At 46.5% G+C, this 71,046-nt stretch overlaps 4 protein-coding genes and 1 pseudogene across 4 annotated transcripts; 3 read left to right on the top strand and 2 right to left on the bottom strand.

The window, feature by feature from the left end:
- Positions 1-12,901: 12,901 nt before the first annotated feature.
- On the top strand, positions 12,902-17,460 carry LOC100191340 (uncharacterized). The gene is made up of 5 exons (NM_001136774.1): positions 12,902-13,220; positions 13,447-13,564; positions 13,655-13,747; positions 14,059-14,262; positions 16,798-17,460. The coding sequence occupies exons 1-5, from the start codon at positions 12,919-12,921 to the stop codon at positions 17,056-17,058; spliced, it is 978 nt and encodes a 325-aa protein (NP_001130246.1). The 5' UTR covers positions 12,902-12,918; the 3' UTR covers positions 17,059-17,460.
- Positions 17,461-40,258: 22,798 nt separating this feature from the next.
- Positions 40,259-42,961, top strand: LOC103631948 (Protein TIFY 5A). Its single transcript, NM_001350875.1, has 2 exons — positions 40,259-40,642; positions 42,385-42,961. Exons 1-2 carry the CDS (start codon positions 40,352-40,354, stop codon positions 42,730-42,732), a joined length of 639 nt encoding a protein of 212 aa, NP_001337804.1. The 5' UTR covers positions 40,259-40,351; the 3' UTR covers positions 42,733-42,961.
- Positions 42,962-43,104: 143 nt separating this feature from the next.
- Positions 43,105-46,144, bottom strand: LOC100279535 (glycolate oxidase 1). The gene is made up of 9 exons (NM_001152533.2): positions 45,757-46,144; positions 45,107-45,231; positions 44,847-44,893; positions 44,685-44,762; positions 44,407-44,531; positions 44,214-44,280; positions 43,972-44,104; positions 43,681-43,886; positions 43,105-43,532 (listed from the first exon to the last, which is right to left on the bottom strand). Exons 1-9 carry the CDS (start codon positions 45,894-45,896, stop codon positions 43,344-43,346), a joined length of 1,110 nt encoding a protein of 369 aa, NP_001146005.2. The 5' UTR covers positions 45,897-46,144; the 3' UTR covers positions 43,105-43,343.
- LOC109940828 (uncharacterized) lies at positions 45,930-49,577 on the bottom strand (annotated as a pseudogene).
- A 551-nt stretch (positions 49,578-50,128) lies between these two features.
- On the top strand, positions 50,129-53,710 carry LOC541991 (glutathione transferase 6). The gene is made up of 2 exons (NM_001153314.1): positions 50,129-50,634; positions 52,734-53,710. Exons 1-2 carry the CDS (start codon positions 50,311-50,313, stop codon positions 53,076-53,078), a joined length of 669 nt encoding a protein of 222 aa, NP_001146786.1. The 5' UTR covers positions 50,129-50,310; the 3' UTR covers positions 53,079-53,710.
- The last annotated feature ends 17,336 nt before the right edge of the window (positions 53,711-71,046 follow it).

Below are 71,046 nucleotides of genomic sequence, written 5' to 3'. Positions count from 1 at the left end.
CTCAGCGCGATAAGGCCCTGGACAAGGCCATTCGAGCAGGACGAATCTTGATGAGAAGACCCGGCGTGGCTGTCCCTGAAGATATAAAAGCCGACGTGAATGCTGCCCCTGATTCCTCGAATCGCCCTTCTTCGTCAGTCGTTCCTGAGAAAGACATTAGAAAATAAAGAAACAGTTCGCGTGCTCTGAGCGCGCAGTTAGCATGATCAAGTATCGGCTTATCATTCGAATGACGTTATTACTCCCTTATTGTATCAGAAATTATTAGTTTGCAAGTTTGTGGTAACGTTGTATGATGATTATGAAGTTTGTTTGTGGGATATAGAGATCATCCCTTGAACTGCATAGGCGTGAGTATGCTATGCTGGTTCAAACCATCAATTACTTTTAGCCGGTAACTTCCGTTAGTAGGGCATAGTGGTCACCCCCGGTAGAGTAAGCGTGAGCATGTTGCACCGCCTCAAGTCGTTGCCGACTTAAGTCGATTGCTCCGTTCGTAGGGCATAGTGGTCACCCCGAGTTAAGTAAGCGTGAGCATGTTGCACCGCCTTAAGTTGTTGCCGACTTAAGCCGATTGCTCCGTTCGTAGGGCATAGTGGTCACCCCGAGTTAAGTAAGCGTGAGCATGTTGCACCGCCTTAAGTCGTTGCCGACTTAAGCCGATTGCTCCGTTCGTAGGGCATAGTGGTCACCCCGAGTTAAGTAAGCGTGAGCATGTTGCACCGCCTTAAGTCGTTGCCGACTTAAGCCGATTGCTCCGTTCGTAGGGCATAGTGGTCACCCCGAGTTAAGTAAGAATGCAAGTCAATCATAAATGAGTCAAGTATCTTTGAAATCTCTCTTTATTGATGACATATTTCCTTTATACAGAATACATGGTCACCCTGGCTGTTTTGAGATACAGCTATGGGTAAAACTTTCGGAGGTGCTCTATGTTCCAGGAGTTCCCGACTTCTGTACCATCCATTTGGGTGAGGCGATATGATCCGGGACGAGTGACTTCTGCTACTATGAAAGGTCCCTCCCATAAGGGTGATAACTTGTGCCGTCCCTCCCCCGTTAGAATTCGGCGGAGGACGAGGTCTCCCATCGAAAAGAAACGTTGCCGCACAGCTTTGTCGTGGTAGCGCCTTAGAGTCTGCTGGTATCGTGCTGATTGAATCACCGCATTCAGTCGTTCTTCCTCGAGTACGTCGATATCCTCCAGCCTAGTGGCTTCGGCTTCTGCTATGCTTTCGAAGATCAATCTTGGCGCCCCAAACTTGAGATCAGCGGGTAGCACTGCCTCCGACCCATAGACCATAAAGAAAGGAGTGTTTCCATGCAGGGCCCGGCTAGGTTGAGTTCTCAAGCTCCAAACAACATAAGGCAATTCTCTTATCCATTTTCCTGCGAATTTTTCATTTTTATCAAAGACCTTTTTTCTAAGTGCTTCCAATATCATTCCGTTGGCTCGCTCAACCTGTCCGTTGGCTCTCGGATGGGCTACAGATGCATACTTGATCTGAATGCTCTTTTGCTCGCAGAAGTCAAAGAATTCTGAACTGGTGAAGTTGGATCCCAAGTCAGTGATGATACTGTTCGGTATCCCAAATCTGAATATTATGTTTTGTATGAATTCCACGGCTTTAGCAGAGGTTAAGGAGGCAATGGGCTGAAACTCTATCCATTTAGTGAACTTGTCAATTGCCACCAATACATGGGTGTATCCTCCTTGAGCTTTCTTGAAAGGTCCAATCATATCCAATCCCCAGCATGCAAAAGGCCAAGTTACTGGTATGGTTTGTAGCTGCTGTGCTGGCATGTGCTGTTGTTTTGACAGGTACTGGCAGGCTTCGCATCTCTGAACTAGTTCGGTTGCATCATTCTTTGCCGTCGGCCAATAGAATCCTGACCTGAAAACCTTCCCGACTAATGTTCTGGATGCTGCATGTACCCCGCACTGCCCTGCATGGACTTCCTCCAGAAGTTGTTTCCCTGTGGACGGGAGAACGCATTTCATGAGGACGCCTGACGCGCCCCTCCGGTATAACACCTCCCCAATGAGTGTATAGTGAGCTGATTGTCTGGCAATACGCTCTGCCGAATTCTTGTCATCCGGCTCTTCTTCATTCTTTATATACTTAATAATCGGTTGCCTCCAGTCATCAGAGTCTGACTCGGGTTGGTCTATGATGTTGCACTCCTCTATTTGATCCGTCGAGATGCTCGGCTGATTGATTTCTTGCATGAAGACCCCGGGCGGGACTTGAGTCCGACCGGATCCGAGCTTGGACAGTACATCAGCCGCCGTGTTCCGATCTCTTTCTATATGATGAAACTCCAGGCCTTCGAATTTATCTTCTAGCTTTCGGACGGCGGCGCAGTATCTTCCCATTGAATCACTTGAACAATCCCATTCCTTGTTTATCTGACTGATGACTACCAGAGAATCCCCGTACACCATCAGTCTCTTGACACCCAGCGATATGGCGATGTTTAATCCGTGTATCAAAGCTTCATACTCGGCTGCGTTGTTAGAGGCCGGGAATAGCAATTGGAGAGCGTACTTGAGGTGTTCGCCTCTAGGTGCAGTGAAGAGAATTCCTGCTCCTGCTCCCTGCAGCTTCAGCGAGCCATCAAAATACATTCGCCATACTTCTGCGGTTTCTGGATTATCCGGCACTTGCTGTTCTGTCCACTCTGATACGAAGTCGACCAGTGCTTGAGTTTTGATGGCGGTGCGAGGTCGGAACTCGATATCATGGGACCCCAACTCGCAAGCCCACTTGGCTATTCGGCCAATGGCTTCCTTGTTGTGAAGAATGTCCCCTATTGGAAAACCAGTAACTACTGTGACTTTGTGGTCGTCAAAGTAGTGGCGCAGCTTGCGGGCAGTTAGAAGTACTGCATATAATAGCTTCTGAACTTGAGGATACTTTTTCTTTGATGGGCCTAGAACCTCACTGATGAAATAGACGGGATGTTGTACCGGGTAGGCATGCCCTTCTTCCACTCGCTCGACTACCAACGCAGTGCTTACCACGTGAGTCGTGCAAGAGATATATAACAGCAGATCTTCAGCCGGCTGAGTCGGCGTAGCTCGCCGGGGCGGTTTCAATACTGGCGGCGTTGTCAGGAATTTCTTCAGTGCGTCTAGGGCTTCCTGTGCCTCTGAAGTCCATTGAAACTTATCCACCTTCTTCAGCAGTTTATAAAATGGCAGACCTTTTTCTCCCAGCCTGGATATGAATCTGCTCAAGGCTGCCATACATCCAGTGAGTCGCTGAACCTTCTTTTGCGATCGAGGAGCTTCCATCTTCATGATAGCTTCAATCTTATCTGGATTAGCTTCAATTCCCCGGTGGCTGACAATAAATCCGAGTAACTTTCCTGCTGGTACCCCGAAGACGCATTTCTCAGGATTGAGCTTCCATCTATATCTTCTCAAGCTGTTGAAAACTAGCTGTAAGTCTTCGATGAAATTTTCCGGATTCTCCGTTTTGATCACCACATCGTCCACGTAAGCTTCCACACGCTTGCCCCAGTGATCGGCTAAGCATGTTTGAATAGCTCTCTGATAAGTCGCTCCAGCGTTTTTGAGGCCGAACGGCATGGAGGTGTAACAGAAAGCACCAAACGGGGTGATGAACGCCGTTTTTTCTTCGTCTTCTTTTGCCAAACTAATCTGATGATACCCGGAATAGCAATCTAAAAAAGACAGCATCGAACATCCAGCGGTGGAATCCACCACCTGATCTATCCTTGGGAGCCCGAAGGGATCCTTCGGACAGTGTTTGTTGAGATCGGTATAGTCGACGCACATGCGCCAATCCACTTTATTCTTTTTGAGTACAAGAACAGGGTTGGCTAACCACTCGGGGTGTAATACTTCTCTAATAAATCCGGCTGCGACCAAGCGGGCCAACTCGGCACGAATGGCTTCTCTCTTGTCAGGCGTGAAATGACGCAGCTTTTGCCGGATCGGCCTCGCCTGGGGATAGACCTTCAATTTGTGCTCGGCCAGTTCTCTTGGGACTCCCGGCATATCCGCAGGTTGCCATGCGAATACGTCTCGGTTATCTTGCAGGAACTGGACGAGCGCGCTTTCCTATTTGTCATTCAAACTGGAGCTGATGATGGCCGTCTTGCGCTCATCAGCGAACCCCAGGTTGATCCGCTTGGTGTCCTCAGTCGGCCGCATAGAGGTCGCGGCCTGAGCTTCGTTTGCCTGCACGGCGAGGTCTTCATCAGGCTTAGAGTTCGCCGGTGTAGAAGGAACCGTTGACGGCTTGGTGGTGAGGGCTGCTTGGATGGCCACTCGGAAACATTCCGCGGCGCCTTGGAAGTCAGCGCGCACAGTTATGATTCCTTGTGGTCCGGGCATCTTCAGTATCATGTACGTATAGTGTGGGATGGCCATGAATTTGGCCAGCCCTGGCCTCCCGATGATGGCGTTGTACCCGCAGTCGAAGTTCGCCACCTCGAACCTCAGGAACTCGGTTCTGTAGTTATCCGGAGTCCCGAAGGTGACCGGCATGTAGATGTGGCCCAGCGGGTATTCCCCTTCCGTCGGCACGATGCCGAAGAAAGGAGTGTCTGACTCATGGAGCTCTTTGAGGTGAACTCCCAAGCCTTGAAGCGTACGGGGGAAGGTGACATTGATGCTGCTCCCCCCGTCCACTAGCACCTTCTTCACCCGGCTCTCTCGGATCACCGGATCGACGAGGAGCGGGTATTTGCCCGGGTGGTCGAAGTTGAGCCATTGATCATCCCGAGTGAACGTGATTGGGTGCTCCGACCACCGGTACGGGGCGGGAGGGCCGGTGGTCGCCACCAGTATCTGCCGGTCGTTGAGCTTTTGTTGTCTCTTGTTCTCCTGCGACCCATGTCCGCCGAAGATGACGTTGACCTCCCTGTCAACGCGCGGGAAAGCTCCTCCTCCCCCCTCCTCCGGCTGATGGGGCTGTCGTGGTTCATCTGGTCCTCCCCTCGGCGGAGGAGGTGGTAGAGGTTGGAAGGGTCGGCCATGCCCGACGGAGTGCTTGAAGTCCCGGCAGTTGCGGAGAGTGTGGCGCATATCCTTGTGGTACGGGCACTGGGCGTCGAGGATGTCGTCCAGCGTGCGTTCGCCTCCACGAGGTCCTCCTCGGGCGCGAGAGGCGGGTGGTCCGGCGGCGTGTACCTCTTCGCGAGGCCTCTTCTCCCAGCGCTTGTCGGGCGGCTGGTTCGCGTCGCGTCGTGGTGCCGCCGGTGCGGGCTTTGCTCCTCCGATGAGGTCCTGGGCCCGCTCGTCAGCGGTGATGTAGAGGTCGGCTTCCCGGAATAGCTCCTCGGAGGTGGTTGGCGCCTTTTGCAGTATGGCTCGGACGAAAGCCGAGTCATTAGATCCTCTGTAGAAGTCCTCGATCACGGCCGCCTCCGTGACCTCGGGGATGCGGTTTCTCATGGTCTGGAACCTTTTAAGGTATGACCGGAGAGTCTCATCCCCCCGGCGCTTGATGGATTTGAGGTCCCATGGTTGCGCTGGCTTGTCGGAGAGAGACTAGAAGTTGGCGGTGAAGCGTCGGCTGAAGTCTCCCCAGTCATCGATGCAGTGTCGGGGTAGATGTCGTAGCCACTGCAGCGCGTCTTGCCCGAGGACGATGGGCAGATACGCAGTCATGACGTCCTCGGATGCCCCGGCAGCCCGAGCAGCGGTGGTGTAGACGGCTAACCAGCCCCCTGGATCCTGCTTAGGTTCATATTTGTCGACATTGGATACCTTGAAGTTGGGAGGCCATTGGATGGCCCTAAGGCGCGGAGTAAGGGCAGATACTCCGCACGTGTCCTCCTGTCGTCGAGGATGTCGTCTGTCCCGGGGAGGGGAGTGGCGGTGGTGGTTCCTCGACCGTCCCCGGGTGGTTCCACCAGTTGAAGCTGTTGCCGACTCAGTTCGGGTGGCCTGGCTTTGAGTCGGGAAGCCATGATCTCGGTCATACTCCTCCCGACGACGAATTTCGTTCTCGTGCCGCCGTTCGCGCGAGGCATTGATAGAGCTTCGCGCGTCTCGGCGACTGTTGATGGCGTGTCGCAGATCGTTCGGCGGGTGGGCGAGCGGTAGAAGATGGTTGGCTGCCTGAGTGAACAGGCGCCGGTATCCCTCGGCATCGGGGGTCCGAGGAAGTCCGTCGGCTATCCGGGCCAGAACGCCTCCGACTTCGCTCGGCGTATTCATAGCTCGGGCGAAGTCGGGGTTCAGGTTGCGCCCGAAGAGCGGATTCTCGCGTCGTTGCCTTGCATCTTGCTCGGCTTGCTCCTGAGTCCGACGGCGATCTCGTCGTCGGGAGTTCCTTCGTTCCCTGAAGACGCGTTCTTCCGGAGTTTCTCCTATCTCTGAGACCTCGTCTCGCGAGACAGGCTGCTCCGGATCCCGTTCTCCAGCTGCGTGATGTCGTCGAACGTTCCTGCGTTGGTTCCTTCGTCGGCGGGATTCTCGCTGAGGCGGTTCTTCTCCGGGCGCAGTCGGTTCATCGTCGGAGACGGCGGGCGATTCTGCCCTCCCGATGAAGAGGACGTCGGGGTAGAACGGTATTGCCGCCGCGGCGACTTTCTTTCCGTTCTCCTTTGAGGTCGGAGGAACGGGAAGAATGACTGGCCTCTCCTTGATCTCCTTCCTTCTCATGACCTGTGTCCATTCTTTCGTCGGGGAAGTAGACAGCGGAGTCTTCCGGGTCAGCGAGCTTCTAGCTCCAGCCTCCCCGGAGGCGATCTTGTTCCGAAGAGCCGGAGGTAGCGTTTTTCCAGCATTTTCGGAGTTTGTTGGAGAAGACTTCTGTTCCGGTAGATCCGCGAGGCGGTGTAGAATTCCCTCTTCGTCCGCCACGGATGAGATTGTCCCGAAGCAGAATGTGGATCCGGGACGCATGGTAATCTTGCTGTGGAAGGTGACGGCCATTGAGCTAGCTTGGATCGTCGACACACCCCCTACCTGGCGCGCCAGCTGTCGGTGATTTGGGTCCGACCGCACACCCGGGGTTGCCCCTCAAGGTGCTTTTAGGAGTAGGACGATGCCGACGACTGTAGCAAAATGGTTCGTGCTGATCGCACGAGGGACAATGGACAAAATTTGCAGGTTCGGGCCGCTTAGAAGTGCGTAACACCCTACGTCCTGGTGAGTATATGAGCGTGGTTACAAGAGGATTCTCTGGATAGAGGGCGCAGAGAGTTTTTGTGGGTGGCTTAGTAGAACAGGGTCGATCGATCTGAAGGGGTGCCCCCTAGGCCTTATATACTCGACCGTGGGGCAGTACATGTGATACGATAACAACAAGTAGCTAGAAGATAGTGAACCCCTTGAGCTTATCCCTACGTAACCTTCGCCGACTTATCCTCGCATGGCTCTGTTGCATGAGGGCTTCAGCGCGGGAAAGTCGGGTCTCTGTTGTGATCCGTTCGTTCGACGTTGTGGGCCGCCTGTGTTTGCATTAATTAGTCTCACGTTTCCTTTGTTGGCTGTCTCTCCCTAGGCCCACGAAAGAATGACCTTACGAATTATTGGGCCCTTGGGCCGTTCGTGAGGCCTTTTACTTCTTTAGTGGACCCAGGGGATATCTATCCCCCACAGCGTTCTCGTCGTCGGAGGAGTCGCTAGAGCTTTCGTCGGAGTCCCACTCCCGACAAACATGGGCATCACCGCCCTTCTTCTTGTAGTACCTCTTCTTCTCCTTTCTTCTCCCCTTCTTGTCGTCGCCCCTGTCACTATCACTTGATAATGGACATTTAGCTATAAAGTGACCGGGCTTACCACACTTGTAGCAAACCTTCTTGGAGCGGGACTTGTAGTCTTTCCCCCTCCTTTGCTTGAGGATTTGGCGGAAGCTCTTGATGACGAGCGCCATTTCCTCATTGTCGAGCTTGGAGGCGTCGATTGGTTGTCTACTTGGTGTAGACTCCTCCTTCTTTTCCTCCGTCGCCTTGAATGCGACGGGTTGAGCTTCGGATGTGGAGGGATCATCAAGCTCGTTGATCTTCCTCGAGCCTTCGATCATGCACTCAAAACTTACAAAATTCCTGATTACTTCCTCGGGGGTCATTAGTGTATATCTTGGGTTGCCACAGATTAATTGAACTTGAGTAGGTTTAAGGAAAATAAGAGATCTCAGAATAACCTTAACCACCTCGTGGTCATCCCACTTTTTGCTCCCGAGGTTGCGCACTTGATTCACCAAAGTCTTGAGCCGGTTGTACATGTTTTGTGGCTCCTCCCCTTTGCGAAGCCGGAACCGACCGAGCTCCCCCTCGATCGTCTCCCGCTTGGTGATCTTTGTGAGCTCATCTCCTTCGTGTGCGGTTTTGAGCACATCCCAAACCTCCTTGGCGCTCTTCAACCCTTGCACTTTGTTATACTCCTCTCTACTTAGAGAGGCGAGGAGTATTGTTGTTGCTTGAGAGTTGAAGTGCTCGATTTGGGCTACCTCATCCTCATCATAGTCTTCATCCCCTACGGATGGTACCTGTGCACCAAACTCAACAACATCCCATATACTTTTGTGGAGTGAGGTTAGATGAAATCGCATTAAATCACTCCACCTAGCATAATCCTCACCATCAAATGTTGGTGGTTTGCCTAATGGGTCGGAAAGTAAAGGTGTATGTTTAGAAATGCGAGGATAGCGTAGGGGAATCTTACTATACTTCTTGCGCTCTTGGCGCTTAGAAGTGACGGACGCCGCGTCGGAGCCGGAGGTGGATGTTGATGAAGAGTCGGTCTCGTAGTAGACCACTTTCCTCATCTTCTTTTTCTTGTCCCCACTCTGACGAGGCTTGTGAGAAGAGGATTTTTCCTTCTTCTCTTTGTGTGAAGAAGATTTCTTCTCCTTCCCTTTGGAGGAGTCTTTCTTCTTCTCCTTCCCTTTTAAGGAGTCTTTCTTCTCCTTTCTCTTGGTGCGGGACTCTTCCGATGAAGCGCTCCCGTGGCTTGTAGTGGGCTTTTCGCCGGTCTCCATCTCCTTCTTGGCGTGATCTCCCGACATCACTTCGAGCGGTTAGGCTCTAATGAAGCACCGAGCTCTGATACCAATTGATAGTCGCCTAGAGGGGGGGTGAATAGGGCGAAACTGAAATTTACAAATATAAACACAACTACAAGCCGGGTTAGCGTTAGAAATAAAAACGAGTCCGCGAGCGAGGGTGCAAAACAAATCTCAAGCAAATAACAAGTGAGACACACGGATTTGTTTTACCGAGGTTCGGTTCTCGCAAACCTACTCCCCGTTGAGGAGGCCACAAAGGCCGGGTCTCTTTCAACCCTTCCCTCTCTCAAACGGTCCCTCGGACCGAGTGAGCTTCTCTTCTCAAATCACTTTGGGAATCAAACTTCCCGCAAGGACCACCACACAATTGGTGTCTCTTGCCTCAATTACAAGTGAGTGTTTGATCACAAGAAAGAATGCCAAAGAAAAGAAGCGATCCAAGCGCAAGAGCTCAAATGAACACTACAAATCACTCTCTCTAGTCACTAAGGCTTTGTGTGGAGTTGGGAGAGGATTTGATCTCTTTTGGTGTGCTTTGCAATGAATGCTAGCTCTTGTATAGTGGTTGGAAGCTGGAAAACTTGGATGCAATGAATGGTGGGGTGGTTGGGGTATTTATAGTCCAACCACCAAACATGACCGTTGGTGGAGGCTGTCTGTCGTATGGTGCACCGGACAGTCCGGTGCACACCGGACATGTCCGGTGCGCCAGCCACGTCACCAAAGCCGTTAAAATTTGACCGTTGGAGTTCTGTCTTCTGGGCCCGCCTCGATGTCCGGTGCACACCGGACATGTACTGTTCAATGTCCGGTGTGCCAGTGCGCGCGTGCCTGACTTCTGCGCGCTTCTGGCGTGCATTAAATGCGCTGCAGGTAGCCGTTGGCGCGAAGTAGCCGTTGCTCCGGAGTTGCACCGGACAGTCCGGTGTACACCGGACATGTCCGGTGAATTATAGCGGAACAACCGTTATGATTTCCCGAGGCTGCCAAGTTCCAGAGTCGCGTCTTCTTGGAGCACCGGACACTGTCCGGTGTACACCGGACAGTCCGGTGTACACCGGACAGTCCGGTGAATTATAGCGCGCCGGCTTCTTGAAAGTTCCCGAGGCTGAAGAGTTCTGCGCGAGGTCCCCTGGTGCACCGGACACTGTCCGGTGTGCCACCGGACAGTCCGGTGCGCCAGACCAGGGAGCCTTTCGGGATGCCTTTAGCTCTCTATTTTGAACCCAACTTTGGTCTTTTTAATTGGCTTGTTGTGAACCTTTGACACCTGTATAACTTATACACTAGAGCAAACTAGTTAGTCCAATTGTTTGTGTTGGGCAATCCAACCACCAAAATAAATTAGGGACTAGGTGTAAGCCTAATTCCCTTTCAGGGGTACGCCACTTTTAATCTCCACCGTCCAGAGAACAATCAACGGCCGAAGCGCATCTTCCCCAATCGAGACCGACGGCCATGACGCACGACCCGCCCGCGGCGGCCCTCCACCGGCGCGCGGCAATTCCGGCCATCCCGACCTCCGTTTTCTAATTCCTTCGCTCCTCGCTCAATTGACGATGTTATAAACTCGCTTCCCCTACCAATTTCTACCATCCTCGAGCACAGGGCTCGGCCCACGGCGCACGGCGGAGAGACAGCGCGGCACCACTCCAGCGACGAATTAGTTCATGGTCTGGCCCCGCAATTCCTAATCTGATCGGTCGTATTCAATCCCTAAGGTGCGGCAGATGACTTGGGTGACTTACCCAAGGTGAAGACGACCGCAGGGATGATGTTCCACGGTGAGGGCGGTCCGCTGCTCCCACGGAGGCCGGTGATGGCTGTGCGGCGGGCTTTGGGGCGAAATCACACCACGCAGTCCGCCCACGCGCCACCAGCGAACCCGACCGGCCCAGGGAACGAGGTCGACGGCAAGCACCGTTGTTTATCCGCGGCGGCGAGCCTTCACCCGCACTCCCTCTCCTCTATCTCTCTCTGTGGGTTCCGCGGTCAAGCCCTAGCGCCTATGGCGGAGTCCACGGGGCGGGCCGATACATATATCTGCACAGGGGTGAGGTTCTTCTCGGGCGGAGTCCGCACGAACGGCGAGATCCACGGCGGTTCGCAAGCCATGTGCGCGGCCGGTGAGCGAGCCTCGACGAAAGAAGTGGACTCAGCTCAACCACCAGAGAGGTCGGCTGACCTGACCCGTGGGGCCCAGGTGACAGCGAGTAAGTGGCCGATGGCCGACTTAACGCGCGCGCCCGCGGAGGCTGCAATCCGGACCCACCTGTCGGCGCGCGGACGCGAAGGAGATGGGTCGCCGGGAGGCAACAAGGAGGTGGGCCAAAACCAGTCCTGCGGCCCAATTAGCTAGTTTTCCTTTTTATTTTTATTTTCTGTTTCATTTCGTTTTTAAATCTCCATTTTGAATTCAAACTTGTTTGTGAGCTTCATAACTGAGTTAAATACCTTAATTAAAATATTAGTAGGAACAAAATGTATTCTTTCATATATTTATTTTCCTCTATTTTATATAATCTCTTCCTTCTCTCTTTTCTTAATTCTAGGATTATTTTAGGATTTAAATCCCCATCTGGATATTTAACATATTTCTTTTTACATTATTATAATATTGTCACAAAAATGCACACACAAATAAAATATTCAGCATGATGCAATGATTTAGTAGCATATCTTTTTATTAATTGTTTTTGGGCATGGTGTTCACATATGATGATGCATAAAGATCAAACTCACATAAAGAGCAATTGTTTCTCTATTGGTATTATTTCTAGCAAATTACAAAGTGGGTGTTACACACTCCTCCCTCCAGGATCCAGCGGTCAGCCGTCGAACACTCCTCCCTCCAGGATGCGGTCGCCAGCCGCCGAGCCGGATTCCTTTCCCTGCATCTCGATCGGTAATACGACTTGATAGCGAATATTATTCTTTTTCTTGGATCCACAGTTTCTATTCAGAAAGGTAAACTTTTATGGCCATCTTCTTCCGTTGCTGATGAGCACGTAAACTGCACTTGAGCTAGCAGCCCAGCAGTAGCTTCTCGGCTCATCATCAGAAGATGGCTGCAAGGTTCCGCCGTCCGCGCCTCCATCGGTGCAGATTGCAGAAGGTCGAGGTTCTCGGCTCAGCATCAGCGAGGTCCTGCAGATTGCAGAAAGCTGCAGAAGGCCTCCATGCGCGAAGCAGAAGCACGCAAGCAGCGAAGGACGCAAAGGACCGAAGGCTATTGTTTGGTTTAAAATATTTTATAGCTTTAGATTAGTAGCTCCTCTCTTGCATCAATTCTGGATCCGCCGCTGGACTATAGTGTCTTTCTTTGTCGCTGACAAGTGACAATTGGTCCTACACGTGAGCGCGGAAGAAAACACAACTATACAGTAGCACATTAGACCACGGTGGAGACGACGAAGGACAGCGAAGGAAGAAGAACAAATAGCTATTTCTATGTAACGAGTGACATGGTGGGTATTTTTCCAACTCTATCAAGTTTGGATTTGATGGAGCATCCATTATCCTGTCCCACTAATTTGGTGAATCTAAAGTTAGTTCTATCGCTAGTTTTAGCGGATCAGACTGCCTAGGATCTTGTTTGGAAGGATTGAAGAGATTAATTTTTTTATTATTCAAAATTAAATAATAAAGAGATTTTAGTCTATTCAATTTCCTTACTTTCATATAAGCTCTAGGTGTTTTATGCTTACCCTGTCGATTGAAATTTTCGTCGTCCTCGTACCATCTTTTTACCGTAGCTTCCCATCAATCCACAATGGTAGGCTAACTGGCCGGCCGCGTGAATTTTCATTTTTTCTAAAATAGATAAAGCACACGGAATGTTTGAGGTAATTTCCCCCGAATTTTCTGCATATATCTAAAAAAAATATCGAATTACATCAAATCCGAGGAGCAGCCACAGCCATCCATGGAGGCGCTCTACTTGCTGGCCTCCCTGGCCGCGACCCTCGTCACATCCGCCTTCCACTCGCTCCTGCTGCTCCTCCGCCTCCTCCTCCGCTACCCGCGCCGCGCTGCCCCTACCGATGATGGGCCCGCCGCGGCGGCGCGGCTCTACGAGGGCCGGGTCCGGCACGCGCGACGGCGCCCGGCGGCGCACACCTTCGAGTACCCCGCGCGCTACGCCCTCGTCGACCTCGACCGACTGCCGCTCCCCGGCCACCTCTCCGCCGACGATGCCCGCCGCGTCGCCTCCACCTCCGGCCCCGTGTGAGTCCGTCCCCTCCTCCCTGCTGCTGCTTCACGTTCCCTCCTTGCTAAAATAAACCGAACATGTCGTGCTCTAAAATTTCAAGGGGAGCCACGTTTTCCATAGACAGTCTTCAGTTTGTTGTACAGTTGCAAAAGCAGAGCAGTCTCATCATAATAAGAAATGAATCCCTATTTGACGAAATGGCTGTCGAGCGCTGACTCGCCTTGTTCTTCCTCGATGAAGGCACCTCTTGACGGTACCCGAGAGCGTGGGGTACGAGCAGAACCCGCTGAGCATTTACTACTGCTACGATTCTGCAGGACAGGGGCAAGATGGAGAGCTCAGAACGTGCATTGCCGAGGTGATATTATCAGTGCACATACGATTCATCATCTTCATTGGTTTCTGGCTGATTATTTGCAACTGTCCAATCTCTTGCTATTCGTATCAGGTCACAAACACCCCCTGGGCAGAGAGAGTGATGTTTACCTTCCAACCGGGCTCTGATCTCATCGCGAAGCCCTTGCATGTCAGCCCCTTTATGGTATGACCTCAGTTAAAAATCTATATAAGCCAGCTAAAAAATCGTGCCCTCGTTTATTCATAAGTCAGACGACGCAATGTGCTGACTGATGAGTCTTGAACACACTAAACCTGATGTAACTGCAGCTGAAATCTTAACTTCCATCTTTCACCTCATTGCAAATTCTTATGCACAATCATATAATTGATGTTTCTGAACTCTGATACTCACTTGTGCGTGTTGCATACGTAATTTTTGGTAACTTTGTGTACTGTATCCAACTTTGTTGCTTATTCTTAGTGGGTTTTGTTTTTGTTGGCTCGAGCCCGTAGGACATGCTCAGCAACTGGAGTATTCGCGCTGATGCTCCTGGTGATAGACTTTATGTTGTTATATCAGTTCAGCATCCGACACTTGGGGACTACTTCACTGCAGTTTTGGATGCCAAATTGGTTGGACAGACAAGTAATTCTCTGAGGCTGGCAACCTTCTTCTGGCTGATGCCGCACAAAGTTGCTGCATGGATATACTGGGAGGTAAGGGTCCTTTGTGTTATGTAATTTTTCTGTGTCCGTGGTTATGTTCATGGTTGCATTTTCCTTAATGAGCAATAAATCCTATCTGATAACTCTAAGAAAAAGGCTATTAGTATGTATAAAAAATGAGGTAAACTTGGTGGGTGTTTTCTTTATTCTTCTTTCCTCTATGTTCGATTTTGAATGTATGTCATAGCGGTTGAATCAACATATGCTTCAAAAGTAGTGATTCTTCGCTGAGTTTATGTCTGGTCTACACTCTACACAAAGCCTTGAAGTACACATGTTGAGAAAGTTTCTTGGATTTTTTTATGGGCTCCATAATTGTGCTCAAAGCCAGGGCCCAGGAGCGGATCTCCCACTAGGACCATTATGTCTGCGACCCTAGTCTTGGGACCAATTGTAGCAGGTACCTCTGTCGAGTGCTCCCAGTCTGAAATCCCACTGAACCATGTGGGACATCATCAATTCCATCAAGGAATGCACAAGAATGCTGAATGGATGCCTCGGTGGCTCTGCATCACTCCTCCCTCTCGTTCTTTCGTGTTCAGCATAAAGGGGAGCCGGCATGTGGGTGCTGCCATACCAATTTGGCTGCTCCACTTCATTGGCAGAACTCCCGATGGCCACAGCCTGTGTTTTGCTGGGTCGCATCTTGCTCATCATGTCCTCCCAGTTCACATCTTGCCCTCTTGATCTTCCCCTCCATACTTTTGGTTCCTCAATGTTTTCAAGTCGGACGACTTGCTGGTCGTTCTGGCTGACCGACTAGGTTGATTAATCGTGATTGGTCCAAACCAACTTGGACGATTAATCTCGCGATTAATCGGACGACTTGAAAACATTACTCATGTCCGCACATCGCTTTAATGGCTTAGCAGCCACCGTGCCCATGGAGGAGTAGCAAACTGGACTACCAGAGGCTACCAGCCTTCCACATTAGGCAAATAGGCATCAGGCAACACTGCATATTTTCCAAGCATAACAGGAGGTACCAGACTAGCACAGCGATTAGATTTTGTATCGCACGTTAAGCATGCAGATCAAGTTCGTCAAATATTTGGAATTTGTCATTTGCTTTTGCTATGTCTTGATCTGTGACTTGTATATGTAGTTCTATCTTTTATGCGCCTAAATTTTGGTCTTAGGACAAATTTATGTCTGCCACTGTTGAAAGCACTGTGTTTACTTCACTAGTCAGATTAGTATCGGTGCATTTATACATGTTTTTTAAGTCGAAAATATCAGCTGGTAGTTTGGACTTTGGATTATGAAATCGGAATAAATGTGCTCCATTAGGGCTTGTTCGGTTATTTTCGTCCATATGGATTGGAGGGGATTGATATAGATTGTGAGAGATTTTGACTTACTAGGGATTCAAACCCACTCAATCACCTTCAATCCATATGGATTGAGGTTGAAACGAACATGCTCTTAGGGTTCATTTCTGGTATCGTGAGGGGTTCTTCGGTTCATTTCTGGTGATAGCTTACTATCTTGAGAGCAGACGTGATGCACAGAGCTGATAAATCTGAAAGCCTATAGCCTATAGGAAGGTTGTAAGTAGCCTAACATGGGCCGTGAAATGGAGACCTTCATTTTAGATACATAAGCTTGCCAGATTTTCTTCAGAGCGTTTTAACAGACAAGGTCTGACTGGGCCATGAGGAACTCAACAACTAGCTCCCAATAGAATTCCTACTAGTACATAATTGAAAACCATGTCCATCTGTTCTCTTTGGCAGCATTGCATCTACTCACTGCTTTCAATCTTTTTTTGCAAGCAATATTCTTGCAAACATAAGATCATTTTTGTTCTAACCAGCAAACAGGCCATAATTTTGTTGGCAACTTTAAGCTTTGCATGTGTTTTAGTGCCTCCTGTCGCAGACCCCATTTGCCGAGAAAGACATGGCTACGATATAAACTTATATGCTTTGAAATAAGGCTCCAGTGACCATTGTGAGTATCCTGAATCCTCATATCAGACCATATCTATTAGGCTCAATCCGTGCAAGCTATTTGCATCGGAGGCAGGTTTGTCTTTTGCTTTAACAAAAGTTCATAGTTTAGTAGATGAGGTGAACTGCTAATAGTTCAGAAGACTTCTGCACTCGGTATTATCCTATTGAAATTTTGAAGCAGGAGCCGTAGTAGCCAAAGCTGAAGTGAACAGTGAATAGATGGCATTCCATTTGTTGATATATCATCACCAACCGATAACTGATTGGCTGGCAGTCGGACCCTGCTTCGGTTGCCACGTCGTCATCAGCATCTCAATCGCGCTTAGAATCAATCCACGCATAACGTGTAGTACACGCTTGAGTTGCTAGTACACGCTTGAGCTGCTGATGCATGATCTATATTTGTATGCCTGTTTCTGGCCTCCGTAAGGAGGTTTTGTCTGTAAACTATTGTTTTTTTTTCTATTTTCTTCTGCTTAATATATAATGGGGGGCAGTTCTCCTGCGCGTCTCGAGAAAAAAAAAGCTGCTGATGCATTCATCTCACTTCTTAGCCCTGTTATATATCCAGGCCCTCAAACTTTGGCTGAAGAACGTCAAGTTCCTGGACCATCCCAGGTATCTGAACCCGAGGTACAGGGACGAAGCGCTGGAGCGCGACCTTGAGCTCCGCACCTCTTGCTGCCACCTTCAGCGGCAGGAGCGGAACGACCGGAGAAGCAGAACTGCAGAAAAGACAGCTGAAATCACGGACCACGTAGATGGCAAGGGCGACGCGGACATCGCGAAGAGGTGGTGCGTTTGGAGGGACGCTGGGTGGCCGTGGTCATGAAAAAAAACTCAGACATGCCGTTTTGTGTTCGTTCAGACTTCAGATTCAGCCGCTGGTGCTCCCGTTTCGACCAAATATCGTAGTTTTATTTGGTTGGTGCCTTCGCAGCCGCCACTACGAGTTGACAGTATCGATAATGGGTAACGTTGTTCGCTGTTAAAGAAGAAGAGATTACTAGGGACATGCTTTTCTCTCTTTCTCAAAAGATGCATTTTCTTCTTCGTAGTATCCAGTTTTTGACCAATTATTCGGCTTCAATGTATAACATTTGGAATGTGCAAGAGGTGCGCGTCAGCGCGTGTATGCTGCCATCTTCAATGCACATGCGTGCCTGATTGCTGCAAGATATATTACATTAATATAACATTACATCATATGTCGTTATATTATATTGTTTATGTTATATTATATAACATAGAATGGGATACTCAGCCGGCCAGGCAAGAAAGGCACATGTCTGCTTTTCAGTAGTCAGGTCAGATATCTAGACTTGGGAGAAGAAGCTTTGCGCCTCCTTTCTCTATTTTTATACTTTTTTTCACCTTTTGAAGATTGCATCACCCTAATTCGTTTCCATCCATTATTATACAACAGCCTATGGATCGTTAGTAACGTCTCGTCCGTTCACACGGGCTGCCTAACATCCGACATGTGCCCATTCATGGAGATATTATTATGAATAATAATATAATATATATATATATATGGTGATGCTGGATGGCCGAGCTGTTCCTGATCGTTCTCAATCTTCTGAACACGACGGCTGTGGACTTCGCGGCAGCAGTGATTCGCTGCTCCAAGCTGCTCTGGATTTTGCAGACGGATTTCATTCACATGGATTTGCTTGCGCCTTTGGGTTTTGTTGGGACAACCGTTGGAATTAGCACGTTAATTAGCATACCTGCGTGCTGCAGCGTGCTACGAGATGGTTGGGCTTGGGTCCCACAGGTTGGCCAGGAGTAACTAAACCGAGGTGTAACGAACACGTGGCTCTCCCATGCCTTGTGCCTCATGCCCTCATTTCGCACGTGCCGGAGACGGAGCTAGCGACGTGAGTAGTGGCGTGCAGGTGCAGCCACGCCCACCGTCAATCGACGAGATACGGCCTTAGCACGCCTGCTGCCAGCTGCTTCGATTTTCTTTACGTGAAGTTACATCAAAAGCGCCTATATAAGAATGGACCATTCTTTGATCTGTTGAGCTTTCCGGTGTATTCTCATATATTGCTTTCGTTGCGATCTGCTTTCTCGGCTCTGTGTTTTTGCACGGACAAGACACGGAGTAACCAGGCCTCCGAAACCATTGTCGATATAGCGATCCTGCTCGAGATAAGCGGTCGATCAGGTTTTTTTGGGAGCGTATAACATGTCTGCTTGATCGACATCGACTTGGTGGTGTCATCGCCTTGTTCGTCGCGGGAACCTGTTTATCTTCTTCCTGGCGGCTGTTTGTGAAACTGCACTGTAAATATCGTTCTATATCGAATTCTGACCGACTATATTGAACATACACACTTAATATCTCGTGCCAACGGAGCCACACCTTTCTTATTCAAGATCTTATTTATAGTCAGTATGTCGTGCATTGTTGCTGCAATTGGTAGCCTTTTATACACGTGCACATAATTGCCGTCATAAATCTTGCACATAAATCTTGCACGGTTTATGTGGATTGAATTTAACACTAAAATACCTAATTTCATAACATGTATCATGTGGAGCCATGTGAATCTTGATGATTGGTTCGTTGGTCCTACAATCATAACTCACACAAGAAAAGTTTGTTAGTTGCTACTTCGTGGACGGTGGATCTCTGTACACGACTCGAGAATCGAGAGGACGACCGGAGATGCTAGCTTCATAGCAATAATGTTAATAAATAAAATATTTAGAAACGTAGCTAGGATTTTTCTTTAGAGAGACCAATACATATATAACTAAAGTTATAATATTAATAAATAAAATATATGTACATATACAATATAAAATAGTCACTAGTTATAACAATTAACACAGATATGCGTTAAGTACACACTGAATTTTAATTTATTATAAGCCAACTCTTTTATTTTAGCTATAGATATACAACAACTGAATAAAATTTCGTTTTGTTAGGGGGGCCATGGCCCCTACTAGCCCTCCTACTACTGCTCATATTATCCTTTTGTGTTGTTTTCTCTCTCTCTTTTTTTTTAGGATAAGTTGATAGGTCAGAACTCGTGAAAGTTTAGTAGCGTGTGATTGTATAGGCAAAAAACAACTCATTTTTTAAAATAAAATGTTGTTTCTTTAAGAACAAGTTTTACCTACGGAGTAAGGAATAAAGATCTGTATTATATAGTATTATAATGACGAGCAGAGGCATATTTACGATGCGATGAGATACTCTACAGTTACTTCTAGAAAATTAATTGCAGGTGGGTTGTCACAGACGTGTAGAGCAACCCTGGACATGGTCTCATACTTCAGTGACCATAAGTAACTGCAGAGAAATAGATCCTCTAGAGTTACTTCTGGGAAGTAACAGCAGGTGGGTCAATGACGTGCGGGCCACCCTAGACACGGCCCCACACGTCAGTGACCAGAAGTAACTGCAGAAAAATCGTTTCCATTTAGCGACGAGTTCCTCTGTAGTTACTTCTGGGGAAGTAATTGTAGATGGGTTGCTGACGTGTGGGGCCACCCTGGATATGGTCCCATACGCCAGTGACTAGAAGTAACTACAGATAAATAGATCCTCTGTAGTTACTTCTGAGGAAGTAACAACAGGTGCGGGCCACCCTAGACATGGTCCCACACATCGGTGACTAGAAGTAATTGTGGAAAATCATTTCCATTTACCGACGAGTTCCTCTGTAATTACTTCTGGGGAAGTAATTGTAGATGGGTTACTGACATGTGGGGCCACCCTGGATATGGTCCCATACATCAATGACTAGAAATAACTGCAAAGAAATAGATCCTCTGGAGTTACTTCTGGGGAAGTAACAATAGGTGGTCAATGACGTGCAGGCCACCTAGGACATGGTCCCACACGTCAGTGACCAGAAGTAACTGCAGAAAAATCGTTTCCATTTAGCGACGAGTTCCTCTGTAGTTACTTCTGGGAAGTAATTGTAGATGGGTTACTGACGTGTGGGGCCACCTTGGATATGGTCCCAAACACCGGTTACTGGAAGTAACTGCAGAGAAATAGATCCTCTAGAGTTACTTCTATGGAAGTAACAACATGTGGGTCAATGACGTGCGGGCCACCGTGAACATGGTCCCACACGTCGGTGACCAGAAGTAACTGTGGAAAAATCATTTCCATTTAGCGACGAGTTCCTATGTAATTACTTCTGGGGAAGTAATTGTAGATGGGTTACTGACATGTGGGGCCACCCTGGTCCCTGGATATGGTCCCATACATCAATGACCAGAAGTAACTTCAAAGAAATAGATCCTCTGGAGTTACTTCTAGGGAAGTAATAACAGGTGGTCAATGACGTGCGAGCCATCCTAGACATGGTCTACACATCAGTGACCAGAAGTAACTGCAGAAAAATCGTTTCCATTTAGCGACGAGTTCTTCTGTAGTTACTTCTGGGGAAGTAATTGTAGATGGGTTGTTGACGTGTGGGGCCACCTTTGGATATGGTCCCAGACGACGGTGACTGGAAGTAACTGTAGAGAAATAGATCCTCTAGAGTTACTTCTATGGAAGTAACAACATGTGGGTCAATGACGTGCGGGCCACCCTGGACATGGTCCCACATGTCGGTGACCAGAAGTAACTGTAGAAAAATCGTTTCCATTTAGCGACGAGTTACTCTGTAATTACTTCTGGGGAACTAATTGAAGATAGGTTAATGACGTGTGGGACCATTCTGGATATGGTCCCATACATCAGTGACCAGAAGTAACTGCAAGAAATAGATCCTCTGGAGTTACTTCTGGTGAAGTAACAACAGGTGGGTCAATGACGTGCGGGCCACCCTGGACATGGTCCCACACGTCGGTGACCAGAAGTAACCACAGAAAAATCGTTTCTATTTAGCGACGAGTTTCTCTGTAGTTACTTCTGGGAAGTAATTGTAGATGGACCACTGATGTGTGGGGCCACCCTGGACATGGTCCCATACGACGCCGACTAAAAGTAACTGTAAAGAAATCATTTTCATTTAGCGACGTTGAAAGTCGCCTAGAGGGGGGTGAATAGGGCGAATCTGAAATTTATAAACTTAAGCACAACTACAAGCCGGGTTAGCGTTAGAAATATAACGAGTCCGAGAGAGAGGGCGCAAAACAAATCGTGAGCAAATAAAAAGCGAGACACGATGATTTGTTTTACCGAGGTTCGGTTCTTGCAAACCTACTCCCCGTTGAGGTGGTCACAAAGACCGGGTCTCTTTCAACTCTTTCCCTCTCTCAAACGGTCACTTAGACCGAGTGAGCTTCTCTTCTCAATCAAACGGAACACAAAGTTCCCGCAAGGACCACCACACAATTGGTGTCTCTTGCCTTGGTTACAATTGAGTTTGATCACAAGAAGAATGAGAAAGAAAAGAAGCAATCCAAGCGCAAGAGCTCAAATGAACACAAATGTCGCTCTTTCTAGTCACTATTTGATTTGGAGTGATTCCGGACTTGGGAGAGGATTTGATCTCTTTGGAGTGTCTAGAATTGAATGCTATAGCTCTTGTAATGTGTTGAAGGTGGAAAACTTGGATGCCATTGAATGTGGGGTGGTTGGGGTATTTATAGCCCCAACCACCAAAAATGGTCGTTGGAAGGCTGCAATCGCATGGCGCACCGGACAGTCCGGTGCGCCAGCCACGTCAGCAGACCGTTGGGGTTCGACCGTTGAAGCTCTGACTTGTGGGGCCACTGGGCTGTCCGGTGATGCACCGGACAGGTCCTGTAGACTGTCCGGTGCGCCACCCGCGCGTGCTCTGACTTCTGCGCGCACTGTAGCGCATTGAATGCGGTTGCAGACGACCGTTGCACGCGAAGTAGTCGTTGCTCCGCTGGCACACCGGACAGTCCGGTGTGCACCGGACACTGTCCGGTGAATTATAGCGGAGCGCCCTCTGATTTTCCCGAAGGTAGCGAGTTCAGTGTCGAGTGCCCTGGTGCACCGGACAGTCCGGTGCGCCAGACAAGGGTGCCTTTGGGTTATCTTTTGTTGTATTTGTTTGAACCATTTCTTGGTCTTTTTATTGGCTTATTGTGAACTTTTGGCACCTGTAAAACTTATAGACTAGAACAAACTAGTTAGTCCAATTATTTGTGTTGGGCAATTCAACCACCAAAATTAATTAGGAAAAATGTGTAAGCCTAATTCCCTTTCAGACGTAACGTCTGAAGTTACTTCTTAAGTTGTCTGCTTACATTAGGTGCCAATTCAAAAGCAATTTCTTAGCCAACGTGCAAATTCTCAAAAGCAAGCGCGCGTGTGCCTAGCCTTTATTTCTTTTTCAGGATTCACCATGGACAAATTGGCGGTTGAAAGAATTGCTAAGGAGAACTTAAGATATATACTATCTCTTTCCTAAAATAGTTGGTCACAAGATTAAAATTTTATCTAAAAACAATTGTCCTTTTTTTACTTTCTAACTTATATTTCTCTTCTCTTAATACATCTTTTTTTCCAATGCATCTTTCTGTCTCTCTCTCTTTATTTTCTGTGTATTTTTGACTTGTTGTAAATTCTCTGGTTCAAAGCTAACCTAAACGTCAACTATTTTGGGACCCGAAGAGGATATTCTATCAAAGAAAACGATTGCAACTTTTGACCTCCGTTCCAATAATAGTTGTTTATAGGTTTTCGTCTCAATAAATATTTTACAAGTTTGACCAATTTATAAAAATATTAGTACTGTTTATGTCTCTAAATAAATCTATTATAAAAACAGACCTAAAGATCTAATGATATTAAACATATTTTATAAATATTAATACTTTCTTGTACATGTTTGGTTACCGTTAAAAATGGTTTTGGCTCTTGAAAAACGAGAAAACTATTTTGGAACGAAGAGAATACTAATTATTAAAACAGTTCAAAAGTCTGCGAGATGCGTACGTACGGATACCCAAACTGTTTTTAATTTACGTACTTTATTTCTTCTCAGGCCGACAAAACCAAGAAAAATCCCAATCTGATACAGTTCACTTATTGCACGATTTTAATTGACGTGCCTATATACAAGATTATACTCCTATATTGGGGAAATTGCAGCATTATTACAATTTGAAGCGAGTGTGACTGTTGACGCCTTTTCGGAGCGCCAAACACTCAACAAGAACCGTGGCGGTGCCCTCTGCACAGGGGCGGACGGTCCGCACGCAGGGACCGGACGGTCCGCGGCCTGGTGCGAGGCGCGGTGATGCTCTCTGCGCAAGGGCGGACTGTCCGCGGCCTGGGGCCGGACGGTCCGCGGCTAGGGCTCCCTGCCTGACGGCCGGACGGTCCGCGCGTACGCAGGGGCGGCGGAGGATCGCCGACGGCGCCTAGATCTCGCTCCCGGGAGGGACCCATCGGGGAGTAGAGATCCTAGGTGGTGTCTAGGCTCGGGCCGGCCGACCTAGACTCCTCTAATCGACGTAGAGTCGAAGAGAGACGAAGAATTTGGGGATCGAGAGGCTAAATCTAAACTAGACTAGAACTACTCCTAGGATAAAATGCGAAATAGAAGTTGTATTGATTCGATTGATAATTACAAATCGGCCGTAGACCTCTCTTTATATAGAGGAGGGGGGCTAGACCCTTTACACGACTGGATTCCGGGTTAATTCCGCAAATCTAGCCAACAAACATAGCACAAAACTCGGAACCCTAAACTACTCTGCGCGTGCGCGGACCGTCCGGCCCATAGGCGCGGACTGTCCGGACCGCGGACCGTCCGGCCTCAGGGCCGGACCGTCCGGCCGCTCAATATGGTGCTCAACATATGCCCCCCTGCCTTTTGGTGGAGCTGAGCAAACCAAAAGCAACTAACTCGATGTGATTACATCGGTTCTCTTAGGCATCCTGCCACATACTAGGATGGTACTGTTTGAGGAAACACCCATTCAAAGCCTTAGGCAAGTCCTTGCCTTGTAATGTTTGTAACAAATAGGCGTTGCCAGACATCACCTGTTTTACTTTATAAGGGCCTTCCCAGCTTGGTGACCATTTCCCGAACTTCCGGTCTTTATTCCTTAGAGGCAAAATGGTCTTCCACACCAGGTCCCCTACTTGAAATGATTTTTCTTTGACCTTGTTGTAGGCCCTGGCTACCATGATTTTGTCCTTTTCTATTGCTCCCAAAGCTATCATCCTTTTGTCAGTCACCTCATCAATATTATCCATCATTGAATCATAATAATCGGTGACAGTTAGATCATTTTGTCTGGCGAACCTGATAGCATTCAAACTTATTTCCACAGGCAACACTGCTTCCTGCCCATAGACAAGCTCAAAAGGAGATACTTTAGTAGCCCTATGTTTAGATATTCTATGAGCCCATAAAGCCTCAGACAAAATCTTATGCCAATGTTTAGGATTATCAGATATTTTCTTTTTTATCAAATTAATCAATGTCCTATTGCTAGACTCGGCCTGACCATTGGCCTGAGCATAATATGGAGATGAATTAAGCAGCTTAATTCTGTATAATTCAGCAAATTCACGTACCTCCTTTGACATAAAAGAAGTACCTTGATCTGTAGTTAAGGTCTGGAGAATGCCGAATCTATGAATGATATGCTCAGTTATAAACTCAATTGCCTCCTTGTGTGTCATGTTCTTTAGAGCAACAGCTTCAGTCCATTTGGTGAAGTAGTCAGTGGCAACTAACACAAACTGATGCCCCTTTGATGATGAAGGATGAATTTCTCCAATAAAATCTAATCCCCATCCTCTGAACGGCCAAGGCTTGATGATAGGATGTAATTCGGCTGCAGGGACCAACTGTAGGTCGCCGAATTTTTGACACACTTGGCAACCCTTGTAGTACTTGAAACAATCAGCTATCATACTAGGCCAATAAAAACCAGACCTTCGCAACAACCACTTCATCTTTGGAGCTGATTGATGAGTACCACAAATTCCCTCATGTACTTCGGCCATGGCTAATATAGCGTCATCTGGGCCCAAGCACTTAAGCAGGATGCATTGACTGTTCGGCGGTAAAGTTCATCACTCATCAAAACATACTTGAAAGCTGTTCGCCGAATGTTCTTATCTGTCCTGATATTGGGATTTCGCAAATAATTAAGTATAGGTGTCCTCCAATCACTTGTATCGGCTTCATTGTCAGCCGAATTAATGAAAAGAACATTTCTGGTAACCCCGGACGGTCCGGCGTCATCACGCGGATGGTCCGCGACCTGGGAATTTGGCTTTGCACTGGTTATCAGATTTTCAGTTTTGTGAAACTTCCCTCTCTTTATCCGATAACCTGATGCATCTTGTGCCAAATCATTAGCTCTATGATTCTCAACTCTAGAGATATGCCGAATACTGAATTCGTTAAAAGAATGGATTATGCTCCAACATTTCTCAAGGTAACTATTTAGAGCACCATCAAAACATTGATATTCTTCTAACACTTGTTGGACAACCAGTTGAGAATCACCAAATACCATCACATGTTTTACTCCCATACCATTTAAATGTTCTAAACCGAATAGGAGGGCCTCATATTCAGCTTGATTATTAGTGCAATAAGTTTTCAATCGGCTAGAGAAGTCAAAGGAGACATTACTTGGTGAAACAAGTACAATGCCAATTCCTTGCCCTTCATTGCAAACCGATCCATCAAAATATAAAGTCCAAGGAGTAATAGTGAGGTATGACATGTCTAGCTCATGAATATCATTAACCCGATGTTCTACAATGAAATCCGCTACGACTTGGCCTTTCATAGATTTCAATGGTTCATAGGCCAAGTCATATTCTATTAGTGCATAAGCCCACTTACCAATTCTACCACTCATAATTGGGTTATACAACATGTATTTGATCACATCGACTTGACCAGAAACAGTGCAATGACTAGACAGCAAATAACATCTACATTTGGTGCATGCGTAAAACAAGCATAAACATAACTTTTCAATAAAAGTATACCTTGTTTCAGCATCCACCAACCTTCGGCTTAGATATGCCACCACATGCTCCTTCCCCTCAGTTTCTTGTGTCAGAACAGCCCCAATGACCTTATCCTCAGCTGCAATGTATAATCGAAATGGCACTCCTGCTTGTGGTGCTTTTAATACGGGAGCCGAAGATAAGTATTTTTTGATGAGATCAAATGCTTCTTGCCGTTCTGCCCCCCAAGCGAATTCGGCATCATTCTTAAACCGAAGAATAGGGGTAAACGCATCAATCTTCCCGGCTAGGTTAGAAATAAACCGTCGTAAATAATTCACCTTGCCGAGGAACCTCTGTACCTCGACTTTACAGGTCGGAGGCCCCACATTCCGAATAGACTTGATTCGGTCAGGGTCTATCTCTATACCATGTTCATGTATGACAAATCCTAAAAACTTACCAGCCGACACTCCAAAAGCACATTTACGTGGGTTCATTTTCAAACCATACTGACGCATTTTATCAAAGGCCTTGCGCAAATTAGCTATATGAGAACTAAACTCAGCCGATTTGACTACAATATCATCAATGTAAACTTCCACAGCGTTTCCTAACAATTCATGGAAGATCAAATTCATAGCCCTCTGATAAGTAGCACCAGCATTTTTCAGACCAAATGTCATGACAACCCACTCAAATAAACCAATGAAGCCTGGACATATAAAGGCCGTTTTAGACGCATCTTCTTCGGCCATGAAAATCTGATTATATCCGGCATTACCATCAAGGAAGCTAATAATTCTATTTCCTGATGCATTATTGATTAATGTGTCGGCTATGGGCATGGGATATTCGTCTTTAGGAGTTGCTCTATTTAAATTGCGAAAATCAATGCATACTCTAAGTTTACCTGTCTCCTTCTTCTCCACCGGCACAATATTGGAGACCCACTCTGCGTATCTGCAAGGTCTGATAAAATCAGCTTCTAGCAGCCGGTGGATTTCATCCTTAATGCGTGGGAGAAGATCCGGACGAAATGTTCTAGCTCTTTGCTTGAAAGGTCTGAAACCATATTTAATAGGCAGCCGATGCTCTACGATCTCTCGGCTTAATCCAGGCATCTCAGTATAATTCCAAGCAAAGCAATCTGAATATTCCTTCAATAGACCGATCATCTCATTTCTAGAATCGGTCTCCAGGGTCTTGTTTACAAAAGTCGGCCTTGGAGTTTTACCATCTCCTATGTCAATCTCCTCCAAAGGATCGGCCGATGTAAACCCCTGTCCTAGCTTATCAAGATCTCTGAATTCCTCTATCATGTCCCCCACAGAGGAATCAGATGATCTTTGTGTGATGGCGGACTTTCCGGTCTCGGGGACCGGATCATCCGTAATACTGTCTTTTCGCTGTGGTAGATGTTCGGTCTTAAAGTTCGAACTCTTTCGTGAAAGACCAGACCATCCAGCCTTGGCGGCCGAACTGTCCGTGACCAAAGACTCATGAACTTTGTGTGTATTCATCATTTAACTTTATTTAGGATTTAGCCGATTCTCCATCGGCTCTAGCATTACAGGAATGAAACCTTTCTTATCTATACTTATGAATTGATAATCAGAAAAGTCTACTCCTGTGAGACATGTAGAAGTCTCATAAGTCCAGAGTACGGGGGCATCGGCCACAGCGATGCAGGCCGATACATCAGCATGTACTTGTTCTATGTCATCGCCTACCCATTGTATCAGCATTTGATGTAATGTAGAAGGTATACATTGATTGGCGTGAATCCAATCTCTGCCTAGGATTAACTGTAATTTCCTTCTACATCAGCGACGAAGAATGCAACAGCAAGGGTCTTAGTCCCGATGGTTAATTCAATGGACGTGACTCCCCTGGCTTTGATCGAACTATCAGTTTCAACACCGCTGAGGGTCATGTTGGTCTTGACAAGTTCGTCATCTTGTTTACCTAATTTTCTGTATAATGAATAAGGCATTAGATTTACAGCCGCCCCTTCATCTACCAACATCTTAGCAATCGGTATCCCATCAATGTGGCCGCGCACGAAGAGCGGCTTTAAATGATTTACCGATTCTTTTGGTTTAGTAAAGGCGGCTTCTTTAGGACCAAAATCAAACAGGGCAACAACAGGTTCATCGTCGCCGATAATAGTACAATCGGCAGAAAATGTAATAATATTTACATCCATACCTGGGCGTTCTGGAGAAGCCTCGTAGTCGACCAGGTCTTCTCCCAGCAGGTCGTCCTCTTCCATTGATGTTGTCGTGTCGTTGGAGGCTTCCTGGTGAACGACGGACGGTCCGTGTGCGGGGGCCGGACGGTCCGCGTGCGGGGGCCGGACGGTCCGCGCCTGGTGCAGGTTGTCCAGAGACTTCCTGGTGAACGGCGGACTGTCCGCGCGCAGGGGCCGGACGGTCCGCGCCTAGTGCAGATTGACTTTCTATTTCTGTGGCCGTTTGTTTTTTTCTCAACGGCCTTCGGTCTCCATTTCTTTTGCGGTGGCGGGTATAGTGGATGTGTGTCATTAAATGTCTTTTCCGCCTCCTTCTCCTGGCTCTCTTTTGTTCTTAGGCGCTGTAATTTTCTCTTTTGGGATCGTGTCAATCCCGCTGGGCACCATCGAGGCATGGAGTATTTTGGATCGGCTGTTTTGATGGTAGCCGTATCCTTTTCGGTTGTGTTGGTCGATTCGCCGAAAATCATCGGCCCTTTATTGTCTCCCTGTATGACAACATCTGCGGTGCCTATTTTGATGATGTCCCTTTTTGTTGTTTTTTGAGTTGCTGCAGGCATATGCCCCCCTGCCGAATTGGTCGGCCTCGAAGGCCGAGTAGTCCGGCAATCCTGTTGGGCTTGTGCCAGGTGACCGGATTGAGCAGTGCTCAATCGGTCTTGTACTGGTGGCGTCAACCTGTCAAAAACAGATGTTTGGGGTGCCCCCCAGGCGGGGTACTGTGGCATCCCAAATGGATATGGTGGCATGCCCCACATTTGATTTGGGACATATGGCGGAGGTAAATATGTGTATGGATATGGCATAGGTGGATATGGAGGTGGAGGTGTCCATGCAGGTATGTTAGGTCTCACTTGTATAGTATGACCTTTCATTTCTTCCGATTGGTGGGGTGGTCCAATCGGCCTGACCTAGCGCTGCTCATGAATGGGTGAGCGGGGTCGCTTTGCTGGCCGGTCACTGGGGCCGGCCTTCTTTTTTACGTATTTAGACAATAATTGATCAAAAGTTGGGCCGGCTTTAACCAACCGACCAGCTGCCTTGAATGTATTTGTTTTCCACGTACCTATCTCTGGTCGTCGTGGTTTGAAAGTACGTGGTCGTTGTAAGTCTTGAGTACGGCCGGACCGTCCACCGGAGCTCTCCGGACCGTCCGGTGGGGTCCCGAACCGTCCGCGCCTACGTGCCGGACCGTCCGGGATACGCAGCATGGGTTTCTGCATTTGTCTCCCTGTCTGCGCTTGCCCCCCCAGTACTGGAGGCTGTGATGGTCACCTTTAGGATCTCCCCTCCATCGGGAGTCTTCTCGGCTACCACTTTCCTGCAAGAAACTTTATGATCTTCATCGGCCTTTTTAGAATTACCGATGATTGCCTCTTTGCCTTTGCCTTTATCGGCCGTGTTTGGCCGAACCAGGACTTTCTTGCCCTCGAAGTCGATCACGTTCATTGGAAAGGGCTCTGTATCCACCTGCATTTCCTGAAATTTCAATCGTCCCTCATTAATGGCCGATTGAATCTGTCGTCAAAATACATTACAATCATTAGTGGCATGAGAAAATGAGTTATGCCACTTGCAGTATGCACGACGTTTTAGCTCGTCGGCGGATGGAACAGTGTGATTTATTTTAATATTGCCATTTTTGAGTAATTCGTCAAATATTTTATCGCACTTACCAACATTAAACGTAAACTTAACCTCCTCTTGCCGTTTCTTTTGAACCGGCTGCAAGGAGGAACAAGCCGAAGATTTGGTCTGTTTTGGCCAAACCATTTCAGCAGCATATACTTCTGTTGATTCGTCATCTGAGCTACTTTGGTCGCATTCTACTATATGTACGTTGTGACGCATTGTTTTAGCAGTTTCTTTGCTCCGGCTTTCGCAAGCCAAAGCCCTCTGGTGTAACTGTGCTAGTGTAAAAAATTGGATGCCTTCTAATCTCTCTTTTAAATAATATCGTAGACCATTAAAGGCTAACCCTACTAGCTGTTTTTCTGCTAAATGAATTTGAAAGCATCGGTTTCTTGTATCGCGGAATCTCCGGATGTAATCATTAACCGATTCGTCTTTTGTCTGTCGTAATGACACTAAATCTACCAAATCCAATTCATAATCACCGGAGAAGAAATGATCATGAAATTTTTGTTCTAGATCCCCCCACGATGAAATGGAATTAGGAGGTAAAGTGGCATACCATGCAAATGCGGTTCCTGTTAGCGATAATGAAAATAAACGCACGCGAAATGCCTCTGTGTCTGCTAATTCTCCCAATTGTGCTAAGAACTGGCCTATATGTTCGCGCGTGTTTTCCCCTTGATCACCCGAAAATTTTGCGAATTCGGGTATTTTAGTTCCCTGTGGGTACGGGTGGTGATCAAATCGGCTGTCATAAGGTTTCCGATATGATTGCCCCCCAGGGACCATGCTTACTCCGAGCTTATCTCAGAACGCCCCGGCTATTTCTTCCCTCACTATATCAATGGCAGCCGGTGCAAGACCACCGGCTCTCTGGTCAAACATAGGTGGGGTTGGTTGCATATTAGTATGTTGCCATTCCCCCCATTGGTTTGAGCTACGTGGTGCATTTCCATTTGCCCTATATGGCTCATAGGTTTGATCGTTTCTTTCCGGCCTTTTAGGTGGGGCCGGAAAGCTTTCCTGGGCTCTGGATCCTGAATTAATGGGCTGGTGCATTGCATAATGTGATGGGAAGTGTTGCTGGGACGGGCGAGGATTCAGGTAATAATCCTCCTCAAAAGACTCATGCGCGGACTGTCCGGATACGTACCCGGACCGTCCGTGGTTATATGCGGACCGTCCGTCATTATATGCGGACCGTCCGACTGGGTAGTTTGGGTTCTGTGTCATATGTGGTGGCTCGGGCGCATATCTAGGTAACTCATTAAAAATAGGCCCGAATGTTGTTGGCCCGGACGGTCCGCGCTCACGTGCGGACGGTCCGGGCATGTGCAGATCGGCTGATTTGCTGCCGATTGGCGGTTGCTCAGGGTATGTGTCCGTCGGCATCCCATAAAGGGGTTGTGACTGGTCGTGACAACCTGTAGCCGATGTGTTACGCGTGTTACCTCCTAACTCAACCTCGTGCGAAGGAAAATTGGCGATACTAGATTTATCAAATGAACGTACTAGTCTCTTAAGATCGCTTTGCATACCCCCTATGATGTTCTGCATTTGTTCACGCTGATCTTCTACATAATTTCTAAGAGATTGCAGATCGTTGGTATTACTTACATTGGGGATATCTGGCGTGGGTTGGAGCGAAGCCGGATCCGTCCCCCGATGTCGGACGACCTTGTTGTTCCTGTCCACTTTGAAGTTGGCCAAGAACTTTGCTTTCGCCTCTTGGGTCATCCGCTCCTTGTGCTCCTCGAACTGGAGCTGCTCGTCAGCCGGCAAGGTTTTCCAAGTCGGCTCTATGATGTTGCTTGGAGAAATATCAGAGCTATTCCTTGAACCGGCCATTGAGGGCCGATTTGATGAGCTTAGATGTGTTGTCCCCAGCGGAGTCGCCAAAAAGTATGTTGACGCCTTTTCGGAGCGCCAAACACTCAACAAGAACCGTGGCGGTGCCCTCTGCACAGGGGCGGACGGTCCGCACGTAGGGGCTGGACGGTCCGCGGCCTGGTGCGAGGCGCGGTGATGCTCTCTGCGCAAGGGCGGACTGTCCGCGGCCTGATGCGCGGCTAGGGCTCCCTGCCTGACGGCCGGACGGTCCGCGCCCTAAGGCCGGACGGTCCGCGCGTACGCAGGGGCGGCGGAGGATCGCCGACGGCGCCTGGATCTCGCTCCCGGGAGGGACCCCGTCGGGGAGTAGAGATCCTAGGTGGTGTCTAGGCTCGGGCCGGCCGACCTAGACTCCTCTAATCGACGTAGAGTCGAAGAGAGACGAAGAATTTGGGGATCGAGAGGCTAAATCTAAACTAGACTAGAACTACTCCTAGGATAAAATGCGAAATAGAAGTTGTATTGATTCGATTGATAATTACAAATCGGCCGTAGACCTCTCTTTATATAGAGGAGGGGGGCTGGACCCTTTACACGACTGGATTCCGGGTTAATTCCGCAAACCTAGCCAACAAACATAGCACAAAACTCGGAACCCTAAACTACTCTACGCATGCGCGGACCGTCCGGCCCACAGGCGCGGACTGTCCGGACCGCGGACCGTCCGGCCTCAGGGCCGGACCGTCCGGTCGCTCAATATGGTGCTCAACAGTGACGAATAAAAAATTTACATCCCAAACATTCAAATATTTGAAGCTTATATATACGCACGTGCATATATTAAAGCATTGGACCGGAGCGTAAAGAAACTACGACTTTTCCAAACTGTCAATTTGTCGGCGTATATTTTATGCCATTTTGGCTATTATTCGATAATCTTCCCTTGTTTTCTGCGGTCTCTGTAATGGTTGCCTCCTGTTGGGACAAAAAAAAGTACTACTGCCGGTATATTCAAACTTGGGAATAATATTTGGTTTTTAGTGATTCATTTTATTTTATTTAGTTCTTAAATTATTAAATATAGAAACTAAAATAAAGTTTTAGTCTCCGTATTTAGTAAATTATAGACTAAAATAAAATAAAATAGAGAACTAATTTAAAATTAGTCTCAAAAACCAAACACCTCTTTACTTATAGAATTTTGTGTGTCCAATTATTTGACTTGATGTGGGTGTCCGTATGTTTTTTAAATTTATTCTAATACATAACAACGTTGTTTTTTAAGTGCTATATGTGCATGAATAATGATCGAGGGTATATACTAACTCCGTTCTAGAATATGTCATCTGCTAGTTTATTTTTAAACTAAAACACGACAAATAAAAAAGAACAGAGATAGTATGCATGTAGTATGTGTGTATGGGATACAACTGTACCTAATTTTTTGTGGAGGCACTAAGTATGTATACATATAATATATTATATCTAGAACACTTTATCAAATAACAACCTCTTGAGCTCAATTACTCACCCAAGAGGGATAATGGCATGCAACCTTACTCAAAGGAACAATGACGTCTAAGAAGTGAGTGAATTAGACAATCTAATTTCTCTTCTAAACTATTACACCTCTATTTTCTTTCTAGTTCAAATATATGCAATAAATAATCTATCTTATATGCAACTACAGTTTTGACTGGCGAGTTCTACCTTATGTGCAACTATGGTTTTGCCTAAGCGTTACCACAAAGAGTTAAGCAACATAGTTTCAATCCTATTCACTAGCCTATAACTAAACTAGTAAAGTAAAATGCACAAGCAAGTAACATAAAATATAAATGCAGAAGTTTAAAGTGCAGTAGTGATACAAACTGCTATTGGCGATGCTGGTATTTTTAACGAGGTATTGAGAAGCGTGTAATCTTCACCCTAATCCTCATTGGAGCCACACACAAGGGAATATCCATGTGAGTGCAATGCTTCTAGTCAGGTAACTACATAGATAGCCTCAGGCCTTCTCCTAGTATAAGTGGTGCTCCTGTTGTGACCTTTCTCGAATACTCCTTGTTGTCTTCACTATCAAGTTTTTGGTCAAAACATAGCGGGTCTTGTTCCCTGCAGTACGCTGTGGTGGCCACGTACACCACTAACACAGTCAATGTGATCTCACAAAGCTTCAAGTCCCACTAATACAACCAATACAATGGTGCACACAAGTGCCAAGGGATAGAGGTGTCTATTCCTCACTTCTAATGACTATGCATAAACCTAGAGCAAGCGCTAATGGAAGCGACCTAACTAACCTAAGCACTTTACAAAAGCACCTATAGTAATCACCGAGATATTTGAGCACGTGGGAATCTAGAGCTACTAGAGACGAGCCTCAACTCTATTCATATGTTCCTTAGCTCCCTCACATCTCAATTGATCGGTTTGGGGTCCTGTTTATAGCCCCATGAAGAGATATAGTCGTTGCATCCTCAACGACCAACTCTCCACACTGTTGAATTATTGCACACGGTCTGATGCCTCACAATGGCTACTATGTCAGTACTGTGTCAGCACTAGCTATTGTCGGTCGTTGGGTATGCCCGTATAGTTTGATTCTTACCATCGGACCTATCCAACACCCTGTTTTACTCTCTAGAACCTTTCGACGTGATCGTTGGACTCTGATTCAATAGTCTGACGCCCTGTATATAGTTATAGTCTGATGCCATTGTGAGATAAAAAGTGTGGCTCTATGGACTGATGCCCTCATGACTGATTGTTTGACGATCACGTCTAATGCCATGTTCTATAGTTGATTAGGGTTTTCTTCTACCATATATTATGATACCTCTTTTGGGATGGTTCGACGACCCCATCTAATGCTCTTGAAACCCTTATCTTGCTTTGTTTCTTCATTATATTTGTGCCTGGCTTGATTGCATCTTGTATTTTTTTACTCTTGCATGTTGTTGTAGATGATTCTTCTAATGTCTTTCTTGAGGTGTTAATCTTCTCAATCATCACTTATTTGATTTAGAGGTGTATATTCCTCACTTCTAATCACTAGGACTAAACCTAGAGCAAGTGCTAATGGAAGTGGTCTAACTAACCTAATCACTTTGCAAAGAGCGTGCCTATGCTAACCACTGAGTGATCTTAAAGCACTTAGATATCTAGAGCTACTAGAGATGATCTACAACTATATTGTATCTTGGCATGTTCCTTAGTTCCCATGGATCTTAATTGACCCGTTTAGGCTTTGTTCGCTTAGCCCCTTCCCGGCGGGGATCGTGGCCTAATCCCCGTGGATCTGCCCCGCCTGGAAAGAGACCCAGTCCAGAAGAAAATAGTGTTCGGTTAAACCTCGCACGGGCTACATCCCTGCTGAGCCCGGCCATTTCCCGCCTCCCCAGCCTAGGAACGATGCCCGGTCCCTAGGGGGTGGAACGATGCCCCAGATTACGCTCGTATGTGAAGCAGCACGCGTGAAGGGCAAGCAAAGGCGGTGGAGGCGACGTGAGATTTCCCTCTCCAGCGGCCACCTTCTCCCCGGTAAACTTATTTCTCCTGTCTCTTCAATAGTTTCAGATAAGAAGGCAGTGAAAGAAGTGATAGTTTCAGACAAGTACACATAGATGAAAAAAAGATCACCACTAGAAGGAGAATCTTCTGAACCAAACCAGCTGAGATGAAAGCAAAGGTGGACACACAAAGCAGCAAGATTTGTTGATGTCTCATAGCTGTACACAGGTCCCCCTTATTACATGGTTTCTGGAAAACAAGTTGATGGCTACAAAAGTTCCAGATCTCCCCTGTTGAAGCCACACCCCATGACCCATGCATGAGCATCCCAAGATCTCATGCCTCTACATCCAAGATCAGAGAGAGACGTGGACTACATACCTTGTTTTCTCTCTCTCCCCCATCCACACCCATATATCTACCTAGTTAACCAGCCATGCGTTCATGTTCATGGTGCAAGCAGCATGGTGCTAATTAATCGTCATGTTCAGTTCATTGGAGATTAAACAGAGGAAATTGTTATGCTTGTTTGAAAATACATGCCCCGGATTGTTGTGATGGGTTCATTTTTAGATCCAGGGATAGGATGAGATGTCGTGCTAAAAATTGAATGTCCGGCTGAAAACTGATGAGATGTTCTGCTGAAAATACATGCCGGACTGACTCAATATTTGCAGCAAGCTAAAAAACTGAATCTTCTTGTTTGGTTATATGGGCTTCCACCATTCCTGTTGTCTCCTTGGAATAACCGAACACTCATTTAGGGACAGGGATTACTAGCCCTAAGGGGTACAAGTGACAGGAGAGGATTAACTTAATCCCTCCCTGGAATGTATCCCTCTCTAGAATGTATCCATGTGAAGCGAACAAGGCCTTAGGGGGGCTTATAGCTCCAACGAGGAATATAGTCGTTGCACCCTCCATAGGCACTGTACACGTGTCTGACAACAACAACATCAGATTATTGCACACCATTGGACACCTCACAATGACTATTGTTTTTTGTATTATGTCAGGACTAGCTTTTGCTGATCATTGCATATATACACCCATACAGTCCGACATCCAACTAGTCTGACATCCCATTTTTTTTTTCCTCTTAAACCTTTTTGCTTGATCGGCAGACTCTGCTTCGATAGTCTGATCGGTCTAGTAGAATTTTAGATCTTTTATTTTTAAACCTCAAGAAATAAAGTGGCCTAAAGTTAAGTGAGCTCATGTGATCAAACAGGACCTAGGTATGTTATTTATGTTAACAATTACGTACATACTAATAAACGTTAAGAAGTCTGACTTAATCTCTTTTTTTTTCCCGTGTTGTTTCCTGACCTAGCTAAATCAATGCCCAACGTGTGCCAATTCAGTAATACACATGCGCGCGTGCCTACCTTTTCCTCTCTAGATAGATTCACCAGCATGGGCAACTTGCATCGGCAGTTGACAGGACTATGTATAAAGTGATCATTATTCTATCGTCAAGAAAACGGCTGCACAGCTATTTTGACTCGTACTAAAACTAAATATATACTGTATTATACTATTCCTATAATACACGACGGCGAAGTCTTGCTGGCCCTAGATAAGACATTTGACAATCAGAGAGCCAAAAGGCAAAAGCTTGGTCCTGCAGGATGCACTGATCAGCTCTGATGAAAAACTCTGGTATAATAATAAGATTTTAAACGAACTTGTCGGTGCATCAAACTCGATTCGTATCTACTTGTTTCGACTTATTATTAATCATATCTAATAATGGAGGACAGCTTTACTTTCAGCGTTAAATATGAGCTAATCTCACTTTCAATCTTCGTGGCGTGGACTTGTGATCGATCTTTGAATTGGTTTTTTATCACTCCATAGACATGTCGAATGATATAGTTGATATAACAATGTGGCGTGTTCAAAAGGATTCCGAGAGCTGAGGCATCAGGTTCCACGAGATAGACACACATCACACATTCACACATCGATCGCCAATAATATAACAAAGATGTAATCGCAAATAAGGGAGCATTTTGAATAAAAGATATAAGGCCCTGGTGTACAATCATTTGCATGCACTTCCTATATATACTCCTATGAACAACAACAAAAAATATACTGTACTTTACTAGAATAAATAAATAAATAGCATGACCGGAATATATATTCACTACCCTTGAGAGCCCTAAGCTTGAGTCCAGTTCGATCTCCAGATCATTGGAGTGATGCACTTGAATCTCTCGTCACTGTGCACTACAGTAAAACAGTAAAAGTCCGATGACTTTATTATGTCCGATGGCCACCTAGGAGACCATTGTCCGACGGCCACGGGCAGCCGTCGGAAGTAACGTGGTACATCCGAGGGTTGTCAGAGTGGCAGCCGTCGGACTTAAGCTTATGTCCGACGGTAAGCTTATGTCTGACGGTCTCCTAGGGGGCCGTCAGAAATAAAGGATTTTAACAGACGTCCCGTGCCCGCATCGTTTCATTCTCTCCGTCTCTCCCGCTCGCTCGCATGACCAGCCGCCGCCGCCGTCGCAAGGTGTCCCCGCCGCCGCCCAAGCGGCTCCCGGCGACCTCCCGCCCCGCCCCGACGCCCAGCCCGCTCCCGAGCACGAGCCCGTGGCCGCCTCCGTGACCATCCCGACGCCACCAGAGCCGCCCCGACGCAGCCCGCGCCCGCCCGAGCCTCTGCCCCCGTCCGCGATGCCACCGACGCCCGCCCCGACCCCACCGGCTTTCATGTGCGTGTGTTATAGGGATTTCAGACACCACCCGCTTCTGTTGCCGCACCTGGAGATGGGTCTGGTCAAGACGACACATCGTATTCTTAGGTGAACAACCTTTTCAACACGCGGAGTCCAGCCGGAGGAAGTGGCTATAACTCGAACCAACCAGGCGATGGATATGAGTGATAGTTCATCAAATGTATTTAATTTGGAACTATCACTGTTCATGTCAAAGACTATCCGTCGAACAATGTCAGTTTTTATTTTGGAACTATATGTTGATGTAAAAGACTTGTTGCAACTATTTGAAACTATATGTTTGTGAATTTGAGGTGATGTTAAATTTGTGAATGTGTATACTTATATGAATGTATTTGTGATTGTGAATATGTGGTTGTATATGAACTCTGTGTATATGTGTATGCAATCTGTGTTTTTTGTAAATATCAGAAATAAAAAAACAGAATTTTGTGCAATTTCTGAAATTTGTTATGTCCGACGGCCTGGCGTCAGCCGTCGGACATAAGAGCCTGTTATGTCCGACGGCTTAACATAAACCGTCGGAGATAACAAGTACTTATGTCCAACGGCCTGGCGTCAGCCGTCGGACATAAGGGATGTGGGCCTCACCTGCGACCGTTAAAACGGTTGACATGCATTATGTTCGACGGGTGGTTGTGACCGTCGGACATACTGCTATTTCCGACCTCTTGTGTCCGACGACCAGATACCGTCGGAAATAAAACGATGCCGTCGAACATAACTTATCTCCGAAAGTTTTGTGATTTACTGTAGTGGTGGTGATATATATCTAGCTCATCCTGTGTCGAAGAAGCAAAAGTGTAGCTATGTAACAACAACACCTATCATGCCCCGAAAGAAGACTACGACACCGAAGAAGAAAGCCAATGCAAGCCCCCTCCTCCAAAGAGTTTCCGGTGGACGTAATTGGAACCAACTAATTTGCTTTAATTTATAAGAGATTTTCTTTTTTTTTGTAGATTATTGACTTGTTGAGGGCTGATGGTATAATTTTTCAACTTCTGGAATATGTACAATACATTTTAGCGTAGTGTATGACAAATACGTATGTACAAAAAATTTAAAATAAAAAATGTCTCTAATATATTTAATATATTTAATTGGTAATAGATGACGTGATTTAGAGGACGTTATTTGAGAGAAAAAAGATATAGATAATAAAATCTTTTAAAATAAATTATATTATGATAAATATAGAAGACGTTATTGGAGACCGTCTAAAAGAGCTCTGCCCCCGCTAGCTTCGGCGCCGGCGTGTCCCCTCTGGGGATTGCGAGTGACGGGGATCACAGCTGGGAGGGTGAGGATGACGCGATGGAGAGCGGAGCAGAGGGGGAGGATGTCGGGGTGTGGGGAAGGGGGCAGAACCGTGCACCGTGAACGCCTACACTGTAGTCTTAAGTAGTAGTAAAGATAGATGACGTGATTTAGATGATGTTATTTGAAAGGAAGAAGATATAGAAAATAAAATCTTTAAAATAGACTATATTATGATAAATATAAAAGACGTTACTGGAGACCGTCTAAAAGAGAAAAAGAGCCTGCATTGTGTTGTTCTAGAGTCAGCCGACCAGCTCTTGGTGCGTTGCTCCCAGCGCACGTTCAGTTATCTTTGCATGCACCTGTAATTACGTTCCAACCAGCCGCGCAAACCGCCCATCGAGGGTACAGCAAAAAGAAAGAAAGAAAGTAGAAAAAAAAAGGTGAGGAGGGCGAGTTCATTGCGACGAGAGGAAGACGCGCACGTTCGTAATTAGCGGGAGCGGCGTCTGGTGGTCTTTGGTTCGGATTAGCCCGCTGCGTGCGTGGTGGAGGGAGGCATGGAAAACGCAGAAACCAGCCGCTGGAGCACGTTGAAATGAACGGGAAAAAGGAGAGGCGGGAGAGAAAGAAAGACCCAAAAAAAAAAAGGAGAGGGGGGCGCCCGCAAGGCCGCAACGCTCTAGTCGGCCACGACACGACAGCCAGCCAGGCAGGGGCAGCCCTCCTCGTCCTCGATCCCGCGCCGCGCCGTCTCACTCGGGCCGCGCGCGCGCGCGTTTTCTCCACGTGCGAGCCGTGACAAAAAAGAAAACGGTTGCCGGTGACCCAGTCGGGTCGAGAGCAGGGGGGAACGGAGGAAAGGAGTACTTAAACGCGCGCGCGGGGAGGGGTGGGGGACAGAGCAGAGGAAGGAGACGACAGACGAGCTGAAGGCTGCCTGCCCTGTGTTGTGTCTGTTGGCTGCATCTAGAGAGCTGCTAGTGGCCGGTCTATGGACGGCCGAAGGGACGTCGACGACGGTGGCGTCGCCGGAGCGGCGGCGCAGGAGCGGCGGTGGCGCGGTGGCGGTGGCGACGACGAGGAGAGTAGTGGTTTGAGCAACGGCGGCGGCGGCGGAGGAGGCGTTGAGCTCAGCCTGCGCCTCAGGACGGGGGCGGACGACGGTGCCGCGACTGCGGCTGCTCTTCCTCCGCCGCCGCTGCCGCCGCCGGCGGAGGCGAGGAGGAACATGACCATCTTCTACAACGGCCGGGTGTGCGCCGCCGACGTCACCGAGATCCAGGTAAACTCTCATCTTCTTAGTTAATTACTCCGCATGGATGGATCAGTTGGCGATGATGAGGATTCCATCTGCGTGTCCAATAGTTCTGCAACAACGAACTCGCCTGCGATGCTCGCTCTCCCTAGCGTTGCATTGGCCGACCACCTTTGAGTCTAGGAGACTAGGACTCTAGGCTGGTTTTGTAAGAATAGAACAAGAAGAAGAAAAAAAAACAGCCGATTTTCATACACACATTTCATCTGCGATTTGCCTTTGATCGATTAGCTAATAGCTAGGTACAAACGTTGTAATAGTCCCCCCCCTCCCCCTGAAACTCCTGTGGATTTGTACGTTCCTCTCTTTTCCATTATAATATGAACAAGAAAAAAGAAATACCCCCTACAGTCAAACCTTATTCCAAAATAAAAAAATAGCTACTACTAAATACTAAATAGGTGTACAACCTATTTTGGTCCTGTCATTTTCAGTCACCACGTACTGATATTTTTTTCACCGGCTTATATGCATGCATATACTAGATCATTATCATGCATGTTATATTATATTGGTATAAAAATTAAAAAAATAATGATTTGTTCCAACCACTAGAAATTAGTACAAACGCCCCCCAAAAGAATACGAGGGAAAAAAAGATGACATGTTCAAAGAAAAAGGGTGACTTCAATCTCCTAAAAACTAGTGTTCAGGCCAACCCACATATTGTTAGGCTGTATTTAGATGCACCCTGGTTTTTTTAGAAGTTGGTTTCTAGATCTGGTTTCTAAAAACAGGATTTTAGTAGAAAAAAATAGAAGAAGGTGGTTAGATACATATAGTTTCTTAGAAACTGGTTTTACCTAGAGAAGACTCAGAAACTAGTTTAATTAAGGACGGATGCATATATTTAAATGGTTGGTGATAAATTTAGACATATATAAAACATATACATCAAATATCGTATAAAATCTAACTAATTTTACTTAAGGACGGATGCAGTACATAGCTTTGAGCATGCATTTGTATATAAAATATATGTCTACCTTCGTAAAAATGCGAGCAACCGCGCTACGTAGGTGAAGAGAATTTTAGCCCCGGCGCACAGACAGAGCCGTCTGTCGCCTAAGCTGGTGACTTTTGAGTCTTTGACTCCGATCGAGGTCTCAATCGTTGCAGGCTCGGTCACAGTTGAAAATCCTCACAAAACAATTTCGCACGTGCTGCGCCAAATGTGTTTTGGGGTTTAGGCAGGGACTTGGCCTCCTCCACAAATTGTCTTCGTCTCGTCTCCATCTGTACGTCTACTACCTCCACGGTCCACACGCGCAAACACAAAGAAAGACGAGTGACCAACTCGCATGTAGAGATAGATGGAAGTTTTCGAGTCTGATCCTCCTCGGTTCTTGGGTCCAATGGGTTTGGACTTTGGATTCGAGTTCGATTTCCCACTCACGGCTTTCATTTCAGGTTCCCTATCGGGCTCAGTTTCTTGATTTCGGTTTTTACCCGTGGATGTCCAATAAAAATCTGAAATATATCGGTTTGAATACAAAGTTACAAACTCGAGTGTTTATCAATACTAACTTGTTTATGTAAACTATTGAATCTGTTCTAAGTTGGATCATGAAATTATATGTTGTTCATTGTCTCCTGTTTACTCTCTTGTCGGGTCAATAGTTAATTAAATTGAACACGTGTAATCACTGCTTCAAGTTACTGATCGGTGTGTACGGTTTCACGGCCGGCCGTCCTGGCGCATCATTCAGGCAAGGGCGATCATATCCATGGCGAGCGAGGAGACCCTGGCGGACCACCGGGGACGGCGGCGGCGGCAGCAGCAGCAGCTGACGCGGGTAGACGGCGGCGACGGCCGGCAGCAGGACGGCGACAGCAGCAGCAGCAGCACTACGACTAGCGCCGTGGCGCTGGCGCGGCGGTGCGCGCGAGGCAGAGGCCTCGTGGGACCGGCGGTCGACATCGACCAGGCGGCGGACGCCGGGCTGTCCATGAAGCGGTCGCTGCAGCTGTTCCTGCAGAAGCGCAAGGCCCGGACGGCCGCCGCCGCCGCCCCGCCCTACGCCGGCGGACGCCAGGCTCAGGCTGTCAGGCGATGAGGCACTAACAGACCGCCCGGCCTTGCTGACGTCGTCCTCTGCTTGCTAGCTAGATAAAATACTACTAGTACCTGTTATTAGTGCCTCATCGCCTGACTTGAGGGGCATCGCTCACAGTATATATACGTAGTTTATCTCTTTTTTTTCCCAACGTAAGAGGAAGACGTGGTTTGTTTGTTTGTTTTCGACGAGATTGGAATTTGATTGGGTTCTGATGCTGCCTGTTGTTCTGTTTCGTTTTTTCTGATGGCAAGCAAAAAAAAATGTTGTTTTGTTGTTCTCCACAGAGATAGGGGCACACATAAAAATTTGAAACAAATACTTTGTGATCAAATATTCAAATACAGAGAGATCACCATGTGCGCCATTATTAACAACTAATGAAGATGCAGCACACACCATGCGTGTAATAATCTATAAGATTTTACAGTACAGTACGTGATCGATCATTTCTGGAACAAAATATATATATATGCGCAGTCCTAGATTATATATGGTATCATGATCGTCGTCGAGCACGCATGCATGCATCCATGCACGAGCTGAGTATCCCCGATCGACCGGCGGCGTAGCGTAGGCGTAGGCGTAGCAGGCGATTGATTTTGCCTCATCTACAAGCGCGACGGGATGGCGCTGAGCTTGTCGGACTCGGTGATGATGTGCTTGCGGGTGATTTCGGCGAGGGAGGTGCAGCCGCTGAGCGCCATGGTGAGCTCGAACTCGTCCCGCAGCATGCGCAGGACGTTGGACACGCCGGCCTCGCCCGCCGCCGCCAGGGAGAACACCACCGGCCTCCCGACCTGCAACCACCGTAGTCCACCGGTACGTACGTACGTACGTCAGCCAGTCCGACGACGGCAGGCCAGGAAGACGAATAATGAAGACGTTATTAGACGTCTGTGCGGTGGTTGTATCAGCGCTGGGTAGCAGGGTAGGTAGGTAGCTTACGAATACGCCGGCGGCGCCGAGCGCGAGCGCCTTGAAGACGTCGGTGCCGCGGCGGACGCCGCCGTCGACGAACACGGGGAGCTGGCCCCGGGCGGCCTTCACGACCTCCTCCAGCGCGCTGATGGTCGCCGGCACGTAGTCCAGCTGCCGCGCGCCGTGGTTCGACACGATGATCCCCGCCGCGCCGTTCGCCACCGCAAGCCTCGCTGCGATGAGATAGATGCAAATGCATTAGCACGTCCACACTTCACACCGACCGTGCGTAGACAAGCAGAGGCCGGGCGAGCTTACTGTCTTCAGCGGTGAGCACTCCCTTGACGAGGATCGGCAGCGTGGTGATGGTCTGCAACCACTTGACGTCTTTCCAGCTCAGGGTGCGGTCGACTTGGCCGGCGACATAGGAAGCCAGCCCTGAATCAGCAGCCTGCCCATGCTCGATCGGCGCGCACACATTAAGCTCCGTATCAGAGACAGAGAGTGCACAAAGCTCCATATGATGTACTGCACTGAAACTTGAGCTCGCTATACATCACCTGGTCCATTTTGCCGAGGTCCAGACCTTCGAAGTTCTTGAGCGTCAGGTGTGGTGGCAGGACAAATCTGCAGCAACAGCAGCCACGTACGAATACGATCAGCTTGCTTCCATGGAGCTAGCTGTTATGACAAAGCAAATCAAGCAAATGCTGTTATTGTGTGAAGCCACAACCCAGGCCCAGCCCATCTCACCTGTTCTTGATGTCAGCTTCCCTGCGGCCAAGGCGCGGCGTGTCGACGGTGAGCGCGATGGCCTTGAACCCAGCCCTTTCAGCTCGCCTCACCAGCTGCTCCACCACCTTCCTGTCCTTGTAGACCTATATACAAAAAAACATTCATGGCAACGACGTGCGTGCACGCATGCACGGCCATTGACAAGCTAATAATAAGCTGGTGAAGGAAGAGCTAGCTAGATATATACTCATGCTGTGTAGCAGCAGGAGTGGTAGTGAAGGTGCCAGTGCATTTACGTATAGCTGGAAGAAGCGGATCCCTGGCCCGGTCGAGGCAACCTCCTCGACGCTTGAAGTTGCCCAGGACGACAGTGTCTGAAAAAAAGAACAGGCCATCAAGGTTAAGTTCAGTTGTTTTTAACCACTGGAATCGGGGAGCTGGGAGGGACATCTGCAGACCATTATGGTGCCTGCCGCAGCCGCCGCGCGCGCAGTGGCGTTCTCCCCTGAAGGCAGGGTAACCATGCATGGTTTCAGCTCAAAAAGAAGGTGCAGACAAGAATTCACAAAGATCGTTGGAAGGTGAAGCTTCTCAGTTACTACTAAACATGTTTTGTTTTTTTCTAGAGAACATGTTATGCTGTTGTGTGGAGCATACAGCCGTCAATGAAACCAAACCAGAGACCGAAACAAAAACCAAAATCCTTGCAGCGGCGTACCATCTGGGTGAGCCATCTTCTGCATAGCAGTGGGGGCGACCATGATGGGCATGGAGATCTTGAACCCCAGCACGGTGGTGGTCATGTCGATCTTGGACACGTCGATCAGTATGCGCGGACGGAACCTTAGCAAAGGAGGGAAAAAAAGATGAAGAATCAGGTGAGCAGCTGCGCGGCTCTGAAGCAGAGTGCATTCGAACGAAGGAAGCGCCGCAGATCAGGCTTTCAGTACATGAATACAAGAAATGAAGAAATCCCAAAGTGCAGATAGCATGAAGAAAACCGGCTGCGAAAACTCAGGCTAGCTTATTGGATGGACTTGATGAGTCATATAACACAGCTAGCGAATTGTCGTCAGAAACCTGCTGCGCGGTTTGTTTTGAAGCTGACAGTATGAACCACATGTTTTTTGTGCAAAAGAACTCCAGTCTCCCTGAATAGATGAGCAGCAGAACTTTACAGGAACTGAAACCCTGAAAGAGTACTAGAAGCAGAGCCTCTGATCAATGAACAGAACTACTGATGGTGGTTTACTAACTGGCCTAGTTGCCTTATCTCATCAACCGCTGCTCCTACACCAGCTGAAGAATAAGAAGCCAGTATAGCAAAGCGAATGAAGGAGGAGATGTGGAGAGAGAGAGAGAGCTCACAAGATCCTGGAGAAGGCCTCCCTGTTCTCCTGCAGCGTCCACTCGTCCTCGGCGCCGGACGCGTAGTAGTCGTAGGCCATCTTCGGAAGCTTCTGCTTGGCGATGGCCTGGTACTCCATGACATTGGTGATCTCCCCCATATATGCTTGTCGTAACGCGCGCCGGCAGGCTTCTCAGCACCTGCTCTTCCTCTGCTTCTCCTTCTTCTCGCAGCACAGCACTAACACAACACAAGTACAGTGGCAGTGGGTGGGAGCGAGAAACGGAGGGTGTGAGAGCAATATAAAGAGATGAGGCGCTCGCTCTTGGCGCTTCTGCATGTGCAGACAAGGCAGCTCTGGAAGGAAGACGGGAGCGCAGGGAAAGGGAGGTGTTTGTCGTCGGAACGGATGAGACACTGGAGGTGGGAAGCGAGGGTGGCTCTCCTACACTGCTTCCTCATCCGCTTCTGCACCACGTCCACGTCGCCGTCCAAAGGAAACCAAGGGATAATTCTGAAACCGAATTCTTATTATCGGTAGGCTTGTCTCTTTGCCTTGCCACTCAGAATGCTCCCCGGTTTTCAGGAATTTATCTCTCTTTTTCAGAACGTTTTCACGCCCGCCGGTTGGTATCCATACGTGGCAGCACGTCACCTTTGGGTCAAAATGATTGGGCACAGGCAGGTACATACGTCGCAAACCTGATCGGCTCTGATAGCTGTTGTCTGTGGTGTGGCTGCTGCAACCTGCCGAAGAAGAGCTGGCCACGGCCAGCACCACGATGGCAACAATTTCAGTACGGATATGAGTGCCCTATTTGATAGGGATACTGGCAGCAGAGAAGACATGTAAGCAAAAATAAAAACTACCTGCAGCATTTTGCTGTCATGAAGAAATATGATGCTTGAGTGTTGTGTTCGACAAGGAATGAGATCCGCCCAAAGAACTTGACAACACCGGTGCATCTGCAGGCATTCATGCCAGCTTAAGGTGTTAAGATTAAGCATGACTTGAATAAAAAAAAGAATTGGCAGGTTCTTGCTATGTAAGAATAATGATGTGGCTTAATTACTGTTGCATATTGCAAGGATGAAAACAAATACTCCAACTAAAAGAAATAGTGAATACATTACAGCCAGTATGATAGCACACGGATCAGAGCCATGAAGTAAAAAGGTGCTGTGATTGTACATTTTGTAAATGTAATGGCACCGCAAAACCCCAGGCGAATGGGCATTCTTCAAGTGCTGTATCTTCAAGATTGTTCAAAAGTATCTTACCACGCTAGTACGAAGGACTGACGGGGATACGATGCAGAAGGGCCAATCGAATTTGGGTACCGTTTGGTTCAGATATTTGTAACGTAATGGGTAAGTGATAACGTTAAATCATGTTCGTTTTAGTCCCACCGTAATCAGATACTATACTAAAAATTGATACCGGACTATTCAAACTTGTTACCGACAGTAATCGAATGTAAACCATTACCATTACCCTTTGCGTTACATTTCTTGAACCAAACAACACCTTGGATCCTGATTAGCGTATGGACCCATGCCACCCATTCCGCCCATGCCGTAACCACCATAACCTCCCATGTCTCCTCCATACATGATACATCCCATCACCATAATCTCCCCCGTAACTCGAGTAAGCGTTGCCGAATCCACCGTACGAACTGTACATGTTGGATCCACGATATCCTGCACCCAAAAGGCAAATTATGAATGTCAGTCTGATGAGATTGAAATTGTGTTCCTAAGACCGCCTGCAGCGGTCTACTCATAGTTTACTCAAAAAATAATGTTTTGTATTGTTCTCTGCAACGTAGACTGTACTATTTGAAAAATGAAGTTTGAGTATAGGTATAGTATAAGTAAGCTGCTGGAGATAGTAACCACAGTCACCAAATATGTGACTTTGAAAACACTGAATACCTCCATAGGTGTTTCCAAAGCCCGGCTGCTGCCAAGACGACCGTTGTGGCATAAGCCTCGAAGAAGTGTTGTTTACATTGGAAGAGACATTCCTCTTCGTCGCAGTAACATTTTTGCCAGGTTTAGCGGTACAGAAGCTTCAACAACTTCGCTGGTGCTTCCACCAGATGGGGACTTCAAAGTTTTTTTGAAGTAAACGGGGACTTCAAAGTTGCAGGACCAGATGCTCCTTCAGCTCGAGAACGCTCCCAAGGCTTTGGTGGTGAACCGCATTTAAAGTACAAGTTAATAGCATCAAAATCCATTCCTATCGGTGAAATCAAGGGTTATGTCAAGAACAATTCCAATAACTAACTAACTAACGGGCATAGCTGATGTACTGCCTACTCCCAAGCCATTGATTCAGTAGCAAAGCAAAGCATGCACACACAGCGGCTAAAATATTCTTGACCGCCATGCAATACACAGGAGCAAATAACTCCTATAAGAGCATAGCCAAAAGAGGCTCTAAACATGACCTTGTTTTAAAATATAAGGCTCGAGACCATTAAAAACATCCTCCAACAATGACCCTATTTTATGATGATCAGTAGCTGGTACGAAAGGATGATCAGCCACACTTGGACTGGAACATGGGCCAGACTCCTACATGAGGCAATCATGAGGAATTTTCCGCAATGGGCGAAAGCCTGACGGAGCAATGTCGTGTGGAGGTGGAAGGTCTACGGGTCGTCAACTTCTTTTCTCGAGAAAAATCACTAAATAATTATAGAGCTCGGTCTCACATGTCCTAAATATAGTACCCCATGTATGGGAGCTCTATCTCGTTTTCTCTTAATCTTCAACTATATATTTTCCTAATAACGTGATTTATTTCCTATGATTATTTAAGCCTTAACGGTTGGAGTGAAAATTTTAATTGAAGCCCTAAACATTTTTAGGGAAATAGAGCTCCTCGTTGGAGATGCTATGCCTGGACTTTCATTTGATTGGAGCTTTTAGGTTGTGTAATGAACACGAGCTGAATTCGCTACTGAACATCACCCCTCCACCATGGGGGAGAGGGGTAAAAAGGAGCCCGACCGACGCCCCCTCTCAGGTTGCATGAGAAATCGGGTCCCTGCGACCTCCCAAGGTACCAATCACTCGAAATCTTGGTGAGCGCTAGGTTTCAAGCCGACTCGAGTACTCCTATCGAGAAACTGTGCGCACAATGAGGATCTAGGGCTACATGAGACAGGGGAGGGGAAGTGGCGACGAACTTGACATGGCTATCCTGTCCTCCTCCTCTCTCTTCCCTCCTCCTCCACCAGGCCTGTTGAGTCTGGCCTTGGCCTGGTCGACGCGATAAATAATAGCATATTTGGTTGAGCTTTTTTCTGACCAACTTTTCTGAAAATCTGGCTGTGAGGAGAATCTAGCTGTATAGAGAATCTGAGTATCATTAGGATTACGTGCGGAGGAAGATAATCTGGCTGTGACGGATTCCTACTATTGCAATGACTCAACCGATTATGTGTTTACGTTGATTTTGAATGGTTTTTGCCCAAACGAATTGTATAGAAGCTGGCTGAAAAGCTGAGCGTTTGACAGTCCGCAACAGCTTTTAGTGGCCAGAAGCTGCAAAAAGCTGAAACAAACAGGGGATTGCGCTCTTCACGGGAAATTTCACCGGTTAGCTTCTTTCTCGCCACCACTCCATCTGCTGGCGATCCAACAACACGCCCCCGCCCTGTCCCCTCCAACCTTCCCTCCCGATCTGGTTGCACGCACACGCCCCGTTCCCTCCATCCTCTGCTTCACAATCCGTCTGCATGCTTCCACCCAGTTTGGATTTCGCGTTATGGTTCTCGTCGTTGGATCTACCACCACAGGAGACCTGGGAAGTTGTATCGTACGTCATGGATGACCAGACGGTTAGACATAGTGGCATACAGAGTGGACGACCCGAGACATGACAGACCATGGTGAGTATTGTCCATGTTGCCACAAAGACCGTGGCAGGACGCACCGTAGAGGGTGTGCCGCCACAGTGCCACTCTTCGAATTGCTGGGGCCAGATAGCCCGGGACTGTGCATGATGCTAACACAGCTACACATGTAGTGTCCAACAGACGCCCCGGATTGTATATACTCATGCTACTAGACATTGGAATCTTTTCAAGTCCCTTTACCTTGCCCTTACCATTATAATCAAATGGTATGCTCTCATATTTATTCTTGAGAAAGTAGTTCATTAGTGAAGTGCTGTCTGCTGTGTAACTGATACTAAATTTTGAGCCCAGAATGTGCACAGAATTTGACTAAATTTGGTCCAAAAATGTCTAATAAGTTTGGGTATTCAAATCAGAATAATACCCTTCACAAAAGTGGTCGCAGTAGGTAACGAGATCAAAATAAAGGACCCTTCTCGGTCGAGACTGTAGTATACCAAAAACCAAAGTAGCTGTCGTCACTGATGACCACAGGTGGCCGGCCGAACAAACCCTCGGCACGATCGCCTGCCTCCATAAATCTCCCTCTTCACTTCAGGCGAAAAGGATCAACCAAACCCTCTAATCCATTTCGGCATTTCCAACGCCTTCGCCCTACCAGCCACGTCGCTTCGAGGCCGATCGACCGAGCAGCTGGTGGCAATGGCGGCGGCGGCGGAGGTCGTGCTGCTGGACTTCTGGGTGAGCCCCTTCGGGCAGCGCTGCCGGATCGCGCTGGCGGAGAAGGGCGTGGCCTACGAGTACCGCGAGCAGGACCTCCTGGACAAGGGCGAGCTGCTCCTCCGCTCCAACCCCATCCACAAGAAGATCCCCGTCCTGCTCCACGCCGGCAGGCCCGTCTGCGAGTCGCTCGTCATCCTCCAGTACATCGACGAGGCCTGGCCGGACGTCGCGCCGCTCCTCCCCAAGGACGACCCCTACGCCCGCGCGCAGGCGCGTTTCTGGGCCGATTACATCGACAAGAAGGTGACTGCTTCCTGCTTGTCGGTTTCTATACGCATGCATGTCTCTTGTCTCCTTTCAGTTGTCTTGTAAGATGATTTTCTCACAAAAAAAAAAAGATTCTTGCTTCGGTTTCTATCGATCGAAAATCTAACTAGGGTGGTAAATCCATCGTTAGATCCATTACTAAATAATTATTCCGTCCTAAAATATTAACCGTTTTAGCATTTTAATATATTCATACAATACAATATTTAGTATATATATGTGTTATATATAGAGAGATTTATTAGCATACATACATTTGAATATATACATAAAATTTAAGGACTAAAATGGACCACCAGGCCCACAATTGCTTGGAAATGATTTAAATTTAGGAATATGACAAAATAAGCTGTAAAGCAGTCACCTTTCTAACTTTTATTAGGTACACTAGTGCTAGTTAGTTGGAAAATTGGTGCAACAACTATAGGTGCCTTGCCACTTCAGCAATGTTTCGGAACAATAAACATATATCCTGTGCGAAAGATCGCTGCTTTACTACGAGTGTAAGTGCGCCACGAATTTTTTTTTTGGCGAAGATCCCTACGAATGCTTACGAGAGACATTTATTCACCATCTCCGTTCTCCATAAGAATAAATCTCCAACAGTGTGATCCTCATTCTCACTTAAATTATATTTATTATCAATACAAAACATTGTCACTTATATATATTGTAGATATAAGAAATCACTATGTGTACAAAATGAACACATTTGTACGATAAGTGATCTCTTGGTAAGATAATTATTTATTTTTATCATTAACTAGTACACGAAAATATCGTTATATGCCAGTTTAACGGGTCTTCGTGGAGAATAGGGATGAGGAATGCTTTCTCGTTCCCGTTTATCCGTCGAAGGGGAGAAATTTCCGGTTTACATCTCTATCCCATGATGAAGGAATTTCCTGAGGAATCGTGGATGGGGCCATTGCTATCTCTACTTAGGTCCAATTATTTATTAGCACATCGGTGCTTGCAAGCGTCACCGTCGTATTTTTTGGAGTGAGGCTCTATTTGTTTATCCTATAAATTATATAATCTAGCTTAAATAAAGCCTCGTTTAGGAGGGCTCCCGGACGGCTCCGGCTTCAGCTCCTTGCCACAGCCCTTCTGAACGCAGCGCCAAAAAATGGCTCTAGAGCCCAAAATTTTGGCTGTGCACGGCTCCGCTCCGCATACGAGCGCGAAACTGCGCAGTTTGGGCCATCCGCCATCGTGCTTTTCTGGCCTACGAGTCTTTCTTGTCGCACTCCACAATCCACGGTCGTTTCTCTTCCACGAGTTCGTAGTTTGGTTTCAGTTTGGTAATAGTTTGACGCCTGAAGAAAGCCTGAATGAAGCAAAAAAAAAATCCTGCTACTTAACCTGCTAAGTAGTTTAAAAAAAAGATCCTGCTACTTAACCTGCTAAGTAGTTAAGTAGCAGTTCTAGATCAATGGTTTGGTGAAGGTTGCAGTTTGGTTGCATTATTTTCATTTCACCACTTATGTGAAGCTGTCTTTTTGTTTGATGAATCCTGCAATAGTTTGACGCCCTCCCTCTGCAAAAGTTTGGTGCTGCAATAGTTTGACGTTGTCACTGTTGTCTCAGTTTCAGTTCCGCTCAGTTCCTATTATTTCGGTTTCAGTTTAGCTTTAGGACAACTCAAACCATTGATCTATAATTTTTTGATTAGCCTCAAAAGGTTCAAATCGATACACCAAATCAAAAAATACATGAGGAGCCGTTTTGCCAAACGATTTGTAAAAGACACAGTCTTCTACGGAAGAGCTACTCTTTTAAAGGAGTTAGAGCCGGAGCCGTTTTCAGAGGAGCCGGAGCCCTCTCAAATAGGGCATAAGTAGAGAGATAAACAAACAACATATTATTAGATAAATTATATAACCTAGATACCTAGATTATGATAATTCATAAGCTGGACTAAACAAAGTCAGGACCATTTATCTGCCACATTAATTACTTTACTGTAAGGATTTGTGAGACATCCTCCTCCAAAGCAAAAAGACATCTCCTTCTACAGTAATTCTGGTCGACAGCCACAGTAAAATAATCTTTACGTTGGTTATCGTCGTCAGATCTATGACAGCCAGACTCGGCTGTGGAAGTTCGAGGGCGAGGCGCGGGAGCAGGCGAAGAAGGACCTGGTGGAGGTCCTGGAGACCCTGGAGGGGGAGCTCGCCGACAAGCCCTTCTTCGGCGGCGGCGCCCTCGGCTTCGTGGACGTGGCTCTGGTGCCCTTCACGTCCTGGTTCCTCGCCTACGAGAAGCTGGGCGGGTTCAGCATCCAGGAGCACTGCCCCAGGATCGTGGCCTGGGCGGCGCGTTGCAGGGAGCGGGAGAGCGTGGCCAAGGCGCTGTCCGACCCTGCCAAGGTGCTCGAGTTCGTCCAGTTCCTCCAGAGCAAGTTCGGGGCCAAGTGATCGGAAGCACTGCGTGTGCTGCTATGCAGGCGGCAGGCCATGCTGGTGCTTTGATCTGCTCGATCAGCTCTATGCCCATGCTAGCGTTGCATAGCGCAGTTGATGTGTGATGTGTCTGGTTGGTTGTAGCTGCTCTTTGCCTGGTTGCGTCAGTGTAAGGTTTCAGGTTTTCAGCGTCTGGGCCTCTGGGGTAGCTCTGCCTCTGCGTTGCCCTTGCCCTTGCCCTTGCCCCTGCCCCCTACCTAGCGGCTCTTGAGCTCTTCGGCTCGCCAGCAATAAAGTTGCAGAGGCTTTAGCTAAAAGTTTCTGCATTTTTTAGTTGACGATTATTGGATCGTTCCTGTCGCTTGGTGTAAGAATCTCTAGAAATTCCTTGGTTTTCTTATTTGTTGTGCCGTCGAGGAGACCGCGGTGAGCTTAATGTGCGCGCGCGCGGTAACATTTTGCTCCGAACTACCTTGGATGCTGCGAATGGCCAACAAGAGTATTCGGCGCGTTAAGGACAATCGGGTTTTGGGAGGACAGATGGATCATGAGTTCATGACCCTTTAAGGCCCTGTTCGTTTTGCATGGATTTGAGGTCTGAAACGGTTTATGATCGGATTGTTTATTTAATTTATATAATTTTTGATAAGTTGGAATAAATTCTGATCCAATCCTAAACAAACGAACGGGTCATAAGGATTATTTCCTGAACCTTTTTAATATCGTGTGTGAAAAAATGCTTTAGCCAGAGAGGTTATGAATGAAAACATATCTAATCTATCATTTCATCGAGCTATTGTTGGAGTAAAACAGATCGAGTTCTGGAATTTATCAAATCTATTGGCAACTATTTCTTTACGATAATCGAATGACATTCCTAGAGGTGCCATAAAGATGGAATTTTCTCTATTCGATCAATGCACTTCCTTCTAATAAACACCCCTCCATCAAATAGAAATAAGCTGCTTTGGAAACTAAAACTCTCTCTCTCTCTCAAAATTAAAAGCTTCATGTGGTATTTAGGGAGGGGCGTTATTCTCACTAATGATAATATAGTTAAACACGGGTGAAAAGGTAGTACGAAATGCAGCTTTTGTAATCAAAATGAGACTATCTAGCACATTTTCTTTGATTGCTATATTGCTAGAAATATTTGGAGAATCATTAACTTTGCATTACAAGAAAACCACACATAGGAAAAGACTGGGTGGCGGCAATATTTTGGTATATTTGACTTTGTCGTAATGATGGAGTCTTTTCTTTTAAACCAATACCTTCAATTATGTTGGTTCTTTTCAGGGGACATACTGGTTTAGATTCTATAGATTATTGTAGAAAAAAGAAAATCAACTGGAGGTCCTTAGTCCTTACAATGTGTCGAGCATTAGCGGTAGTGGCCATAGAGATCTTCACATGATATGGATTGAGGTCCAATACTAAATTAGAGAGTGCTTGATTATTAAGGGCCGGGGTTCCTCTTGAGGATGTTTGTTTTTTATTCTATGATCGTTTTTTAGTTAATTATCAATTTAATGTAGGAGACTTGGAAAGTCTAGAACATTTTTTGTTTCTATAATAAAAAAAAAAAGAGCATCCAGCGCTGAGTTCTGACAGAAAAGGAAGGAACACGAGGAAAATCTCATCTCCTTCGTGACATTTTCATGTAGCGTAACCAGTGGTGCTAGTATAGTCATAATATGCTTAGCCTATTATAGAATCTATACTGCCTAGGATCGATTTCTAAGTCCCTAGAATACCAATCTGTAACTGAAAGTAAAACCTCGATGACGAGTAGATCTGATCTATTGAGAGGAATGGGGAAACACACCTTATTGTTGTTGTTGCTATCTTCGTACTGTTGTCCTGCAGAGAAGCAGCAGACATCGGGATCCGAGCCGCTGTAAGTTGTCGTGTTTCCAGACACTCCGACGCCTAGGCGATGGGGGCCTCTGGGGGCTAGGGTTTTGGGGCGAGGTACTAGCGTTAGTTCTTACTGCGACCCCTTAGTCCTATATTTATAACGCCGTGTGCCTGGGGCTCCAACCGAGGTTAGCGTAGGCCCTCCCAATCAAGGGTCCGTTTAAGGAGATAGATAGTTGGATTTAGCCCAATCCGATCACTGATGACCAGCTGTAGAGGACACACCCAACATAGCCTTTGAAAGCATCTAGGCCCTTGGTTGGTTTTAGTGATTAATGACAACGTAATGTTATATGTGACTAACGTGTGTTTTGCAGAGACAAATGGTAAGTTAGGTCGCATGACGGGTAGAAGTACTACAACGGTGAAAACAATCCCGGAGATAAGAACTCGAAGCGACGGCTAAAACGACGAAACAAAAGGTGAAGGACTACGGAGTCCGAGTGTCAGGGAGATGTGGACACTCGTGATTTAGTTAGGTCTTTTATTCTCTTTTAGCCGTACTATAAAAAGGGGTTGTCGATGAGTAGTTTGACCAAGAGAGTTCTAGTGTAGTGTTGGTGCACAATCACACTCACATACAGTTCTAGGTGTCACTCTAGAACTCACTCACAAGTTAGAACGAAAACCGATTTGAAAATCAGCTGAAAAACAAGAGTTATGGTTTCTGGCCCTGGGGCACTGAGAGCACCTAGAGGGGGGGGGGGTGAATAGGTGATCCTATAAAACTTAAACTTATAGCCACAAAAACTTGTTAAGTGTTAGCACAATAATTGCCAAGTGGCTATAAAGGAGTCTCAACAACACAATACCACAAGAGATCAATCACAGAGATGACACAGTGGATTATTCCGTGGTTCGGCCAAGACCAACGCTTGCCTACTCCACGTTGTGGCGTCCCAACGGACGAGGGTTGCAATCAACCCCTCTCAAGCGGTCCAAAGACCCACTTGAATACCACGATGTTTTGCTTGCTTTTTCTCAATCCCGTTTGCGAGGAATCTCCACAACTTGGAGCCTCTCGCCCTTACAATTGAAGTTCACAAAGAAACACAGAGCAAGGGGGGGAATGAGCAACGCACACAAGACTTCAAAAGATCAGAGCAACAACACGCACACAAGTAGCAACAAGAGCTCGCAACACAACTCAAAGAGTTCACAACTCCACAAGAGCTCTATATGCTATCACAATGAAACGAATGCGCGAGATCTATGTCTTGGTGCTTAGGAATGTTGTAGGAATGCTTGGTGGTGTTCCTCCATGCGCCTAGGGGTCTCTTTTATAGCCCCAAGGCAGCTAGGAGCCGTTGAGAACAAATCTGGAAGGCCATCCTTGCATTCTGTCGTCGGGTGCACCGGACAGTCCGGTGCACACCGGACACTGTCCGGTGCCCGATTTCCTTCCTTAAACAGCGCAGTCGACGTTGCAGATCCGGGAGCCGTTGGCGCACCGGACATGTCCGGTGCACACCGGACAGTCCGGTGCCCCCTTCCGACCGTTGGCTCGGCCACGTGTCGCGCGCAGATTCCGCGGCCGACCGTTGGCCCGGCCGACGTTGGCTCACCGGACAGTCCGGTGCACACCGGACAGTCCAGTGAATTTTAGTCATACGCCGTCGGCAAATTCCCGAGAGCGGCCTCTTCGCCCGAGGCAGCCTGGCGCACCGGACACTGTCCGGTGCACCACCGGACAGTCCGGTGCCCCAGACCGAAACAGCCTTTTGGCTGTACACAGCCAACTCTTCTCTTCTTTCTGTTTCTAACACTTAGACAAGTATATTAGTACACAAAACCAATGTATTAAGTCTTAGAAACATACCTTTTCTTTTGATTTGCAACTTGTCCATCCATGGGCATAGATTTACATTTAAGCACTTGTGTTGGCACTCAATCACCAAAATACTTAGAAATGGCCCAAGGGCACATTTCCCTTTCAATCTCCCCCTTTTTGGTGATTTATGCCAACACAACATAAAGCAACTAGAACAAGTGCAAAATCACTTCAAATAAAACTCAAATTCATTTTGATTCAATTTGGCATATATGGATCATCCTTTGCCACCACTTGGTTTGTTTTTGCAAATCAAACTCAAATCTCTATCTCTAAGTCAAACACACATGTTGAAGCATAAAGAGAGTCATTCCAAAAGAGATTGATCAAAGATTTCAAAAACTCCCCCTTTTTCCCATAATCACTACTTCTCCCCACAAGAAGCCAACTTTTGACAAAAGAGACTAAAAGAGTTTTGACAAACCAAAAGCTCTACTCTACTATTTTCAAATCTCTCAAGTGGTAGCTGATCCATTTATTGCTTTGGCCTTTATTTTCTCCCCCTTTGGCATCAAGCACCAAAACGGGATCAATCTTGGCCCTCTTAACCCCATTGCCTCACCAAAATCTTCAATTACGAGCAAATGGCAATATGAGTTCATGAGATGAACTTGGAATAAGTTACCCTCTCATCGGAGTGCAGTGGAAGTCTTTCATGGTCCAAGTCCACCTTTTCCCTTTCAATTCTCCTTCGAGACTAAATCAAGCAAACTCAAGCATATGATTAGTCTCAAAGTGTCAAGTTGTAACACATCTCCCCCTAAACATGTGCATCACTTTGCAACGGACTTGTGAGGTCCAGGGAGTGTTTGTACAACTTGAGCACCACAATAAGCAACAAAATGCAGAGTGAACATGATCAAAGGCATAAACACATGTATGCTACAATTCAATCCAAGTTCCGTGAATCTAAGACATTTAGCTCACTACGCAGCCTGCAAAAGGTCTTCTCATCTAGAGGCTTGGTAAAGATATCGGCTAGCTGGTTCTCGGTGCTAACATGAAACACTTCGATATCTCCCTTTTGCTGGTGGTCTCTCAAAAAGTGATGCCGGATGTCTATGTGCTTTGTGCGGCTGTGCTCAACAGGATTTTCCGCCATGCGGATAGCACTCTCATTATCACATAGGAGTGGGACTTTGCTCAGATTGTAGCCAAAGTCCCGGAGGGTTTGCCTCATCCAAAGTAGTTGCGTGCAACACTGTCCTGCGGCAACGTACTCGGCCTCAGCGGTGGATAGGGCAACGAAAGTTTGTTTCTTAGAGTTCCACGACACCAGGGACCTTCCTAAGAATTGGCACGTCCCCGATGTACTCTTCCTATCGACCTTACATCCAGCATAGTCGGAATCTGAGTATCCAACCAAGTCAAAGGTAGACCCCTTTGGATACCAGAGCCCAAAGCAAGGCGTAGCAACTAAATATCTCAGAATTCGCTTCACCGCCACTAAGTGACACTCCTTAGGATCGGATTGAAATCTAGCACACATGCATACGCTAAGCATAATATCCGGTCTACTAGCACATAAATAAAGCAAATAACCTATCATGGACCGGTATGCTTTTTGATCAACGGACTTACCTCCTTTGTTGAGGTCGGTGTGTCCGTCGGTTCCCATCGGAGTCTTTGCGGGCTTGGCGTCCTTCATCCCAAACCGCTTTAGCAGATCTTGCGTGTACTTCGTTTGGGAGATGAAGGTGCCGTCCTTGAGTTGCTTCACTTGGAACCCAAGGAAGTAGTTCAACTCGCCCATCATCGACATCTCGAATTTCTGCGTCATCACCCTGCTAAACTCTTCACAAGACTTTTGGTTAGTAGAACCAAATATTATGTCATCGACATAAATTTGGCACACAAACAAATCACCATCACATGTCTTTGTAAAAAGAGTTGGATCGGCTTTCCCAACCTTGAAAGCATTAACAATTAGAAAGTCTCTAAGGCATTCATACCATGCTCTTGGGGCTTGCTTAAGTCCATAGAGCGCCTTAGAGAGCTTACACACATGGTCGGGGTACCGTTCATCCTCGAAGCCAGGGGGTTGCTCCACGTACACCTCCTCCTTGATTGGCCCGTTGAGGAAAGCGCTCTTCACATCCATTTGGTACAACCTGCGACTTGGGCATAACCTTTTGCCACAAGTCGAGCCTTGTTTCTCGTCACCACCCCGTGCTCGTCCTGTTTGTTGCGGAACACCCACTTGGTTCCCACAACATTTTGCTTCGGACGAGGCACCAGTGTCCAAACTTCATTCCTCTTGAAGTTGTTGAGCTCCTCCTGCATGGCCAACACCCAGTCCGGATCTAGCAAGGCCTCCTCTACCCTGAAAGGCTCAATAGAAGAGACAAAGGAGTAATGCTCACAAAAATTAACTAATCGAGATCGAGTAGTTACTCCCTTGCTAATGTCACCCAGAATTTGGTCGACGGGATGATCCCTTTGAATCATCACTCGAACTTGGGTTGGAGGTGCTGGTTGCACTTCTTCCTCCATTACTTGATCATCTTGTGCTCCCCCTTGATCATGCGCCTCCACTTGAGGTACCTGTTCGTCATCTTGGGTTGGGGGATGCACCATGGGTGAGGAAGAAGGTTGATCTTGCTCCAAGTGTTCCTGTGGTCGCACATCACCAATCGCCATGGTGCGCATAACGGCCGTTGGAACATTTTCTTCATCTACATCATCAAGATCAACAACTTGCTCTCTTGGAGAGCCATTAGTCTCATCAAATACAACGTCGCTAGAGAGTTCAACCAAACCCGATGATTTGTTGAAGACTCTATACGCCTTTGTATTTGAGTCATAACCTAATAAAAACCCTTCTACTGCTTTGGGAGCAAACTTAGAATTTCTACCTTTCTTCACTAGAATGTAGCACTTGCTCCCAAATACACGAAAGTAAGATACATTGGGTTTGTTACCGGTTAGCAGCTCATACGAAGTCTTCTTGAGGAGGCGGTGAAGGTAGACCCTGTTGATGGCATGGCAAGCCGTGTTCACGGCTTCCGACCAAAAACGCTCGGGGGTCTTGAATTCTCCAAGCATCGTCCTTGCCATATCGATTAGCGTCCTGTTCTTCCTCTCTACCACACCATTTTGCTGTGGTGTGTAGGGAGCGGAGAACTCGTGCTTGATCCCTTCCTCCTCAAGGAACTCCTCCACTTGAAGGTTCTTGAACTCGGACCCGTTGTCGCTCCTTATCTTCTTCACCTTGAGCTCAAACTCATTTTGAGCTCTCCTGAGGAAGCGCTTGAGGGTCCCTTGGGTTTCAGACTTATCCTGCAAAAAGAACACCCAAGTGAAGCGGGAAAAGTCATCAACAATAACTAGACCATACTTACTTCCTCCTATGCTCAGATAGGCGACGGGTCCGAAGAGGTCCATATGCAGCAGCTCCAGAGGTCTTGAAGTGGTCATCACATTCTTGCTGTGATGTGCTCCTCCCACTTGTTTACCTGCTTGACAAGCTGCACAAGGTCTATCTTTTTCGAATTGAACGTTAGTCAAACCTATCACGTGTTCTCCCTTTAGAAGCTTGTGAAGGTTCTTCATCCCCACATGTGCTAAGCGGCGATGCCACAGCCAGCCCATGCTAGTCTTAGCTATTAAGCATGCATCTAGACTGGCCTCTTCTTTTGCAAAATCAACTAAATAAAGTTTGCCGTCTAATACACCCTTAAAAGCTAGTGAACCATCACTTCTTCTAAAGACAGACACATCTACATTTGTAAATAGACAGTTATATCCCATATTGCATAATTGACTAACAGATAGTAAATTATATCCCAGAGACTCAACTAAAACACATTAGAAATTGAGTGCTCATTTGAGATTGCAATTTTACCTAACCCTTTTACCTTGCCTTGATTCCCATCACCGAATATAATTGAATCTTGGGAATCCTTATTCTTGACGTAGGAAGTGAACATCTTCTTCTCCCCCGTCATATGGTTTGTGCATCCGCTGTCGATAATCCAGCTTGAACCCCCGGATGCATAAACCTGCAAGGCAAATTTAGGCTTGGGTTTTAGGTACCCAACTCTTGTTGGGTCCTATAAGGTTAGTCACAATTTCCTTAGGGACCCAAATGCAAGTTTTATCACCCTTGCATTTTGCCCCTAACTTCCTAGCAATTACCTTTCTATCCTTTCTACAAATTGCAAAGGAAGCATTCAAATCATGATATATTGTAGAAGGCTCATTAACTTTCCTAGGAATATTAACAACATTTCTCCTAGGCATATTATGAACAACATCCCTTCTACCAACATTTCTATCATGCACATATGAAGAACTAGAAGCAAACATAGCATGAGAAAAATCATCGTACGCATTATAACTCCTATAAGCATTTCTAGTTTGTCTCCTATCATGATACAAAAAGGCATGGTTCTTTTTAGCACTAGTAGCCATAGGGGCCTTCCCTTTCTCCTTAGCGGGAATGGGAGCCTTATGTCTTGTTAAGTTCTTGGCTTCTCTTTTGAAGCCAAGGCCATCCTTAATTGAGGGGTGTCTACCGATCGTGTAGGCATCCCTTGCAAATTTTAGTTTATCAAATTCATTCTTGCTAGTCTTAAGTTGGGCATTAAGACTAGCCAATTCCTCAGTTAATTTAGAAATTGAAACTAAATGATCACTACAAGCATCAACATCGAAATCTTTACACCTAGTGCAAATCTCAACATGTTCTACACAAGAATTAGATTTACTAGCTACTTCTAGTTTAGCATTTAAGTCATCATTAACACTCTTTAAAGTAGCAATGGTTTCATGACAAGAAGATAGTTCACTAGAAAGCACTTCATTTCTTTTAACTTCTAAAGCATAAGATTTTTGTGCCTCTACAAATTTGTCATGCTCTTCATACAAAAGGTCCTCTTGTTTTTCTAAGAGTCTATCTTTTTCATTCAAGGAATCAATCAATTCATTAATTTTATCTACTTTAGTTCTATCCAATCCCTTGAACAAACTAGAGTAATCTATTTCATCATCACTAGACTCATCATCACTGGAAGAATCATAAGTGACATTGTTTTGATTACATACCTTCTTCTCCCTTGCCATAAGGCATGTGTGACGCTCGTTGGGGAAGAGGGATGACTTGTTGAAGGCAGTGGCGGCGAGTCCTTCATTGTCGGAGTCGGAGGAGGAGCAATCCGAATCCCACTCCTTTCCGATATGTGCCTCGCCCTTGGCCTTCTTGTAATGCTTCTTCTTTTCCCTCTTGCTCCCGTGTTCCTGGTCACTATCATTGTCGGGACAGTTAGCAATAAAATGACCAAGCTTACCGCATTTGAAGCATGATCGCTTTCCCTTGGTCTTAGTCTTGCTCGGCTGTCCCTTGCGACCCTTTAGTGCCGTCTTGAATCTTTTGATGATGAGGGCCATCTCTTCATCATTAAGACCGGCCGCCTCAATTTGCGCCACCTTGCTGGGTAGCGCCTCCTTGCTCCTTGTTGCCTTGAGAGCAATGGGTTGAGGCTCATGGATTGGGCCATTCAACGCGTTGTCCACGTACCTCGCCTCCTTGATCATCATTCGCCCGCTTACAAATTTTCCAAGAATTTCTTCGGGCGACATCTTGATGTACCTAGGATTTTCACGAATATTGTTCACCAAGTGAGGATCAAGAACGGTAAATGACCTTAGCATTAGGCGGACGACGTCGTGATCCATCCATCGCGTGCTTCCGTAGCTCCTTATTTTGTTGATAAGGATCTTGAGCCGGTTGTATGTTTGTGTCGGCTCCTCGCCCCTTATCATCGCGAATCGTCCGAGCTCGCCCTCCACCAACTCCATCTTGGTGAGTAAGGTGACATCATTCCCCTCATGAGAGATCTTGAGGGTGTCCCAAATCTGCTTGGCATTGTCCAAGCCGCTCACCTTGTGATACTCGTCCCTGCACAAAGAGGCTAGCAACACAGTAGTAGCTTGTGCATTTTTATGGATCTGTTCATTAATAAACGAAGGGCTATCCGAGCTATCAAATTTCATTCCACTTTCCACAATCTCCCAAATGCTTGGATAGAGAGAAAATAGGTGAGTACGCATTTTGTGACTCCAAAATCCGTAGTCCTATCCATCAAAGTGAGGAGGCTTGCCAAGTGGAATGGGGAGCAAATGAGCATTTGAGCTATGCGGAATGCGCGAATAATCAAAAGAAAAGTTTGAGTTAACCGTCTTTTGTTTGTCATAGTCGTTGTCGTCGTTGTCCTTTTGGGAAGAGGAAGATTCGTCGCTGTCGTCGTAGTAGACGATCTCCTTGATGCGCCTTGTCTTCTTCTTCTTCCCTTCCTTCCGTCTATGGCCCGAGCCGGAGTCGGTAGGCTTGTCATCTTTGGGCTCGTTGACGAAGGACTCCTTCTCCTTATCGTTGATCACGATTCCCTTCCCCTTAGGATCCATCTCTTCGGGCGGTTAGTCCCTTTCTTGAAGAGAACGGCTCTGATACCAATTGAGAGCACCTAGAGGGGGGGTGAATAGGTGATCCTATAAAACTTAAACTTATAGCCACAAAAACTTGTTAAGTGTTAGCACAATAATTGCCAAGTGGCTATAAAGGAGTCTCAACAACACAATACCACAAGAGATCAATCACAGAGATGACACAGTGGATTATTCCGTGGTTCGGCCAAGACCAATGCTTGCCTACTCCACGTTGTGGCGTCCCAACGGACGAGGGTTGCAATCAACCCCTCTCAAGCGGTCCAAAGACCCACTTGAATACCACGATGTTTTGCTTGCTTTTTCTCAATCCCGTTTGCGAGGAATCTCCACAACTTGGAGCCTCTCGCCCTTACAATTGAAGTTCACAAAGAAACACAGAGCAAGGGGGGGAATGAGCAACGCACACAAGACTTCAAAAGATCAGAGCAACAACACGCACACAAGTAGCAACAAGAGCTCGCAACACAACTCAAAGAGTTCACAACTCCACAAGAGCTCTATATGCTATCACAATGAAACGAATGCGCGAGATCTATGTCTTGGTGCTTAGGAATGTTGTAGGAATGCTTGGTGGTGTTCCTCCATGCGCCTAGGGGTCTCTTTTATAGCCCCAAGGTAGCTAGGAGCCGTTGAGAACAAATCTGGAAGGCCATCCTTGCCTTCTGTCGTCGGGTGCACCGGACAGTCCGGTGCACACCGGACACTGTCCGGTGCCCGATTTCCTTCCTTAAACAGCGCAGTCGACGTTGCAGATCCGGGAGCCGTTGGCGCACCGGACATGTCCGGTGCACACCGGACAGTCCGGTGCCCCCTTCCGACCGTTGGCTCGGCCACGTGTCGCGCGCAGATTCCGCGGCCGACCGTTGGCCCGGCCGACGTTGGCTCACCGGACAGTCCGGTGCACACCGGACAGTCCGGTGAATTTTAGCCGTACGCCGTCGGCAAATTCCCGAGAGCGGCCTCTTCGCCCGAGGCAGCCTGGCGCACCGGACACTGTCCGGTGCACCACCGGACAGTCCGGTGCCCCAGACCGAAACAGCCTTTTGGCTGTACACAGCCAACTCTTCTCTTCTTTCTGTTTCTAACACTTAGACAAGTATATTAGTACACAAAACCAATGTATTAAGGCTTAGAAACATACCTTTTCTTTTGATTTGCAACTTGTCCATCCATGGGCATAGATTTACATTTAAGCACTTGTGTTGGCACTCAATCACCAAAATACTTAGAAATGGCCCAAGGGCACATTTCCCTTTCAAGCACCGGACTGTTAGGTGTGCACCGGACTGTCCGGTGCACCCTCTGCCAGGTGGGGCCAGGCTAGCCCTGGGAAGAGTCTTTCCCACGCAGAAACCCGAGAACGCAGTTTTCAGAGTTGAATTATAGTGGCGCATCGGACAGTGCACCGGACTGTCCGGTGTGCATCGGACAGTGACTGTTCACTATCCGGTGTGCATCGGACAGTGACTGTTCACTGTCCGGTGTGCCATGACTCCAACGGCTAACTGTCAGAACTAGCCGTTGGAAATGACCGTTGGCGCACCGGTGGCGCACCGGACTGTCCGGTGCGCCAGTGCGCAGTGAGATGCCTGTAACGGATAGTTGGTGGGTGAGGGCTATTTATACCCCTTCCACCCACCATATTCAATGTCTTGCACTCCACATTTATTCTAGCACATTGCTAGAGCATTGCAAGCACCAAAAGCCTAGTGAGAAGATTAGAGAATCTTAATCCGCGTTTGTTCCTCATTAGCGCTAGCGAGAGCCATCTAGAGCACACACCACTTGCATTAGGCTTCTCTTGGTCAAGCGAAAGTCTACGGCTTGTTACTCTTGGTGATCGACATCACCTAGACGGCTTGGTGGCGTTGAGAGCTCGGTGATCACCGTGAAGATCTTGTTGGTGACCCGACTCAAGTTTGTAAGCGGTCTCGAGGGATCCACCGCGCCGGAGTGGCAAAGGATCATCTCGTAGTGAGCACTTGGTTCTTGCGAGGACCAAGGGGGAGCGATACCCTTGCGCGGGTGCTCCAACGAGGACTAGTGGAGAGTGCCGACTCTTCGATACCTCGGGAAAAATTGGAGGAGTCTTCTAAACCTTGCTTTACATTCTGCACTTAATTCAAGCACTTTACATTGTGTATTTGTTTAGCAAGTATTTGAAGTATTGTCTTAGCATTGTTGCATTTCTAGTATTATATTTTTAGTGCTAGTTGTTGGGGTGAAGTTGGGCTCTTGCTTAGCTCTTGCTTAGGTTTTAATTAGTGTTGATTTTTAGAAAAGCCCAATTCACCCCCCTCTTGGGCATCGTGATCCTTTCAATTGGTATCGGAGCCTTGTTGCTCATAGATTAGCTTAACCGCTGGAGTTACGATGTCTGGTGGGGATGGACCTCCTCCCGTTTTTGATGGTGACGATTTTCCATATTGGAAAATTCGTATGGAAGCATATTTAGAGGCTATAGACATTGGTGTCTATAAAGCCGCCACACAAGGATTCCCCGAACCTAGAGATCCCACAAATCTTGTAGGTGATGAATTCAATTATGAGAAATGGAATGCTAAGGCCAAAAACACCCTTTTTAGAGGCCTTTGCAAAGATGTGTCCAATAGAGTAAGAAATCATAAAAATGCTCATGATTTGTGGATGGACATTTGTGCTCTACATGAAGGAACTAGAAGTGAGCGTGAGGAGAGATATCACATAGCCATGAGAAAGTTAAATTCTTTTGAAATGCTTGCTAATGAAAATGCAAATGCTATGTACTCACGTCTTAATATTCTTGTAGAGGAAGTTAATTGATTGGGGCTTACTCAAATCTCACAACCGGATGTTGTGAGGAAGATTCTCAGTGTCCTCCCAATAGACAAATATGGACACATTGTCACTGTGCTACATCAAATGGATCTTTCAGTTACCACACCTACACAGATTTTGGGAAAGATCAATGCTCACGAGATGTACATGCACATCAACGACAAAGAAGAATCATCTTCCAAAAGAAAGGATTTGGCTCTCAAAGCAAATCATGAAAGAAAAGGAAAAGCAAAAATACAAGTTGAGGAAGAATCCTCAAGTGATGATGACCTTGATGCTAACATTGCCTTGATGGTAAGGAAGACCACCAAGATGTTGAAGAAGCTCAATAGAGAAGGCATCAAATTTGATTCAAGAAAGAAGAAGTTCTTTTCCAACAAGAGAAAGCCCATTTCTGAGATGGATTGCTACAACTGTGGTGAGCTCGGTCATCTTGCTCATCAATGTAACAAGCCCAAGAAGAACAAATTTCAAGGGCAAGAAAGAAGATGACAGCGATGATGAAAAGAAGGAAAATAAATTCTTCAAGAGGAAAGATGGGAAGCAAAAGAGGTTCCACAAGAAGAAGAATGGAAAGGCATATATTGTTGGTGGCTGGCTCACAGACATTGAGTCATCAAGTGGATCTTCTTCAAGTGAAGAAGAGAATGATGAAAAAGTTGCCGCCATCGTCGGGGACTTCTCTTCACCACCATCATCGCCATCATCGACTTCTCACCTATGCCTCATGGCTAGGGGTGAACGGAAGGTACAAAATGATATTAATATTGCTGATGATAGTGATAGTGATAGTGATGAGGAATTTGCTTCACCTTCATATGATGAGCTAGCTGACTTACTTAAAGAATATACTCAGATCATTAGAAAGTCAAAAGCTAAATGTGATAGGTTGAAAAATGAGAATGAATCTTTAAATGCCAAATATGACATAGTTATGAAAGCTAGTGATGAAATAAAAGAAGAAAATAAAACTATGTCATCAACTGTAAATGAGCTCACAAACTCCTTAAAAGATGCTAAGGATAAATGTGACAAATTAAATGAAGCTAATAGGGAGTTGCAAAATAGACTAGTAAAAATCAAGGAAGACTATACTCAAATTAAATTTGATCATGACAATCTTCTTGTTGAAAATAAACTTTTATCTTGCAAAACACATGAGGCTATTAATCCTGTTGTTAAGATTGATGTAGCAACCTCATGTGATGATTTGAGTCAAGGAGAGCAAACTAGTCTACAAGCTGAATTGACTGAAAAAGTTGAAGTCCTGACTTTAGACAACCAAAAATTGAAGAAATACTTGACTGATACAACTACTAGAGGAAAGGTTGCTATTGAGAACAATGATTTCAACAACGAGTTGGTAGTGGATAATCAAAGGCTTAAAATGAGGTCAAGAAACTAAAAAGTGAAAATGAACATCTTGCAACAAGTGTGCAAAAGTTCAACAAGGGTCAATACCTCCAAAATGAGCTGCTTATGAACACTGTCATGAAAAACAACAAGAGTGGTATTGGATACAATGCTTTTGTGCAAAAGAAAGCTACCACTCAATACAAGCCAAAGCAGACTCACAAGCCCATCAAATGTTTTTGAGTGTGGAAATGAAGGTCATTTTTCCCACAACTGCAAAGCCAAACCACCAACTCCCTTGCCTAAGCACTCAAGACCATTTGCTTTCAATGCTCATTATGTTCTAAGAAAGGTTGCAAATGGAAAGGTCAAAGTAACATTCCTAGGTCCACCAAACAAGAGTAGACCTAGACAAATCTGGGTTGCAAAGTCCTTGATTGAGAGAGTCACTGGTCCTATGCAATATAGGGCCCTCAAAACTCAAGCTTGATTTGTCTCTGGATGTAGGTGAACTACAAGACCGGTGGGAGCCATTGGGTTATTGATAGTGGATGCACACAACATATGACAGGCAACCCACGGATGTTCACCTCACTTGATGAGAATGTTGATGGACAAGATAAAATCACATTTGGAGACAATTCGAAAGGAAAAGTGTAAGGACTTGGCAAGGTGGCAATCTCAAATGATTTATCAATATCAAATGTTCTCTTAGTTGCACCTTTAAGCTTCAATTTATTATCAGTGGGTCAACTCTGTGATCTTGGACTTCAATGCTTATTCACTCCAACAGAGGTTATTGTAACAAAGATGGATGATGAATCAATGGTGTTCAAGGGATTTAGATACAACAACCTCTACTTAGTGGATTTTACTTCAGAAGATGCAGACTTAAGAACTTGCCTCTTCACCAAAGCTTCTCTTGGATGGCTTTGGCAAAGGAGGCTTGCACATGTTGGGATGAGCACACTCAAGAAGGTATTAAAGAAAGATATGGTTAGAGGATTAAAGGATGTGGTGTTTGAAAAAGACAAGCCATGCAGTGCATGTCAAGCTGAAAAGCAAGTTGCTAATACACATCCTACTAAAGCTTTCATGTCAACATCAAGGCCACTGGAACTACTTCATATGGATTTATTTGGACCTACAAATTATGTAAGTGCCGGTGGCAACCTCTACTGTCTAGTGATTGTTGATGACTTCTCAAGATACACTTGGGTGTTCTTTCTCCATGACAAATCTGAAGTTGCATCTATATTCAAGAAGTTTGCCAAGAAAACACAAAATGAATTTGATTGCAAGATCAAAAAGATCAGAAGTGACAATGGCAAAGAATTTGACAACACCAACATTCATGAGTACTGTGATGAAATTGGGATCAAGCATGAAGTATCTGCAACATATACACCTCAACAAAATGGAGTTGTTGAAAGGAAAAACAGGACTTTGATCACTCTTGCGAGAACAATGATTGATGAGTATAACACTCCGGAGAGGTTTTGGGCCGAAGCTGTCAACACTGCTTGTTATGCATCAAACAGGCTATTTTCTCACCGGCTACTTGCGAAGACTCCCTATGAACTGCTAAATGGGAAAAAGCCAGACGTCTCCTTCTTCCGGGTGTTTGGGTGCAAATGCTACATCTACAAGAAACGCCATCACCTAGGGAAGTTTCAAAGACATTGTGATATTGGTTTTCTTTTGGGTTATTCATTAAAGTCCAAAGCATATCGAGTATTCAACCATGCCACTGGCGTGGTAGAAGAAACATATGATGTGGAATTTGATGAGACTAATGGCTCCCAAGGAGCACTTGAAAATCTTGATGATGTAGGTGATGAGCCACTTAGGGAAGCAATGAAGAACATGCCTATTGGAGCTATCAAACCAAAAGAAGATGAAGAAGAGGTGCAAAACATTGACAGGCCTTCTTCATCAAATGTACCACAAGATGATGAAAAAGATGAGAGGCATGCAAATGAAGATACATTTGTCTCTCATGAACAAGCAAGGGTACAAGCCGAAGATGTTGATGCTCTAGGATCTTCTTCCCAAGTGGTTGACAGGAGAAACTCATCACTACTTCAAGCTCATCCTCAAAACCAAATCATCGGGAGTCCTTCACAAGGGGTTATTACTCGATCACATAGACATGCTTCTTTTATTGAACATCACTCCTTTGTTTCTTGTGTTGAGCCTACTTGTATAGATGAGGCGCTACAGGATCCGGACTGGGTGAATGTCATGCATGAAGAACTTAACAACTTCACCCGTAACGAAGTTTGGACCCTGGAGAAGCCCCCACAAGATGCAAGAATCATTGGAACAAAGTGGGTGTTCAGAAACAAACAAGATGATCAAGGTGTGATTGTAAGGAACAAGACAAGACTTGTTGCAAAGGGTTTCTCTCAAGTTGAAGGCTTAGATTTTGGAGAGACCTTTGCACCGGATGCTCGACTGGAAGCCATCTGTATCCTACTTGCATATGCATCATGCTATGATATAAAACTTTATCAAATGGATGTAAAAAGTGCATTTTTAAATGGCTTAATAAATGAACTTGTATATGTTGAGCAACCACCTGGATTTGAAGACCCTAGATATCCTAACCATGCTTACAGGTTGTCCAAGGCGCTATATGGGCTAAAGCAAGCTCCAAGGGCTTGGTATGAGCGTCTTCGCGACTTCCTCATCGAAAAGGGCTTCAAGATCGGGACCGTCGACACAACTCTTTTCACAAAGAAACATAACGGTGATATTTTCATTTGTCAAGTATATGTTGATGATATAATCTTTGGCTCGACAAATGACTATCATTGCAAGGAATTTGGTGAGTTGATGTCGAAGGAATTCGAGATGTCAATGATTGGTGAGCTAACGTACTTCCTCGGCTTTCAAGTCAAGCAAATGAAAGATGGTAACTTTCTCTCACAAGATAAGTATACCAAAGACTTGTTGAAAAGGTCCAACATGGAGAAGTGCAAACCAATCAAGACCCCCATGCCTACTAATGGACATCTCGACTTAGATGAGGGAGGTAACCCGGTTAATCAAACTCTCTACCGTTCTATGATTGGTAGTTTATTGTACCTTACCGCATCTAGGCCCGATATTATGTTTAGTGTTTGTATGTGTGCTAGATTTCAATCTAATCCTAAGAAAGCTCATCTTCGCGCTGTTAAGAGAATTCTTAGGTATCTCAGGCACACCACAAGCGTTGGTCTGTGGTATCCCAAAGGAGCTACTTTTGATTTAATTGGCTATTCCGATTCGGATTATGTCGGTTGCAAAATTGATAGGAAAAGTACTTCTGGGGGATGCCATCTGCTTGGTAGATCACTAGTTTCATGGACATCCAAAAAGCAAAATAGTGTTGTCTTGTCAACTGCCGAAGCGGAATACATTGCCGCAGGTGCTTGTTGCACACAAATTTTGTATATGAAACAAACTCTTCTAGACTATGGCGTAGTTCTAGAAAAGGTACATTTGTTGTGTAATAATGAGAGTGCTGTTAAAATTGCTAATAATCCTGTACAACACTCTCGCACCAAGCACATTGATATCCGTCATCACTTCCTTAGAGATCATGTTGCTAAAGGAGATATCATTTTAGAA

Source organism: Zea mays, chromosome 7 (genome assembly GCF_902167145.1).
Source record: "Zea mays cultivar B73 chromosome 7, Zm-B73-REFERENCE-NAM-5.0, whole genome shotgun sequence".
Taxonomy (NCBI): domain Eukaryota; kingdom Viridiplantae; phylum Streptophyta; class Magnoliopsida; order Poales; family Poaceae; genus Zea; species Zea mays.
This window is presented reverse-complemented; position numbering and strand designations above follow the sequence as displayed.

Excerpts from the sequence above, each read along its gene's own strand:
- LOC100191340 (NM_001136774.1), top strand. The coding sequence starts at position 12,919 with ATGGAGGCGCTCTACTTGCTGGCCTCCCTGGCCGCGACCCTCGTCACA. Across the intron at positions 13,748-14,058 it reads TGCATGTCAGCCCCTTTATG|GACATGCTCAGCAACTGGAG; the intron begins GTATGACCTCAG and ends TCGAGCCCGTAG. Across the intron at positions 14,263-16,797 it reads CTGCATGGATATACTGGGAG|GCCCTCAAACTTTGGCTGAA; the intron begins GTAAGGGTCCTT and ends TTATATATCCAG.
- LOC103631948 (NM_001350875.1), top strand. The coding sequence starts at position 40,352 with ATGGACGGCCGAAGGGACGTCGACGACGGTGGCGTCGCCGGAGCGGCG. Across the intron at positions 40,643-42,384 it reads CCGACGTCACCGAGATCCAG|GCAAGGGCGATCATATCCAT; the intron begins GTAAACTCTCAT and ends CGCATCATTCAG.
- LOC100279535 (NM_001152533.2), bottom strand. The coding sequence starts at position 45,896 with ATGGGGGAGATCACCAATGTCATGGAGTACCAGGCCATCGCCAAGCAG. Across the intron at positions 44,763-44,846 it reads CTGCGGCAGGCACCATAATG|ACACTGTCGTCCTGGGCAAC; the intron begins GTCTGCAGATGT and ends TCTTTTTTTCAG. Across the intron at positions 44,532-44,684 it reads TCCGCTTCTTCCAGCTATAC|GTCTACAAGGACAGGAAGGT; the intron begins GTAAATGCACTG and ends TTTTGTATATAG.
- LOC541991 (NM_001153314.1), top strand. The coding sequence starts at position 50,311 with ATGGCGGCGGCGGCGGAGGTCGTGCTGCTGGACTTCTGGGTGAGCCCC. Across the intron at positions 50,635-52,733 it reads CCGATTACATCGACAAGAAG|ATCTATGACAGCCAGACTCG; the intron begins GTGACTGCTTCC and ends TATCGTCGTCAG.